Below are 72,089 nucleotides of genomic sequence, written 5' to 3'. Positions count from 1 at the left end.
CTAGGCAGTGGATATTTATTCTTTACCATTGCTTTATTCAATTGACGGTAGTCGATAGAAAGTCGCATTGATCCATCCTTCTTTCGTACAAATAGAATCGGAGCGCCCCAAGGTGAAACACTCGGTCTAATGTACCTTTTGGCCAGTAAATCTTCCAACTGATCTTTCAATTCCTTCAGTTCCACATGTGCCATCCTGTAAGGAGCTTTGGATATCGGTTGTGTACCTGGAATAAATTCAATACTGAAATCTATCTCCCGAACTAGAGGCAAACCAGGAATTTCATCCGGGAAGACATCAGCAAAACCTCTCACCACTGGTATATCTGTAAATTTTGGACTAGTTTTCAACACATCTACTGCATAAACCAAAATCCTTCTGCACCTTTCTGCAATAAACGTGTCATAGATAATACAGATATCAAAGGGATCTTGGCTCTAGAACCCTTACCGTAGAATTTCCATTCATCTGCCATTTCTGGTCTGAATCTGACAATTTTCTGGAAACAATATTGTGAGACCTCGGTTCTAAACATCTAATTAAGGAGTAAACAATAATAAAGCAATCAAGATCTAAGAACTAAAAGCAAAGCAAAGGAAATTTTTTTTTTTTTTTAAAGAGGGCCGCGCTCGGGCGGCCGAAAACCGCCGCTCGAGCGCGCCCTGGACAGAGGCGCTACTGATCTCAGAGTGGGGTGCGCTCGGGCTGCTAAAAATTGCAGCTCGGGCGCCCCCTATAGCAGAAACAGAACAGCAGAAAACATGCTTGCAACTCCATCTAAAACTATTCCAATGCAATCCAAATCAACACATACATTATAAATGCAGTTTCTCCGATTAATACATGAAGTTCTAGAGTTTAACAACTACTCCAAAATAGAACATGCCACGATAACAACACGGCAAAGCTTGCATATCAATACAACATAATAACGAAGTTCGATATCTAAACATGTTCTAACAATACTAGGTAGACATGCTGACACGACTTCTAAACCGAGTCTCACTGCTACAACTTTCTCTTGGAGCTAACCATGCCTCTTCTGACTAGATCCTGCCCCACCTGTTGCCAAGTACACATACAAAACAAAGCAACAGCCGGATAACCGGTGAGTACGACATTCCCAGTAAAAGCAACATAACAATTTATACAACAATCAACATGCTTTCAATACTACAATTAAATTAATAACAACGTAATGAATGCATGTCTTTTAAACCGGGATATCAATCTGATAAACAAGGGATTGCTGCTGTGCTTTTGGGATCTCGAGGATAAGATCACGTAACAACTCACCGACCCTCCCAATCGAGGTGGTGCCACGTATCCCACTCCTCTAGACTTTGAGCAACCATAATGAGTATGCTAGCACTAGGTGAAATACTACAGCCTAGGCCACTCAATCATAGTTCCCAAACGTCTAAACAAAAAGGGCGGTTCTGCCCGCTGAAAACAAGATTGGCTCAAGATGAATGCATAACATAAATATAACACATAAGTCATTTAACAAAAGCCAATACAATCAAACAAGACACAAGTTCCTCATGCTAGAACAAGTGTAGATGCAAGTATGTGATTTCAAAGGGAAAACTCGAGAACCACAGTCCCGAGTATGCTATCCCGCTACGATGACTGCTTTTACCTTTCAATGCAGTAGCTTCCAACTCTGGATACGCTACAAAAGAGACTGTATCAACAACTATACAATCTAACAACAACAAGGCAACGGTTCAAGGAAATGCTCTATACCGTTCTTTGTTCAAATCTCGGAAACGATCAAACAGCCGCTAACTCTGGGCTTGATACCTCCAAACGGATCTGTACGGAGACAAATGAATGATCAATAACCAAGATCAACTTATAAGCCAAGTTCCAACAACTCAAAAACGGTTCAAAATCCCCAAAACTCAAACCGACGGCATAACGGCTATAACTGAACAAACCGACAACGCAGACGGCAATTCAATACCGATAACAACTCAATTCAATGCTAATACAACAACAACAAGACAAACCCAACAAATCTCAAAACTCACATTTTCGAAAATAGCTTCCAAAAATCATAACAATTCCGAACGTCGCTCTATTTCAAAACCGACAGATAATTAACGATCAGAACTCTGTCAAGAACAACATACTCGAATCTAGAACGATTATAACAACATCCAAAAACTAGAATGTATCAGATCGAAGAAGAACTTACGATATAACAGAGCTCTCACTGCAGTGATCGATAATCTGCCTTCAAAAATAATTTCCAACGGACGGATCGAGTCCGGGATGAAATCACAAAGCTCAAAAGCTCAAAAGTGGCGTCTACAATGGAGGAGGCGTGCTTGAGGAAGGAGAAGAAAGCTTCTCCAATCAAATCCAAGTGTAGATAATATATAAAAATCAATATTTGTGTTTTAGTCCCTAAAATTTCCAAAATTTGCAAAAAGGACCCTGATCAAAATCAAACCGGCTCGAGAACTCTGTAATCTCTGATTAACTCAATTAAAATCATTTAAGATAAAAACGGGGCGTTACAAATATACAGTTGCCCTGTACTTGGTTAACATATCTATGCCAATAATACAATCAAAATTTGATAACCCAAGTACTATACAATCTAAGTCTATCACAATCCCATCATACTGTAACGCACAATTTCGAATCAATCTGACAGATATAATTCCTTCACCCAAAGGTGAAGAAATAACAACTACAGCGGGCAATGGTTCAGACGGCAAAGATTGCAACATAGCAAATTTTTCAGACATGAATGTATGTGATGCACATGTATCTATCAATACATAGGTAGGATAACCAAAGATAGAACAGTTACCTGCTATGACATCGTCAGGTTATGCCTGAGCCTGATCCTCAGTAAGTGCAAAAACTCGTGCTTGTTTCCTAGGAGGTTGATTTACAGTCTGGCTTTCTCTGGGTCTCGTCTGTGTTGTGGCTAAAATGAGTGCACTGCATATGATTGCCTTTCAGACTGAGTGGTAGCGCTTAATCGTGTCACGCCCAAATTACCCGACTCAACTTAGATAAATAAGATATTCGGTAGTGAGAGTAGGGATCGTTCCCACGAGTAAAGGGAAATTTATTGTGTTCTAAAATAAAAGAAAGGGGATTTTTGATTTGAAATTATCTACTGAAAATTTAAAACAATTCAAATGATATTTTATCTCTAGCATGCAAGATTAAATTATAACGAACAATTCAATGAGAAACAAGCCTTGGTATCGGTAGACTACACCCTTGATATCATTCATTCAATCATCGATTACCTAAAAATAATTAATCCTATCAAATATTCATCATTAGAAATTTAATTCCTATTTTACCTTAATCTTAGTTAATTAGACACCAGCGTTCTAGATTAACCCTTACCAATAAATCAACCCGGATACCAGCAATCTAGATTTAAATTTAAGGTAGCATTCAAATGAGTAAAACTGATGAACCTAGACAATACAAATACCAGCGATTGTATTTAATCTAGTCAATTGTTGTTCCTACGATTTAACAAATTCACCAGCAGAAAATATTAAACGCAGTTGCTTCGCAAATTAGTTGATTCAAATAATTACGGATTTGAATTCTAATTTATCATTATATTGTATAATTAAATCCTAAGATGGCCAATCCGAAAATATCATACACAAGCATGACAATCAATCCAAAACAACTTTTGATACTCGATAATAATCAAACACTGAAAATCAAAATCTCATAAATAAACAAAATAAAGGGTTCGTTTTCCTCAACCAAGTTCTAAAACTTAGCCACAAATATTCACGAATTCTACAGAAAAATCCATGAAAGAAAATTAAATCTAAGAAAAGAAAAAAGAAACCTAGCCGCCAAAAGAGTTTTTTTGTTTCTATGTCGTCCAAAGATCTTCAGAATGATTCCCAGCCTCTAAGATTCAAAAATAAATAATTTAATTAAGGCTAAAGTCCTTAAAAATAAAAATTCCTAATTTAAAGATTTATTCCCGAACAGCCCGTCTCGCTCGATCGATAAAGATTGACCAATCGAGCGAGACAAAATTCCATGCCCTGCTGTTTTCCTATTTTTTTGGCACCGCTCGATCGGTAGAAGTTTGCGGATCGAGCGGCATAATTTCCTCTTTGATTTTTCTTCAGCAGCGCAGATGGCAATCTTCCAAGAGCGATAGCGCATCCATCAAGCGCAAACAACTCCTCATCCGCGCAGATCACAGTAGCAAACGTGCAGCTTCCAGCTTCAACAGCGCATCATGTTGTGCAAACAACATGTGCAAATGAGCTTGTCAATCCTTATCTGCACTACTTGTTGTGCAAACAACATGTGCAAATGCGCTTCCTCAAGTTTCAACGGCGCATGTTTTGCTCTTCATTGCTACAGCAGCCTTTTTTCTATGTTTTTGCTCAACTTTTCTCCTTTGTTCCTACATTAAACAAAAGACAATGATTAGGAACTATCCAATACATTTAGTCAATCAAAATACACCTAATCATCACAAATTAACTCAATCAAATATAGGAAAATACCATCACATCAAACTCCCCCTACTTAATCCTTGCTCGCCCTCGAGCAACACAAAACCAAAAATAAGTTTGAACTCATAATCCATAAAAAAATAACCATGATTTACACATATGTGCCTCAGGCATTAACTCAATGCATGATCAAGAAAGTCGTTAAAATGCTAACAATGAAACAAGTTCAATATCTAGACATTTCAACTAGAAAAATAGCCTCAAACGTGTGTGTGTATGTTCATGAGCAAGTGTCATGCACACTTCACAGATCCATTTTATGCAAAATCCACAATAGCTCAAGTTGCACACCAACAAATCAAATTAAACCATTAAGAAGTTTTACAGTTTTTTCACTTGTCCGAGTAATTGCACCCGGTTATCCTCAACTCCATACATTCTCCTCCATATTTAGCTCTTGGATTTTATAGGACTAGAATTTCAATCCTCATTCCAATGCCTCCCCTCACCTTACTAACTCCATTTTTTGCTCTTCGTTTTTTTTTTTCGATTAAGCTCAAAAAGGAGGTTGATAAGCTAGCGACTTCCTAAGACTATCACAAGGCTCACACGACCTTCACTATGTCATATACAATTCACAAGCCATCACTCATGTGTGCTAAAGAATATTCAAGAACCATATAAATGTCTAATTTGCATTGGAGATCAAAGTGTTCCAAGGCTAGCAAATCATCCATTTTCAAAAGCATGCATGTCATCAATTAGATATCATCATGGGCTAGTGAATTTCAACAGTAAAATTCATCACAAACTATGAGCTTTAAAAAATGTTTTTTTTAAAAAAATGGCTAAATTCTCTCAATGACTGGCTAAGTCCTCTCCCATACTTAAAATCTTACATTGTCCCCAATGTAAGTAAAAATGCAAAACAAAAATAAATAAAAACTAAGAATGAAAAGAAATACTCCCCTTGGGTTGCCTCCCAAGCAGCGCCTCTGTTTACAGTTGTCGGCCCGAATGTATACTTCTGATGCTCATGGTGGATCATATCTGGTTCCCTTGTCCACCTTTACCCACTTGAGAATTTTCACAGTCAATTTTTGTCTATGCTTATTCTGCTTTGATTTCTTGGGTATTTCTTTTTCTCGATCTGGAGGTAGTTTTGTCTCAATCTTAGGTACCTGCAGGTCAGAAATAAGGATTGAAATTCTAGTCCTATAAAATCCAAGAGCTAAATATGGAGGATAATGTCTAATTTGCATTGGAGATTAAAGTGTTTCAAAGTTAGCAAATCATCCATTTTCAAAAGCATGCATGTCATCAATTAGATATCATCATGGGCTAGTGAATTTCAACAGTCAAATTCATCACAAACTATGAGCTCTAAAAAATGTTTTTTTAAAAAAATGGATAAATTCTCTCAATGACTGGCTAAGTCCTCTCCCATACTTAAAATCTTACATTGTCCCCAATGTAAGTAAAAAAGCAAAACAAAAATAAATAAAAACTAAGAATGAAAAGAAATACTCCCCTTGGGTTGCCTCCCAAGCAGCGCCTCTGTTTACAGTTGTCGGCCCGACTGTATACTTCTGATGCTCATAATGGATCATATCTGGTTCCTTTGTCCACCTTTACCCACTTGAGAATTTTCACAGTCAATTTCTGTCTATGCTTATTCTGCTTTGATTTCTTGGGTATTTCTTTTTCTCGATCTGGAGGCAGTTTTGTCTCAATCTTAGGTACCTGCAGGTCAGAAATAAAAATTTCAGCAACATTATTTTTAGCAGGTTTTGCAATAACTTCCTTCAACCTATCCTCATTCACAAATTTCTTGTGCTCTTGTAACAAGTTATCATTAACATCAATCTGATTGATAACACTTTCACAACTAGGAATGTTTAGGGTATCAAAATATGAAACTTAACAATATCCCCATCAAACTCCATAGTGAGAGTGCCATTATTAACATCTATGATAGACTTTGAAGTTTTCAAAAATGGTCTTCCTAGCAAAATTGGATTATTCAAATCATTGTTTTTCATGTCAAGCACATAAAAATCAGCAGAAAAAACCAATTTACCAACTTGCACAAGAACATCTTCTATTACTCCTCTAGGAAAAATAGTAGATTTATCAGCCATCTGGATAACAATTGCAGTTTCATTTAAGGGCCCTAGTTTTAAGAAGGCATAAACAGAATATGGCATGACATTAATCGATGCTCCTAAATATAGCATGGTTGTATCAAGTTGAATATTTCCTATCTTACAAGGAATAGAAAACATACCTGGATTCTTGCATTTTGTAGGTATTTTTTTTTTTGTATCACAGCAGAAACCTGTTCTCCCAATTCAAGTCTATGACATCCTTTCAATTTTTGTTTTCTCTTCATAGTACACAACTCTTTTAAAAACTTAGCATAGAGAGGTACTTGTTTTATAGCATCTAATAAAGTAATATTCACCTCACATCTACGAAAAGTTTCATACAGTCCCTTGATACCTTCATCCTTCCTAGACTCTTTTAACGCTAAGGGAAAAGGGGCTACCGTTTTATACTTAGAAAGAAGAGTAAACTTACCTCTTGGTGCCTCTTCGTTCTGTACTGGCTCTTTCATCACTTCTTCATGAATCTTAAACTCTCTTCCACTCCTTAAGGTGATTGCACTCACATTCTCCTTTGGATTCACCACTGTCTGTGATGGTAAGCTGCTAGAATTTTGTGCCTCCAACCTGTTTATTGTTGTTGCCAACTTCCCCACCTGAGTGTTCAAGTGTTGGATACTTCCTCTCATTTCTTGTTGAAAAGTTACAATATTAGTAGCAAGATCTTTAACGATGTTTTCTAGAAATTCACCTGGTGTTGGAACTTGCGGACGCTGCTGTTGTGGATGATATGGTGGCCTATAAGCTTGATTTTGCGGTGGTGCCTGAGGTGCAGGCTGTTTCATCAAAGGATTGTCATATCTAAGGTTTGGATGATCCTTCCAACTTAGATTGAATGTATTCAAATAAGGATCATAATTTCTCTATTGTGGTGGCTCAGGAAATCCTCCAGCTGCATTGACTTGTGCACTCATTTTCTTTTGAAGTGTGGGACACATGTCAGTTGCATGCCCCATCGCAGTGCATATTCCACAAACCTTTACATTTTGTCCGTTCCCTACAGCCATTTGACGCACAAGAGACGTCAATTCAATCAATTGTTGCTCAAGAGAAGAGACATATACCTCGATATTTTCCTTGGTGCATGATCATTCATGTTGGTGCCAAATTGCTGAGAATTGGCAGCCATATTCTCAATCAAATTCCTTGCTTGCACTGGAGTTTTATCCAAAAAGACTCCTCCACTAGCCGCATCTAACATACTCCTATCATGAGGTAACAAACCTTCATAGGTATATTGAATTAATAATTTTTCACTTATCTGATGTTGCGGGCAGCTAGCACAAAGCTTTTTGAACCGCTCCCAGTAATCATGAAGTGAATCCTCTGTAAATATCTTGATCTCATAGATCTCTTTTCTGATATTTGCTGCTCTTGAAGCTGGAAAGTACTTCTCTAAGAAGATCAATTTCATCTCTGTCAAGGTGGTAATGGATCCAGGAGGTAGGTAGTATAGCCAATCCTTAGCAGCATTCTTTAAAGAAAAAGGAAAGGCTCTCAGCTGGATTTGCTCCTCTGTTACTCCATGGGGTTTCATGTTTGTGCACACCACATGGAATTCCATTAAGTGCTTATGGGGATCCTCACCTGCAAGACCATGAAAAGCAGGCAACAAATGTATTAGCCCAGATTTTAATTCAAAAGTAGCATTAGTTTCTAAGGTAGGGAAAGTAATGAATAAAGGCTTCTGGTTCAGATCAGGAGTGTCCAGTTGTCTCAAACTCATATTTGAGTTTTCAGTCATTTCTCCTCTGAGACCCTCACGCACTCGCTCGTCTTCTCCTTGTTTCCTACGATCTTCTCTCCTTCGTCTATGCAAAGTTCTTTATATCTCAAGGTCGTATGGAAATTCTTCTTCCGAAGAGCCACCTAAAAGAATGAACAAACCCTAAAAGCACTGGGGGAAATAATAAAAATAAATAAATAAATAAAGCAAAAAGAAGCACAAATAAATTAAACGTCCTTCCTCGAAAATGGCGCCAAAATTTGGTAGCGCTTAATCGTGTCACGCCCAAATTACCCGACTCAACTCAGATAAATAAGATATGCAATAGTGAGAATAGGGATCGTTCCCACGAGGAAAGAAAAATTTATTGTGTTCTAAAATAAAAGAAAGGGGATTTTTGATTTAAAATTAGCTACTAAAAATTTAAAACAATTCAAATGAAATTTTATCACTAGCATGCAAGATTGAATTATAACGAATAATTCAATGAGAAACAAGCCTTGGTATCGGTCGAATACACCCTTGATATCATTCATTCAATCATCGATTACTTAAAAATAACTAATCCTATCAAATATTCATCATTGAAAATTTAATTCATGTTTCACCTTAATCTTAGTTAATTAGACACCAGCGTTTTAGATTAACCCTTACCAATAAATCAACCCGAATACCAGAGATCTAGATTTAAATTTAAGGTAGCATTCAAATGAGTAAAACTGATTAATCTAGACAATACAAATACCAGCGATTGTATTTAATCTAGTCAATTGTTGTTCCTATGATTTAACAAATTCACCAGCAGAAAATATTAAACGCAGTTGCTTCACAAATTAGTTGATTCAAACAATTACGGATTTGAATTCTAATTTAGCATTAGATTGTATAATGAAATTCTAAGATGGTCAATCCAAAAATCTCATACACAAGCATGACAATCAATCCAAAACAACTTTTGATACTTGATAATAATCAAACACTGAAAATCAAAATCTCATAAATAAACAAAATCAAGGGTTTGTCTTTCTCAACTAAGTTCTAAAACTTAGCCACAAATATTCATGAATTCTACAGAAAAATCCATGAAAGAAAATTAAATCTAAGAAAAAAGAGAAGAAACCTAGCAGCCAAGAGAGTTCTTTTGTTTCTATGTCGTCCAAAGATCTTCAGAATGATTCTCAGCCTCTAAGATTCGAAAATATATAATTTAATTAAGGCTAGAATCCTTAAAAATAAAAATTCCTAATTTAAAGATTTATTCCCTAACATCCCAAAAATTTTATGCCCTACTTATTTCCTATTTCTTGGCACCGCTCGATCGGTAGAAGTTTGCGGATCGAGCGGCATAATTTCCTCTTCGATTTTTTTGCACCAGCGCAGATGGCAATCTTCCAAGCGTGATAGCGCATCCATAAAGCGCAAACAACTCATCATCCACGCAAATCACAGCAGCAAACGCGCAGCTTCCAGCTTCAACAGCGCATCATCCTCAATAGCGCATCATGTTGTGCAAACAACATGTGCAAATGCGCTTCCTCAAGTTTCAACAGCGCGTGATTTGCTCTTTATTGCTACAGCAGCCTTTCTTCTATGTTTTTGCTCAAATTTTCTCCTTTGTTCCTACATTAAACAAAAGACAATGATTAGAAACTATCAAATACATTTAGTCAATCAAAATACATCTAATAATCACAAATTAACTCAATCAAATATAGGAAAATACCATCACATCATTGAGGTATTGGTCTAGATGAACCTGCACCGGTTGCTCTTTCTGTTGCACGTTGAGGGCACACCTTAGAAAAATGACCAACTTGATAACATATATTACAGCTTCCAGAAAAATCCCCTAAATTTGTCACTAGAATGTCGTCCTCCACATCTATTACAATAAACACGTGAATACCCAGAACTCTATCCAGACCTAAACTGTTGTGGCCCACTTGAACTGGATGAACTACTGCCTGACCTCTTAAATTGCTTTTCTTTTGGCCGGAAATGATAATCCTTTCTGCCACTGCTACTGCTTCCTCAATCAAATCTGAAAGATGGTTGCTGAAACGGTGGCGGATTCTGTGGCAATGGCGATGGCTGTTGTGGTGGCTATGGAATAAATGGTGCTCCTTTCTATCTCAACAAACCAGCCTCTGCTCCTTTAGCTATATTCAGTGCATCGACAAAGTTATTGGGTCTTCCACTGTTCACCAACGTAAAGACATCCGGATTCAAATCATTTATAAATTGATCTGTTTTAGCTTCATCATTTTCTGCTATGTGTGGAGCAAATTTCAACAAACTAGAAATTTTAGCCACATATTCCTCAATATTCATCTATCTTTGCTTCAAACTAGAAAATTCCGCCCCTTTGTCTTTTATGTAGGAGACTGGAAAGAAACGTTGATAGAATTCAGTTTTAAACACAGTCCAAGTGATAATCTTACTTCGAGTCTCCAAGACTTTCTTTGTTGTAATCCACCAACTTTTTTCAACTTCCTGGAGTTGATGTACTACCAATCTAATTCGACGATCATCAGAATAGTCTAGAGATTTGAAAAACTGATCAATGTCTTCTAACCAATTTTCACAGTCCACTGAATTCTCGGTCCCCTTCAGTGTTGGTGGTTTAAAAGACTGAAATATCTTCAACAATGTCTCCATTGGTGTAGCAGTCACATCCATCGGATCATTAGATGTACTGTCTTGTGCATTCTGAGGACCTGCCACTGGCTGTGGGACATTAGGTGGTCGATGATGAGGCATATATGATATTCAAAAGGATTAGTGCACAATACAATTGTAAGGCCCTGAAATTAATTATTTTGTGATTAGTAGAGTTGATTATTATTTATTTTGAATTAATAGAGATTAATTGAGCCGGGATTGAATTGTTTGAGTTTGGAGTTTCAGGGACCGGATTTCAATTTTTCGGTTGACTAGACAATTGGGAGTGTTATATTATTATTATCTATCCTATCACCACCATCACTCCTCTTCCTCCCTTCCTCTTCACGCTAGCCGAGAGAGAGAGAGAGAAGAAGCCATGGCTACTCTTCAAGATTTTTCCTTCTTCTGATTCGTACGATCCGATCGTCAGATTTTTGTTTCGAGTCGAGATTCACGATCACCGCAACGAGGGCGTCGTTTTGCCGTAAGTTTTGCTACGATCTATGAACTTTGATTTTTGTTGGGTTGTCTGAATTTGATAATTTTCGGGTATGTTATTTTTGAGCTAGCATAGGCCGTGTATTCGAAGTCGGTTTGGAAAAAGAACAAAGTTTGGATTTTATATGATTTTTGGAGCATATTTTCGAAAATGGGTTTTGGAATTATGGTGGATTTGTTTGTTTGTTGGATTTGGAATATGGGTTTGAGTTGTATTGATGATGATAATTGGTTCGATATTTTTGTTTTGACCGTTTATAGTCGTTATGTCGTCGAAATCGAGTTTTGGATTATCGATTTTATTATTCGGTTTGATTTCCGGGTTTGTTTGAGTTAGTAGATTGATATAAAATCCGTATTTCACATTTTCAGAGTTTGGTTGAAAGATTCGGGTTTGGAACGAACTTGAGAGTTTGAACCGATTCGAGAGTTGAAGACGGTATAGTATTGAACTTCTTGTAATGGTTTGTTTTGATTTGATTCGATATTGATTGAGTTCGTTGTCATTTTCAAATTTGAATCCCCTAAGAACTTGGAAAGGTAAAAGACGACATTGAATAGAATGGGGTTGAATACTCGAGTTCGATTGATTCTCGAGTCCCGAAAATCACATACTGCATGTTAATTTGTTGGTGTGAACTTAATTGATTTATTTTGTTTACACTTGCATTCATATTGAGCCGAATGTTCGATTCGTTTTGAAATTAGACGATTTAGGGAGCTATATTGAAGTGGCCTTGGATTTCGAGTTTTTCCAAGTGCTAGAATACTTCTTATAGTTGCTCTGAAGTCTAGGGGATTGAGTTGAACGACATCCACCCCGAATGGGAGAGCCGATGGGTAGTTCGTGATGACTTGACCCCGGGATCCCAACCGAGTATCGATTGATCTTTCGATTATCTGATTTGATAATCTCGAGTTTTGAAGTCATGCATACATCCTTTCTCATTTTGAATTATTGATGATTGTTACATTTCAATATGATGTTTAATTGTTGTTGTATGCCTGTTTCTTTTACTTGGAAATTATATTTCTAACCGGGTTATCTGGCTGTTGTTTTTGTTTGTATGTGTACTTGACAACAGGAGGATCGGGAGCCGGACCGAGTCGTTTGGGTTAGCTCGGGGTGAGAATGATAAAAGTGAGACACCGTGTCATAGGGTTGTGTCATTTGAACTTATATTATTTTGATTAGTCGATCGAACCCTATAGTCGAACTTGATATGTTGTATTTTGGGGCAGAACCTAGAATATTGTATGTTTAAATGTTGATTTCTATGTGTGTATGTGTTTTAATTGATTGGAGTTGCCTTTGAGTCATTTTCCAGGATCCTGTTCTTTTCTGCCCGATTGGCCTGCGCGCGAGCGAGGCTTGAACTCGCGTGCGCGCAAGAAGCCTGGAGGGCTCGGGTTATTTTGCACGCGCGCGCGCGAGCCTCCCTCGAGGCCTCTGGACACGTTGCCTGCGCGCACGCGCAACGATGGCTCGCGCGGGCGCGAGGCTTTTATAAAAAAAAAAATTGGCATGCTTTTTATTTTACTTTCATTGTTTAAACCCGAGTATAGAAGATTAGAAACGGGGTCTCACATTAAGTGGTATCAGAGCGATAAAATTCTTGGAATTGAACTAGAGTGAGAGGGGTAGATCGAGTCCGCATGAATTGAATTCTCGCATGTGATTGATTTATTTAAATGATTATTTTAAATATGTGCGAGCCTGCTTTATTGATTCTTGAATTAATTGAATTACATGAATTGTGATTTAATTTATAAAGCATGAATTACGTGATATATAATTGTATTTGTGCTATCATCTGTTTTCGAATATCCTTGAGATTCATGAGTACTCTAAGCAGAGTTTTGGACACCAAAGTTATGAGATTGTGATTAAGATATTGTGTCCTAACCCTTTGGTATCAGATGGCACCTCGATGATCTGTGCAAAAAAATCAACCACACATGGTTCCTCCTTCTAATGAGAATCCGCAGCCAGTAGTAACTCCTCCGAATGATCAGGGTAGTACTGGAGTGGATCAGATTGATGCTACCGCGACCCCTATGGAAACTCTATTGAAGAGATTTCGATCGTTCCAACCGCCTACCTTGACGGGTACCGAGAACTCCGTTGATTGTGAAAGTTGGCTAGAGGACATTGATCAACTCTTTGATTCCCTCGACTATACCGATGATCGCAGAATCAGGTTAGTCATTCACCAGCTACAGGGTGTTGCTAAGAATTGGTGGACTACAACCAAGAGAGCAAATGAGAATCGAGGCACTGTTGTCACTTGGAGTTTATTCAAAACTGAGTTCTATAAGCGATTCTTCCTTGTGTCTTACCGAAAGGAAAAGGGTGCCGAATTTGCGAATTTGAAGCAAGGGAACTTGAGCATCGAGGATTATGTGAGCAAATTTGACAGTCTCTTGAGGTTTGCACCTCACATCGCAGACAACGAAGAATCCAAGGCCGATCATTTCATCAACGACTTGAACCCGGAGATTTTCACTTTGGTCAATACCGGGAGACCCAACAACTTCGCAGATGCTATGGATCAGGCAAAGGGAGCCGAAGCTGGACTATTGATGCAGCGAGGAAATCAGTTAGTTCCTCAGCAGCAGCAGAGATATTTTCATAATCAGCCTGTTCAGTTTCAGACCCAGCAGTCTCAGTATCAGTACCAACCTTCTCAATAATCGAATCAATCTCAGAGGTTTGAGGGAGGTAGCAGTGGCAGAAATAGGCGAGATCAGTATAGACCAAAAGGGAAGCAATTTAAGAAGCCTGGGAGCATTTCATCGAGTTCCAGTGGCTCTAGACAGTTCAGTTCTGGACAAAATTCAGGGTTTTCAGGAGCATCGTGCAGTAAGTGTGGAGGCCGTCACCCTAGTGATCAGTGTCGAGGCGTGTTTGGTAGTTGTAATATCTGCCAGCAGCCGGGTCACTTTGCTAGAGTCTGTCCTCAGCGGGGATCCGATAGAGCTCAGAGCGGAAGTTCTTCTCGACTGCTAGCTCAGCCCGAGAGATCAGCTTCTGCAGTCCATTCTTTTCAGTCCCAGCAGCAGTCTCGTCAGGGAGGTAATCAGAATCAGAATCAACCTCCTCGACAGCAGGCGAGGGTGTTTGATTTGACAGAGGATCAGGCCAATGCAGCTCCGAATGACGTGATAGCAGGTAACTGTTTGATTTTTGGTTATCCTGCGTATGTTTTGATTGATACGGGTGCTTCTCAATGTTTTATTTCTGAAAGATTTGTCGTGATGCATGCTTTATTTGCTGAGCCTTTATCGGATGTTGTTTCTATTACTTTGCCTTTGGGTGGAGAAACTATTTCGGTGAGATTGGTCCGAAATTGTGTGTTAGAGTTTGAGGGGAATTCGATTGAGATAAACTGCATTGTAATTGGACTATCCGATTTTGACTGTATTGTCGGGATTGATACTCTGACCAAGTATAGGGCGACAGTAGATTGTTTTCAGAAATTGGTCCGATTCAGACCTGAGATGGCAGACGAATGGAAGTTTTTCGGTAAGGGTTCTCGATCCAGAATTCCTTTGATTTTTGTGTTATCCATGTCTCGTTTGCTACAGAGAGAAGCAGAGGGATTTCTGATTTATGCAGTGGATGTTCAGAGGTCTAGCCCTGAGTTTACTGAGATACCAGTGGTTAGCGAGTTTCCAGATGTTTCCAGACGAGATTCCTGGTTTGCCGCCTATTCGAGAGATCGAATTTAACATTGAACTTGCACCAGGTACTCAGCCTATTTCGAAAGCTCCTTACCGAATGGCTCCGTTAGAATTGAAGGAGTTGAAGGAGCAGTTAGAAGATTTGATTTCCAAGGGATACATCCGATTGGGTGCTCCAGTGCTTTTTGTGAGGAAGAAAGACGGTTCTATGCGACTCTGCATCGACTACCGCTAGTTGAATAAAGCGACGGTCAAGAAAAAGTATCCTCTACCTAGAATTGATTACCTTTTTGATCAAATGCAGGGTTCTTCAGTGTATTCGAAGATAGATCTGAGATCAGGGTATCATCAGCTGAGTCGCGACGAGGATGTGCCTAATACAGCTTTCAGAACCAGATATGGGCATTTCGAGTTTATAGTCATGCCGTTCGGTTTGACCAATGCTCTAGCAGTTTTTATGGATCTGATGAATTGTATCTTTCAGGGGTATTTAGATGAGTTTTTCATTATCTTCATTGGCGATGTTCTAATCTATTCGAAGAACCGTTCAAATCATGCAGAGCATTTGAGGATTGTATTGCAGATTTTACGAGCCGAACAGTTGTATGCTAAGCTATCAAAGTGCGAGTTCTGGTTGGACCGAGTGGTTTTTCTAGGCCACATTATATCGGGAGATGGAATTGATGTGGACCCCAGTAAGATCGAGGCAGTCATGAATTGGCCGAGACCGACATCAGTGCCAGAAAGCCGTAGCTTTATGGGTTTAGCGGGATATTATCGCCGATTTATTGAGGGTTTCTCTTCTATTTCAAAGCCGATTACCCAGTTGACCCAGAAGAATGCACCGTTTGTTTGGTCCGAGGAGTGCGAGGCCAGTTTTATTGAACTGAAGAAGAGGTTGACCAGCGCACCGATCTTATCTATTCCATCAGGTACGGGAGGTTTTTCCGTTTACTGCGATGCTTCTCACCGTGGTCTTGGATGCATTCTTATGCAGAGGAAGCACGTCATAGCTTATGCATCGAGGCAGCTGAAGCCGCACAAGACCCGTTATCCGATCCATGATCTTGAGCTTGCTGCGATCGTTTTTGCTTTGAAGACCTAGCGTCATTACCTTTATGGTGAGTCATTTGAAATATTTCCTGACCACAAGAGCCTAAAATACTTGTTTTCCCAGTCCGAGTTGAACATGAGACAGAGGAGATGGATGGATTTGCTTAAGGACTTTGACTGTCAGATCAAGTATTACCCCGAAAAGTCAAATGCAGCTACAGACGCTCTTAGTCGGAAACTTTGTTCCTTATCTCTCGCTATGATTGGTGTCTCTCAGTTGATTGAAGACTGTTGTACTGTTGGTTTGGATTTTGAGACCGATAGGAGATCCATCAGTGTTTTTGCGATTCAGGCCGAACCAGAGCTGTTTCAGTTGATCAGAGAGGCACAGAGATCTGATCCGAGCAGTCAGAGTTTGATAGAGAGGGTCAGATCAGGTCACCAGTCAGAGTTTCAAGTTAGGGATGATGTTTTATTCGTGAATAACCGTATTGTGGTGCCCAATGTTTCTGAATTGAGACAGCATATTCTTCGAGAGGTGCATTGAAGTCGGTTCAGTGTTCATCCCAGAGGCCGAAAGATGTATAATGACCTAAAGACTCAGATCTGGTGGAAATAGCTGAAGGGAGACGTCACGAGGTTTGTGTCCCGTTGTCTGAATTGTCAACAGGTGAAAGCCAAAAGGAAGAAACCAGGTGGATTATTCCACAGTTTGTCTGTTCCGGAATGGAAGTGGGATCACATCTCTATGGATTTCGTCACGAAGCTACCGCGTTCAGTCAGAGGTTGTGATGCGATTTGGGTAGTGATTGACCGGCTGACGAAATCTGATTGTTTTATTCCATACCGAATGACATACCGTCACGATCAGATGGCCGAGTTATATGTCAAAAAGGTTGTGAGATTGCACGGCGTGCCGAAGTCGATAGTATCAGACAGAGACCCGAGATTAACTTCTTACTTTTGGCGTATCTTACAGGAGGCATTTAGTACTCGTTTGCACTTGAGCACAGCGTATCACCCTCAGAACGATAGTCATTCCGAGCGTACGATCCAGACTTTGGAGGATATGCTTCGAGCATTAGTGCTTCATTTTGGCTCAGGTTGGCAGGATTCTTTGCCTCTAGTGGAGTTTTCGTACAATAACAGCTTCCAAGAGAGTATTGGGATGGCACCTTTTGAAGCTTTGTACGGGAAGAAGTGCAGATCTCCGTTATTTTGGGATGAGATTTCAGAATCACCTGAGTTGGGTCAAGATATGATTCGCGATATGGCAGAGCGAGTGAGTTGATTCGAACCAGAATGAAGATAGCCCAAGATAGACAGGCCAAGTACGCTAATATCAGACGCAGACCACTGTGTTTTGATCAGGGAGACCGAGTGTTTTTGAAGATTTCTCCGTTCCGAGGCACTGTCAGATTCGGGAAGAGAGGGAAGTTGTTGCCGAGATTCATTGGTCCGTATGAGATTTTGGAAAAGATAGGCGATCTTGCCTATAGGATTGCTCTTCCTTCGTATTTTTCAGGCATCCACGATGTGTTTCACGTTTTGATGTTGCGGAAATATCATCCGGATCCATCCCATGTTCTTCAACCGGACGAGGCAAAACTCGATGAGACTATGAGTTACTTCGAGAGACCGATTCAGATTCTTGACAGGAAAGAGAAGAAGCTTAGAAACAAGTCGATTCCATTAGTGAAGATTCAGTGGAGTCGTCACGGAGTTGAAGAAGCGACTTTGGAGACCGAATCTGATATGAAGCAACGATTTCCAGAGTTATTTGATTGATGTGAGTCCTTCTTCAGTATGATTCTTCCTTTATTTAGGTTTGTGATCTGTCAGATTTTGAGGACGAAATCGAATCTTAGAGGGGGAGAATTGTAAGGCCCTGAAATTAATTATTTCGTGATTAGCAGAGTTGATTATTATTTATTTTGAATTAATGGATATTAATTAAGCCGGGATTGAATTTTTTGAGTTTGGAATTTCAGGGACCGGATTGCAATTTGTCGGTTGACTAGTCAATTGGGAGTGTTATATTATTATTATCTATCCTATCACCACCATCACTCCTCTTCCTCCCTTCCTCTTCACACTAGCCGAGTGAGAGAGAAGAAGCCATGACTACTCTTCAAGTTTTTTCCTTCTTCTGATTCGTACGATCCGACCGTTAGAATTTCGTTTTGAGTTGAGATTCACAATCACCGCAACGAGGGCGTTTTTTTGCCGTAAGTTTTTCTTCGATCTATGAAATTTTATTTTTGTTGGGTTGTCAGAATTTGATAATTTTCGAGTATGTTGTTCTTGAGCTAGCATAGACCATGTATTCGAATTCGGTTCGGAAAAAGAACGAAGTTTGGATTTTATATGATTTTTGGAGCATATTTTCGAAAATGGGTTTTGGAATTATGGTGGATTTGGTTGTTTGTTGGATTTGGAAGATGGGTTTGAGTTGTATTGATGATGATAATTGGTTTGAGATTTTTGGTTTGACCGTTTATAGCCGTTATGTCTTCGAAATCGAGTTTTTAATTATCGGTTTTATTATTCGGTTTGATTTCCGGGTTTGTTTGAGTTAGTAGATTGATATCGAATCCGTATTTCACATTTTCAGAGTTTGGTTGAAAGATTCGGGTTTGGAACGAACTTGAGAGTTTGAAACGATTCGAGAGTTGAAGACGGTATAGTATTGAACTTCTTGTAATGGTTTGTTTTGATTTGATTCGATATTGATTGAGTTCGTTGTCATTTTCAGATTTTAATCCCCTAAGAACTTGGAAAGGTAAAAGACGACATTGAATAGAATGGGGTTGAATACTCGAGTTCGATTGATTCTCGAGTCCCGAAAATCACATACTGCATGTTAATTTGTTGGTGTGAACTTAATTGATTTATTTTGTTTACACTTGCATTCATATTGAGCCGAATGTTCGATTCGTTTTGAAATTAGACGATTTAGGAAGCTATATTGAAGTGACCTTGGATTTCGGGTTTTTTCAAGTGCTAGAATACTTCTTATACTTGCTCTGAAGTCTAGGGGATTGAGTTGAGCGACATCCATCCCGAATGGGAGAGTCGGTGGGTTGTTCTTGATGACTTGACCCCGGGATCCCAACCGAGTATCGATTGATCTTTCGATTATCTGATTTGATAATCCCGAGTTTTGAAGTCATGCATACATCCTTTCTCATTTTGAATTATTGATGATTGCTATATTTCAATATGAGATGTTTAATTGTTATTGCATGCCTGTCTCTTTTACTTGAAAATTATATTTCTAATCGGGTTATCCGGCTGTTTTTTTTGTTTGTATGTGTACTTGACAACAGGAGGATCAGGAGCCGGACCGAATCGTTTGGGTTAGCTCGGGGTGAGAATGATAGAAGTGAGACACCGTGTCGTAGGGTTGTGTCTTTTGAACTTATATTATTTTGATTAGTCGATCGAACCCTATCGTCGAACTTGATATGTTGTATTTTTGGGTAGAACCTAGAATATTGTATATTTAAATGTTGATTTGTATGTGTGTATGGGTTTTAATTGATTGGAGTTTCCTTTGAGTGATTTTCCAGGATCCTGCTCTTTTCTGCCCAATTGGCCTACGCGCGATTGAGGCTTGACCTCTCGCGCGCATGAGAAGCCTGGAGGGCTCCGGTTATTTTGCCCGCGCGTGCGAGCCTCCCGCGAGGCCTCTGGCCGCGTTGCCTGCGCGCGCGCGAGATGATGGCTCGCGCGGGCGCAAGGCTTATATAAAAAAAAATTGGCATGCTTTTTCTTTTACTTTGATTGTTTAAACCCTAGTATAGAAGATTAGAAACGGGGTCTCACAACAATAGAATATTCAGCAATTATATTCTCATCCTTCTCTGATTCGCATTCTCATGCGTTCTCGTGATAATTCAGGTTCTGATCGAGGACAAGTTCTGAAATTATTTCTCAAATAGAGCATGCATTGATGATTAAGGCACATAATTATGCAATCATATAATTCTCGAAATAGTAAAGCATGCTCGCATGGAATTCATGTAATCACATAAAGAATTCAATCGCATGAGATATCAATATATCAAACAGACTCAATCTACCATGCTCGTTAACTTCTATCTCAGTCCAAGAAACTTATGCTCTGATACCACCTGTTGTGGGTATTTCGGGTTGCTAATCTAATCTTAGGGCAAATAACGGTTAAAAATAAATAATACAAGATAGTCAAACCAAGAAATTCTTTTTAAAAAAATAAAAAATTTGCACGAACTCCGTGCACTGGTCCGTGCAGAGGTTCGTGCACCAAAACTCAAAATCATCATGTTACTGGTTTCTACACGGAATCCGTGCTCAGGTCCGTGCACAAAAACTCAAATTTATGAAGGTACTGCCTCATCTCATACCACACAGACCCATGCATGGAGGCATGTACAGGGTTCGTGCATAGCAAAAATAAAATCTAAACCAAATGCGAAGGTACACGAACCTAGGCACGGAGACAAGCAAAAGGGTCCGTGCCCTGCTAAAATTCTGAATTCTTCTATGGCTTGTTCCAAATCTAGAAAATGCATACACAACTTAAAACACCAAACCAAAACATGTATTTATTACATCCATCTAGTATTCTAAATACATGAAATATCTAGAGTAAACAAAGTACTCAACAAGTTGAAACATTACAACATAACATGTTTTAGCATTCTTTAAAACAAGTACAAGGCTACTTGACTTCTAAACAAATTTGATAAAGTCTATAGAACATGTTATCTGCTAAAAAACCGAGTCACATGGCTAAAACTATAACTCGAGCTACCCACGTCGGTTCTGACCAGCTCTTGCCCCACTTGTTGCCATGCACACATACAAAACAAAGCAACAGCCTAATAACTCCAGTGAAAATATAATTCTCATTATAAATGACATAACATGCGATCTAAAGTAAATACGAATGCAATGCATGTTTAGAACATAGGCTGTCAAATCTGATAACAAAGAAATCTTGGTTCTTGGGATCCCGGGGAATAAAATCTCAATCATACCACCGACTCTACCAAATGAGGTGGCGTCAAGTATCTCAATCCCCTGACTTTGGTGCAAATATACTGAGTCATATAGCTCTGGAAGGCAATCTATATTCCGTGTCACTTAACTATAGCTCTCCAAACGTCTTTTGCAATCTAGGTCGTTCGACCCTCTATGCTTCATTGGTTTATGGCTCAAGATGAATGCACACAAAAACTGATGCATCATGCAATAATCAATAAGTAACAAGCCAAAACAATAACAAATAAATCATGCTAATCAAGAAAGTCCATATAACACATACAAAGCAAACAAAAACAACTAATCATATGTGTATGTGATTTAATGAAAACTTGAGAATCATATCTATCTCGAGCGTTCTATCTCATCTGGGTCAATTATTGATTATACCTTTTCTTGAATCGTAGAAGCTCCAAGTCTGGAAAATCCACAACAAGATCTTATATCATAAGCTACCCAACATACAATTCACTCTTCAAATGAAAATGGTTGCAAACCTTGCTCAATCTTCTTATCGAGTCGAATCTGAATTCTCGAGTTCGAATAGCCTTCAACACCAACCTGAAATGAAGTGCATACAAGCTAGAAATATCAGTTTGAAACTCAAATCAGGCTTAGCTCAATCAACTATACGAAAATCTCGACAATTTTCGAACCGGCGGCGTAACGGCTAAAAACCGACAATCCAAACTATATCTAACTCAATCCAACAATCCAATATCATTCATAACCATAATATATCAGCATGAATCTATCGAATTTCAGCAGCATCAGAAATTGTCATGTTCGAAAATTGCTTCAAAAATTTATAACAAATCCAAACGGCGTTCTTTTCCCGATCCGTCTTGAAATATATAATCTATGCTAGCTCAAGAACATATATAACCAATAATACTCGAATTTCATCTTCAACCGCAAAATAAAACATGATAGAACTTACGAAAACTTACACCAAAACGTAGCTCTCGGAACGGTGGTCGCAAATATATGTTCAAACCAAATTCTGACGGCCGAATGACGAAAAATCGAAGCTTCAAGAGAGTGAAAATGGCGTGAGGTGAGTTTCTGAGTTTTCTTCCCTTCCTTTCACGTGTAAGCTGGTGAGATAATGGTGGAAATGAGATATATATATATATATATATATAAGCTATTTTGCAATTTAGTCCCTAAACTCTTTGCTATATGCAAATCAGTCCTCGATCAATATTTTTAATTCAATTTCAATCCAAAATAATTTAAGAATATTAAAATTTAAATATATACTCCAAATATTCTCATATAAAAATTAAATAATCTCGGGCCTTACACCAACTCTCTCAGCCGGCCACTGGAAACTGTTGATTGTAATTTGCTCCAACATCTCATAAGCTTGAATAGGATCCTTAGCAAAGATCGTACCTCCAGCTGCTGAATCCACAGACATTCTCATGGGCGCATTCAATCCATTGAAAAACAGTTCAATTTTCTCCCAATCTTCAAATTTATGATTTGGACAATGTCTCAAAAAATCCATGTAATGCTCCCATTCCTCGTACAACTGCTCATAATCATTCTGCCTGAAAGTGCTTATCTCTACCTTCAGTTGGGTGTATTTGGTAGGTGTAAAATATTTTGCAAGAAACTTGCTTGCAATGTCTTCCCAAGTAGTGATACTCCCAAGTGATAATGATTGCAACCAACTCCTTGCCTGATCCACGAGAGAAAACGGAAACAAACGCAATCTAATAATATCTTCAGAAACACCATTCATTTTTACCGTATCCGTGATCTCTAGAAAAGTCCTCAGATGTAGATGAGGGTCAGTAGTAGCACTTCTTTGAACTGGTTTTGTTGCACCATGTTGATGAATGCAGTCTTAAGCTCGAAATTATTAGCATTGATGGTTCCACGAGCTATGCCAGAATAATGAGCTTGGACTACAGGCCTGAAGTGGTCTCTAATTGGCACCAAGGGAGGTGGATTATTTTCAGCCATCCTTGTCAACTCTTCTCTTCTCGCTTTTCTCAAAGCTCTGGCAGTTCTTTCGATTTCAGAATCAAAAAGTAGAGAATCAACGCTTTGAGATCTTCAAATACACTGCAGATCAGAATAATAAAACCGAATCAGTAACTGAAAAAAAAAATAAAAAGAAAAACTCTAAATTCAAATCTAGATTAATTGATAACAAGACAAATATAACTTCAATTAAAATACTCCCCGACAACGGCGCAAAAAACTTGTTGCATAATTTATGCTCGCAAGCGCATGATTGTCAAGTTTTAATATATGATAAGTAGAGTATCGTTCCCACGAGAAGTATGTATTGAAAATTATATTAGTTCTTAATTAAATAGGATAAAATTTATCTAGAAAATTAAATAGAGAATTTTTCTTTCAAATTTAAATAAGTAATGAAAATTAATAAGCAAAACAACTCGCACACTTGAGATAAATATCACTGAGATATAAATAACTAGAGGATTTGATTTCACCTAATTTCGACAACAACTACTTCTAATTAATTTATGCTTATGAATTCCTTTCATTTAATAGCCAAGAACACTTAATTATTTTTATTTTTCTCTCTCGAGTAACAAATAAAATGTATCAATTAAGATTTAATTTCAATATTCCTATTAAAAATCTAGGCTTAATGATATGTGATAAACGATGTTCTTTCAAAAGCTCTGTTAAAGTTATACACCCTCCCGAGCTATATAAACATTAACAGTGTATTTTCTAATGATCCTATTCAAAATCACATTTCCCAAGAAATAATTTCAAATAAATATGACAATTCAATTATTGATCAAGTAATTGAAAAGATAATCAAATCTAAAAAACACAATTAAATTAAGATAATTCAATCGCATAAAATCAAAAGGTTGTAAAGGTTGTCTACACCAAGCTACATCATCTTTTAGACTTATAAATTTAGTTCATGATCAAAATAGTGCAAAAACAAATCATGTTTTTGAAACTAGACATTAAATTTTTAGAATTTAAGAAGAAAAGGCAAGAAGAACGAATCCAAAGTAGCGTATTTGTCCCTAGATTGCGTTGTCTTCGTCTTCGTGCTTGATCGGTGCTTCCAATTCTTCAACTGTGTTAGGCCTTGTATCTCTCGATCAATCTCTTTGTGTGTGTGTGTGTGTGTGTTGTATTTGTGAAAGTGCGGCTGCCTCCTCAAATTTGTGTCCTTGAAGTCCCTTTTATATGTTCTTGAAACCCGCCGAATAAAATCCCAAAACGCGCACAAGTTTTCGTCCTTAATTTTTGAATTTTTTTCCATTGCGGCAGCGCAGGGGTGCCCGAAAACCAGTGCGGGTGCGCTGATCTTTCGCACTCTTTTATTATTATTTTTTTCGCACAGCTCAAGCATTTAGGCGCTGCATATTGGCGCCTAGGCGCTACTGCAGCCTTCCTTTTGCGCAGAATTCTTAAAAAATTCATTATCGGAGTTATAACTGTCGGATCGAGCTGAAATTTTGAAAGAAGCTTTAAAATTCCTAACTTCAATTTGAACGGTACAGATCGAATTTGAATGTCTCTTGCAGCTCCAGTAAATTTTGTAAACTTGCATCCATAATTCCTTCTTCCGACTATTCTCGGCACTTAACTTCCAATCCTTGCATATCACAAAAACAATAACAAATACGCATAAAACCCGCTCAATACATCACAAAATTCAAGTTAAATCATATGCAAAACAAGTTCATAAAATGCACTTATAAAAAATTTAAAAACATGCTAAGATAATCTATATAAAGAAATATAAAATTAGGAGTAATATAATTTCAGTGAAGAATATTATACAAACGGATATGAAAAAAAAATTTAAAAATTGACAAAATCATCAATATCAGTCGCCACATAACATCGTAGAAATCTTGTCAGCATTTCATACTTTCTCTCCAAAATGTCAAGACAAGAATCTTGATTCAATATTTAGGTTCAAATCAACTTATTGCTCTATATCATGCAAGCCAAGAATGATAGAGAAGTCTTTTGAAGTGAAAGAAATGGAAATATCAACACCAACAATGATCGAACATGACTCTCAAAACTTTTAAACTTGCGGATAAGGAGAATTGACATGTCTCTTTATTTACCAACATGAGTATCTTTTATCCTACTAAATTGTTTCTTCCATATAATCGACTTCTACTCTTCCATCACTTTATTACAACTAGTAATCCGAAGCACGCGTTGCGTACTTTTACAATATTTTTTAATAAAATTTATTTTTTATTTCTGGTTTGGGAGAAAAGAATGTTCTTTAGGAGACATGTAAGAGAGACGTGAGATGAAATTAGAATTATGGAAGTTATCAAAATGTTATTTTGTCCTTTGCCTTAAAAACAAAAAAAAAGAGGAAGCTGTGCAAAGAACTCTCAATGAATAGGGGTAAAATGGAGAAAAAAAATTGGTGTCATCTTGACACACCAAAAGTAGTTATTAAAGGGTGCCCAAGTTTTATATAATAGTATTAATAAGAAGAGGAGAACCGTGAAAAAAAATTATCTTTCCACCATTCATCAACTCGACATCGCCATTTTTAATATTGGAATATATATATATTATATATATATATATATATATATATATATATATATATATTAGCATTATCACGATATAAAATATACAATCACAGGAACAAAATAATCAAATTTGAGAACAATATAATGATAATCTGATATTATATCAAAATTTATGATATTTAAGCTAATAATTAAGACAGTTAAAAAAAATTGATCCAATACAACTACGAAAAACATTAACAAGTAGTGTTAGAAATATTTCAAGTACCAAATTTTTTTTAGCCAATTATCATAAACAATATAAACAGAAATCAAATAATGACTTCAACAACAACAACATAAAAATTGGGAATAAACACATAAAAACAAAGAACAAAATAATTATTTATGAACTTTAAAATATTATTGAATAATTTCGAGTAAATACTCCACTACGAAAACTGAATAAATAAATACGCTCATTTTTATCAATTTAAATAACAAAATCATAATAATTGGGGATGATCGAAATAAATTCAAACATTATAACAAAAATTTAAGAACTTTGGCATAGTCAATTCAAAAATTTCAAATAATTAATCAAAGAAAATAAACAAATAATTTAAACAATAAAAGTAGCAGCTAAATCAACACCAAAACCTGACAAAAAGAACACAATCGGGAATTTTAAAAGGCACAAAATAAACACAAAAATGCTAAAGCCCTTAAATAATTGCAAAAAACAATGAATTTTGGTTGATTTATAAGATGGAAACATATTTTTTTAAAAAAAAAAAAAACCTTTGAACTTTTTTTCTGGAATTTCATATCTTTTTTCCGACGATTTTTTCTCATTCGCGGTGTTTGCATCTTTCTTCTATTTGAAATATTTTATTCGCTTCATCATCGATGATAGCGTATTAGCATGGGTCATTATGAAGCTTTTCGCCGAAGATCAATTTATTTTTTTCTTCGAAGATGTAGCGGTTTAAACCAGAAAACATAACAAGATTCTCAAACTCTTTTTTATATAGGAAAATAGCAATTTTAGTCCTGTATGTATGTTATTTTGTGACTTTGATCTTTTATGTTTTCATATTTCAGTTTTAGTCCAGAAAGTTCTAATTTTTGGCAATTTCAATCTTTTTTCTTCGAAAATGCTTGCGTGACACTATGCACGTCAGCTCCACATCAGCACTGTATCGGTGCCACATCGAAAAAATGACTAAATTTTCCAAAAAAATCAAAGATAGCGGACTGCTTGGTGTCACATCAATGTCATATCGGAAAAAAAGACTAAAATTTCAACAAAAAAAAACAAAGATAGTGGACTGAAACTGAAATCTGAAAATATTGATGACTGAAATTGCAAAATGACAAACATACAGGGCAAAAAAAAAAATTTCTTTTTATATTTATTCAAAAAAGTAAATAAAGTGTATTATTGAGTTTCAATTAAACGTAAGAGCAATTTTGTAGTTTGACATTAGTTAGAGTTTTTTTTAAAAATGACAGATTTTTGTCAAGCATTGTGAATAAATAAAGTCTGATTTGGAGACTAACTAACAAGTTTTTCTTTGTTTTCGAGAATTTATTGATCATTTTTCCTATATTTAATTTATTCCGTAAATTATTTTTTATTAATACACTTTTTTTTTTTGAACAAATTTATTAATACACTTTTAAAATAACTATTTTTACTTAGAAAATATTAATTTGATAAAATTATTTATTATAATAAATGATCGTGAGATTGTTTTCAAATAATTAACCAACAAAATCTAAAATATTTGATTTTAATTTAAAATAATTAATATAATAATAATGTAAACATAAATATTTTTAGATGTAAAATCTACGGCAGCCTCCTGCATGTTTTTTTTATTGTGTCCATAATTAATAATAAAAAATAAAAACTATTATGTTTGTACGTAATGTATGTATATATATAAATTTTTTATGTTAATTATTTTTTGTTAATTTTATTATAACATGATGATTTAAATATTTAAAATTTTAAATAAATATTTGTATAAAATTTTGTTCATTGATAGATAATAAATTAATGATAATAACTCCTGACATGTCAGGAATTCGTAAAGCTCTGTTGGCACGGTCTTGCATCTTTTCTATTTTAATATTAAAAAAAAATAAGTTTTTTTTTTCATTAATTTGTTTATGTTTTAGTTTTGGTCCATTAAATTTTCTGATGTGGGTTTTGGTACACTAAATTTACATTTAAAGTATTTTTTGGTCCAACTACATACGTGTCAATTTTTGATTGGTCCAAAATGATGACGTGGACAAATCAGAAGCTGACACATATGCAGTTGGACCAAAACACTGAAAATGCAAATTTAGTGTACCAAAACATAAATTGAAAAAGTTAATGGACCAAAACTCAAAAGAGGTAAAGTTACTAGACCAAAAGACTTATTTTTCCAAAGAAAAATTATTTTTTTGATCCAATAAGTTTTTCTTTTTGCGATTTCGATCATCTGTGTTATCATATTTAAGCTTTAGTCCATCATCTTTATTTTTTTTTGACAATTTTCTATTTTTTCAGATATGGTACTGATGTGGCATATTTGCAACGCTGATGTGGAGGTGACTCACGTATATAGTGCCACATACGTATTTTCGATGAAAAAAAAACTAAAATTACCAAAAAAACGAAACAAGTAGGACTAAAACTGAAATATAAAATTATAGAAAATCAAAATGACAATGTGACAAAATTGCCGGACCAAATTTGCATTTTATCCTTTATAAAATTTCCCAACATGCACTATCTTTGGAATTTATTATTATTATTATTATTATTATTATTATTATTATTATTATTATTATTATTATTATTATTATATATTTGCCTTCAAATATATATATATTTTTAAAACCCCTAATTATGTATGATTATGTGTCTAAAAAGGGGTTGATGTTTATTGATTAAGAAGAATTATAATTTTTTAACAAAAAAAAATCAAAAAATTTGAAGGTGAAATCAGGGACGGATTCAGGATGTTAAGTTTAGGAGGGGGGCGTATTGTGTGCAGCGATGATGGACTTACCAATTTCTAATGAATATCGTTAATTTCGCTCTTTCAAAATTGTGATCCGTGTGTTAGTTTTCTATAATTACGTATTTTAGTGTGATAAATACATAAAGAAAAATTTTGAAAACTAGAGGACACGAACCTTGAACAATATAAAAGAAGAAGATAATTCACATTCAATAAATATATATATATATATATATTGGAATGTGAATAAATAAATAATTAAATAATACATATATATTTTTTATATTAGCGAAATCAAATTTTAACTTAATAAAAACGTCATTTTATGGGTCATTTTATATTTTATTTTCAAATTTAATTTAAAGTTAAAAAAATATTTTTATTATTATTATTTTTGTATATCTTTTTCAACACGACAAGGATAAAAGAAAATAAACTTTTAAAAATTTAATTTTTCATTTATGAGAATTATCCACACACAATGTCAATAAAAAAAAGTCCAATCACCTCAATAAAAAACCAATTTTAGACAAAATGAAATAAGTAAAAAGTTAAATATTAAAATATTGAGACAAAAGGAAATTTAAATAAATAATACAAAAGTAAATAAGTAAAAATTTAAATCTTAAAATATTGAGAAAAATGGAAATTTTTTTAAATTTTTTTTTTTAAAACAAGAGATCAGAAACGGGGGCCGCCCTATTTCGAATTGTATCTTCTCTCGTCTCTCGGAAATGGAAAAAACTTTCCAACTCCGCTGCAGATCTCCATCGTTGTTTTGTTAAATTATGTTTATATATATACAAATAAACAAATATATATATATATATATATATTAATAACTAAAAATTTTCGGAGACCACGTGTTCTATTGTAGATCCGCCCTGGACGAAATTTTGTTGAAGTGAATAGAACAGTTCGACTGTAGGAAGTTGACCTCGATCCAATCAGTGCAATATAAATATTTCCAGTTGTTTTCTTTTTCTTTTTTTTACAAGAATGTTTCCAGTTGTTAGGCACATTTAACAACACACTGGTTTATTCAAAATATTTCTATTATTTTTTATGCGAATATATATATTAAAGCCAAAAGTAATTTTTATCATAAACATTTTAAACCACTATGTTTAATATAATGGGTATGCGTTATTAGTCATGTGATAAATTTTCAAATTTATATTTATATTTATTTGACAATTTCGATTTTCAGTGTTTAAAATTTCAAAAATTCGAACATACTAAATAAATATATAACGATTTTTAGAAAATATTTTTTCTCTGAATTTAATTTTGATTTGTTGTCTTAATTATTTCAAAAACTAAAAATAAACATGACAGAGAAAAAATTTCAATTAATTTAATTAAAAAAATTGTAAAATGAGAGTGCTATTAATATTTTGTAAGCACAAATAAATACTAGTTATTATTTAAAAATTTTAGACAAAATTATTTTTTTGTTCATGGTTATTTTTTGTGATTTCGGTATTTTATGTAACAAAATTTCAGTTTTAGTTCATTATTTTTTTATTATGTTTTGTAATTTTAATTTTTTTTTCGAGTTGATGCTAATATTTTTTTAATAACGTGAAAATCTGTAACCGTTATCGTTTAGTATGCACTGAGTAAACTTCGGATTAAAAAATAGTCTGCAAACCACGCTAGCCGTGTAAAACGCATTGAGCATCAATGCAATGCTAATATATAAAGTTTATATAAGAACTTCCAATGAAAAAATATTATAAGTGTCAAAAATAAAAAATTACAAAACTAAAACTGAAATTTAATAATATAAAGAATCAAAATAAAGAAACTATGAAATTATTTGGCAAAAAACATTTCCCCAAATTTTTAATTATCTGTAGCCAATTATAGATCAAATTGGCGAACACGCGAAAGTCTCACTCGATCTTTTTTTACAAAACAAATGGGATAATTTGATTTGATCATGCGTGCCGTCTCCTTAAGATTTTGCTGTCACAAATTCTGGCTCGAACTAAGCGTGTCGAGCTCAATCTTCGACTCTAGCTATATTATTATATTATGCGCAAATTAGTAAGAACAAAAAACAAAGTCAACACTTAATGAATTAATTATAAATGAAATAGCTGCAGCGTAACATTTAAGAAATTTCTCCTTGTTCCAGTGGTTTAAGCAAGCTATCACTTCAACTTCGTAAATCGTACCGGACCATATTAAATTAAAATAAAAACTGATGAAATATATTTCTGCAGCTGGCATAGACGAAGAATAATGCAGCCCTTTTAATTGAATCAATCAAACATTAAATATATATATATATATATATATATATATATATATATATATATTTTCTTTCAAATGTTCACCTATCATTTTTGACTTTTTAATTTTGATTTTTCGCACCACTAAAACACGACACCCGATTTTAATGGTCAAGCACGAAATGAGCATCACTTGTTGAACAACTGAAAGATATATATATATATATATATATATATATATATATATATATATATATATATATATATAAATTTGTTACTCTTGAACGTACTAGATTCTTGTTTCCCGTTGAATATGAAACAACCTTTTTAAAATATTGATCCGGTTCCCATAATTGCTAGTGCCAGCAATTCATATGATTTGGTCGTCTAACCAATCCCCAACTTGCAATCAGTGATCCATTTTCCGATTCATTTACTATATATAGTATTCTTTAAATATTTACAGTTCCATAATTGAAGTGATATTTGATAAATTGAGTAGAACATTAGCTAATTTTAGAGATCTTACTTTTTATCATTAAATGGGAAATATTCCTTCAGCAAAGTGAAGTTATTAATTATTCGTGAATGAATTTAGCCAACCACTGATCGATTATTTACTCGCCTTCCTCTAAACTTTTTCCATAATGTTGTGCGTTGAGTTTATAATTTTATCCATGGTAAACATATATTTATATTAATACTTATGATGAAGTCGATTTTTTACCTCGGGTTCGGTCCGGTAGAATGGATCCTTTAACTCTTTTATGAAGTAGGTCGGGTCGGGTACCAATGAACTCTGCACAAGCAACAGCTAGGTTAGGGAGGTTGCCGAAGATGCTTTCGGCGTAACCCCTCCGATGCATAAGTCAGTGTCTTGAAGGCAAAGAATATGATGAATGCGAAAACAAGAGAATATGAGTGTTTGAATGTAAAAGTGAGAGTGAGTGTTGATGAATGAACACAACCATAACAGTACATGTATTTATAGGGATTAATAGAGTAAGTTACCTAGTCAAATTATAACATGTCCTGAAGTAGGACTCTTCATTCATTGGACCACCCTTGAGTTTATCCCTATCTCATTCATATCTGTAAAATTGTCAAGTTTATCTTCAATATATCTGAGTCCTACTTGAACTAGAAAAGTATGCACAGCCCACTGGGCCCCAGCTCGGGTCGGCCCATTAACAGACAACCTAGGTCATGACAAGACCTAACATGTAGCAAAATGGGCTGGATCTTACCTAATAATAATAATCCCCTAAGTGGGCCAACCCTCATAAACCCATTATGAACAGGTTCGGGTTAGAATAATTTCACGGGGTATCAATATTACCTCCCCAACTGGTCTAAAAGAAGAATGAGTTTAGACCAATAATGCAGACCTGACCCCGAACTTCTCGTGCTTCTTTTAGACAGTCCAGATTTGAATTCGCGCGATGTGTTTCCTTTGGACGGTCCAGATCAGGATCCGTGTGATATGCTTTCAATGAACGGCCCAGATACCTTCTGACGGTTCACTTCCCGAGGCTAGATGGCCTTGACTTGTCCCGTCCCGAGCCGTAGATCGAGGTGACAATCAACGGTCTAGATCAATTCACTTCCTCTATAAATAGGTCAGTAAAAATTTTGATATTCACCTTTTACTTGCACTGTTATGCTGTCAAAATTTCGAGAGCTCTCCCGACCTGGACTGCATGCTCCCGTCCTGTTTATATCATTACCGAGCTGCAGCCCTTCCACCTCTTACCATCCTTTTGCTAGGTTAGATAATATGTCCTCCCCGGATGAGACTTCTGTTAAAAAAATAGCAGATTTTGTTGAAGCACCCAACTCTCCCCATAATAACCCCGAGCCTTCCGACTCTGATAATCCAAGCTCAGATCTGGATTTATCTGAGACTCGAGAGGAAAAATTGAAGCGACTGCACAGACTTAGGTCGGATGAAGCCCGATTAATTGCTAAGGTAAACAATGGTTTGAGGTATTGGCCTCCCATCTAAGTCCCGACCTAGATCCCCTTATTAGGGAGAGATCGGGCATGCCCGATACTTATGACCTTATAATCCCGAGCCGGAGAGACCGAGCTCACAAACCTCCCCCTAAATTTTTAAGTTTTAGCCTAGATCAGGTAAAGATGGGTTTGAGGTTTCCCATCCCGGACTGTATGCTACACTTCTGTCAATACTTTTGCGTGTGTCCCAGTCAGTTGTCCCCGAACTCATTTAGTTCTGCTCTTTCTTTGGGTGTTTTATTCTGCTTCTTTAGAATCCCATTAGACATAGGGAACTTCCTAAAATTTCTCCAAATAAAAAAAAAACCGCCCCGGGCCGATTTTATATTTCTATGAGACCCGAGTACCCATTCTTGAGAGGAAAACCTAGCTTCCACAAAGGTTGGACCAATAGGTATTTTTTGTCAAGCCTAACCAGCCCTGGGAGTGCGAAGTAATTGGGCCATGAACTTCACAACCCCTGACCCCCCAACTCTACCATCCCATGACTTTACCAACTTCCTCAACACTATGTTCGTTCAAGTTTTTGACATCGAGAACCTGATCGGGGATGATTTGCTCTGCCATTACGGCTTCAGTGGGAAAGTAGTAGAGATTGAAGGGGATGTAGGTAGTACCCCTGTGCCCGTACTACCCTTATCTAGACTGCTTTAAATCTGTTCATTGTATTTATTACATTTGTATTTGTGTAGACGACAGGATCAGATCTTCCACCATGCCTGCTAACTTCAGGGCTGCCCTAAAAAATTTGAAGAGGAAGAAAACAGAAGATAGTGAGGCCAGTGCCCCGAGCCCCCTCCTACCGAGTCATCTAAGAAGAAAACCTCCAAGGCCAAGGATCAACGCAGCACTAGTCTGCCCAAGCTCCAGCAAACGCCTATTGTTTCTTCATCCCGAGCTCACGGCAAAGGCCCCATAGAGGAGTTCGAATCCCTACCTGATCCTGTGCCTCAAGGAATGTCTAGCCAGCCCGGGGTCCCAGACATGTCCTTTTTTTCAAAGCCTGATCCCCAAGGAAGCTTGGGAATAATGCAGAATTTGATCTCCCGTTTGGATTTAAAAATTTTGCGATCGGTGCCAGACCTGGAGGCTGAGCAAAATTTTGCTTTGGCTATTATGCATGTATGGTTCTGCACTAATTTACTACAAAAACCTTATTATCTCGTGCCTTAATTTCTTAACTGCTTTTTCTCTATTTTACTGGCTCTGGATTGGGGATGAGAGATTACCACCCGGTCTCTGAAAACCCAGGAAGAGCATGTTTCCAACCAGGAGGCTTTTGTGACACGTATTTCCGAGCTAACCCGTAAAGCCCGCGAGATGAAGAATGAACATAATGAAGAGGTGACCGAGATGAGGGTGGAGATCGAGTCCAGGAAATATTCTCTCGAAGCTGCCAACAAAAAGGCTGCCAAATTGGAGGTGGATAAAATCGAATTAAAAAGCCAAGTGCGGGCCCTGGCCAAAGAACTTGAGGCTGCCAAGGAGGTCGGGAAAAAGGAGTTCCTAAATTCAGCGGATTTTGCTAATTCAGTAGCGGAGAAGACGGCTACCTTTTTTATGAGGATTTTAAGGGGTGCCTAGCCCAGTTCAGGGCTAATGGCTACTCAGAGACCGAGCACCCCGCCCTTTTCCTGGAATGTACCAAGGCTCTTGATGACATTCCCGACGAGGATTCAGAGGAGGCCGAGCCGGAGAAGACAACAGATCCCGACCAGAGCTCCAAGCCCCAAGATGCCTCTGCTTAATTATTTCTTGGTTTTTTGAACATGATCCGTATTATAGACCCTGCGCGGTCACTGATTTTGGTTGTTTCCCAGGTCGGGCTGATACATTGTTTGTTACTGTTTTCCATGAATGAATATTTTTGCCTGGTTCGGGCTTCTACAATGATACTTTTTATATTCTAACATGCTTTTACTATGATGAATGCGAATGACAGTCAAGCCACAATTTATTAAGTGTAAATATTTAAGGGCCCGACCTACATGTATCCGGACTGGCCAAATGACAGTTAAGTCACAAAATTTATTAAGTGTAAATATTTAAGGGCTCGACCTACATGTATTCGGACTGGCCGAATGACAGTTAAGCCACAAAATTTATTAAGTTTAAATCTTTAAGGGCCCGACCTACATGTATCCGGACTGGCCAAATGACAGTTAAGTCACAAAATTTATTAAGTGTAAATCATTAAAGGCCCGACCTATATGTATCCAGACTGGCCAAATGACAGTTAAGTCACAAAATTTATTAAGTGTAAATCTTTAAGGGCCCGACCTACATGTATCCGGACTGGCCAAATGACAGTTAAGTCACAAAATAAAGTTATTTAAGCCTTACTACAGTCTTTGAGATTGAAACAAACTTGGACTTTTAAGTACCATCAATGTGGGTTTTTGACACCAGTCCTGCCTAATCTTTTAATACTACTGATATGGATTTGATGTGCCAGACCTGCTTGGCCTTTAGGTTCCAGCCCTGCCTGGGCTTTGAGTATCACTGATGTGGATTTTGAGTGCCAGACCTGCCTGGACTTTGAGTTCCACTAATGTGGGCCACTGATGTGGACTTTGAGTGCCAGACCTACCTGGACTTTGAGTTCTACTGATGTGGGCCACTGATGAGGACTTTGAGTGCCAGACCTGCCTGGGCTTTGAATTCCACTGATGTGAGCCAATGATGTGGACTTTGAGTGCGAGACCTGCCTGAACTTTGAGTTCTACTGATGTGGACTTTGAGTGCCAGACCTGCCTTGACTTTGAGTTCCACTGATGTGGGCCATTGATTTGGACTTTTAGTTTCAGACCTGCCTGGACTTTGAGTTCCAGTGATGTGGACTTTGAGTGCCAGACCTTCTTGGGCTTTGAATTCCACTGATGTGAGCCACTGATATGGACTTTGAGTGCCAGACCTGCCTGGACTTTAAGTTTCACTGATGTGGACTTTGAGTGCCAGACCTGCCTGGGCTTTGTATTCCACTGATGTGGGCCACTGATGTGGAATTTGAGTGCCAGACCTGCCTGGGCTTTGAATTCCACTGATGTGGACTTTGAGTGCCAGACCTGCCTGGGCTTTGTGTGGACTTTGATTGCCAGACCTGCCTGGACTTTGAATACCACTGATGTGGGTTTTTGTGTTATGTTTCAAGTGAGAATATGCTAATAAGAGAGAATGTTTCTCAAAAATTATAATAAAACATACTAACTTCTGGCAACAGGACTGACTCGTGAAACATAATTAAAGACAATAAATAGCAAAAATATGACTAAATAGACGAATACCAGCTCAGTAACACAAAAACAGACCTGAACTGAGCTGTTAAGGGTAGTATCTTTTCAAGTGTTGAGCATTTCATGGCCTTTTCCCTTTCTTGCCTTGAGCATCCTCCAAGTAATAAGCGGCTAACCCAGCCTTTCCTACCACCTTGAATGACCCTTCATACTTTGCATCCAACTTTCCTCTTTCTCCTTGATGTTGGATTTTTCGCATGACCAGGTCTCCTTCCTTGAAGACCTTAGGGTATACTCTTTTATTGTAGGCCTGGGTCATTCGCTTGTGATAAGCTGCAAGCCTTATTGCTGCCCGGGTCCTATGCTCTTCCAGCAAGTCCAAATCCATTGCCCGCAGCTCTTGATTGTTTTATCCATATGCCATTATCCGCACGCTTTCCTGCCCTATCTCTGCGGGAAGGACAGCCTCAGTGCCGTATACCATGCTGAACGGTGTTTCGCCCGTCCCAGATCGGGTTGTAGTTCTGTATGACCATAGTACTGTTGAGAGTTCTTCAACCCACTTACCTATGGCTGTGTCCAGTCGTGTTTTAAGAGCTTGAACTATTGTCCGGTTGATAACTTCCACCTGTCCATTCCCTTGCGAGTATGCTACAGATGTGAAAACTTGCTCGATCTTCGTTTCTTGACACCATGCTCGGACTTTAGATCCACAGAACTGTCTCCCATTGTCTGACACCAAATTGGGCGGGATCCCAAAACGGCACACTAAATTTTTCCACAGAAAATTGAGCACTTCTTTTCTATAATTTTAGCTAGAGGCTCAGTCTCTACCCATTTAGAAAATTAATCAACTGCAACCAGCAAGAATTTCCTTTGTCCCGTGCTGACAGGGAATGGCCCAACAATATCCATCCTCCACTGATCAAACGGACAGGCAGCCACAACAAGAAGTACGAGTAATAAAAAAAAGAAATTAATGAAAAAGGGGTGCAACAGGAGGACTTCCTAGGGGATCACCCATCCTAATACTGCTCTCATCCAAGCACGCTTAACTTCGAAGTTCTGATGGGATCCGGTGCATTAGTGCTGGTATGATCGCACCCAACAGTGAATTAATTCTTTATTGTTTTGTCTCTCGAATTGCGGATCAGAGGAACAGGTGTTGCACTTTCAAACGGATATAACTTTTGGCCGGTTGAGAGTTACGAGAGTTTCAGCCTGCTCACGCGAAACTCGTCTCGATACCTACAGCGCGCATCTCGGTCAAAGAGACGGAGACTCTCAAATTCCAAACCGAAGATGGAATTTCGGGGCGTTTTTCCCGTAGGGCACGTTGGGACCCACCGAAGCAGGCCCGCGTCACTCAGAAATCCCTACCGGAAAAATGCCCCGAAAGTCCATCTCCGGGTTGGAATTTGAGAGTCTCCATCTCTTAGAAAAAGATGCGTGCTGTAGGTATCGAGACGAGCTTTGCGTGAGCAGGCTGAAGCTCCCGTAACTCTCAGCCGGCCGAAAGTTATGTCCGTTTGAAAGTGCAGCTCCTGTTCCTCCGATCCGCAATTCGAGAGACAAAATAATAAAGAATTCATTTACTGCTGGGTGCGATCATACCAGCACTAATGCACCAGATCCCATCAGAATTCCGAAGTTAAGCGTGCTTGGGTGAGAGCAGTATTAGGATGAGTGACCCCCTGAAAAGTCCTCGTGTTGCACCTTTTTTTCATTAATTTTTTTTCTGACTCGTACTTCTTGTTCTTCCGATTCCTCGCTGCCCTATTCCCGACTCTTTCAGTCCAATCCTCAGATAGAAAAGATGCAGTAGATTGAATGACACGACGTGAACATGCGATCTGAATGACGCGGGCTGCTTCGGTGGGTCCCAACGTGCCTTGCGGGAAAAATGCCCCGAAAGTCCATCTTTGGTTTGGAATTTGAAAGTCTCCATCTCTTTGACCGAGATGCGCGCTGTAGGTATCGAGACGAGTTTCGCGTGAGCAGTCTGAAGCTCCCGTAACTCTCAGCCGACCAAAATTTATATCCGTTTGAAAGTGCAGCGCCTGTTCCTCCGATCCGCAATTTGAGAGACAAAACAACAAAGAATTAATTCACTGTTGGGTGCGATCATACCAGCACTAATGCACCGGATCCCATCAGAACTTCGAAGTTAAGCATGCTTGGACGAGAGTAGTATTAGGATGCGTGATCCCCTGGGAAGTCCTCGTGTTGCACCTCTTTTTCATTAATTTTTTTTTCTTACTCGTACTTCTTGTTCTTTCGATTCCTCGCTATCCTATTGCTGATTATTTCAGTCCAATCTGCGGATAGAAAAGATGCAATATACTGAATCACATGACGTGAACGTGCGATCTGGGTGACGCGGGCCGCTTCGGTGGTTCCCAACATGCCCTAGGAAAAAAACGCCCCAAAAGTCCATATCCGGGTTGGAATTTGAGCGTCTCCGTCTCTTAGATCAAGATGCGCGCTGTAGGTATCGAGACGAGCTTCGCGTGAGCAGGATGAAGCTCCCGTAACTCTCAGCCGGCCAAAAATTATGTCCATTTGAAAGTGCAGCGCCTGTTCCTCCGATCCGCAATTCGAGAGGCAAAACAATAAAGAATTCATTCACTGTTGGGTGCGATCATACCAGAACTAATGCACCTGATTCCATCAGAACTCCAAAGTTAAGCATGCTTGGGCGAGAGCAGTACTAGGATGGGTGACCCCTTGGGTAGTCCTCGTGTTGCACCCCTTTTTCATTAATTTCTTTTTTTTTCTTACTTGTACTTCTTGTTATTTCGATTCCTCGATGTCCTATTACCGACTCTTTCAGTTCAATTCGCGGATAGAAAAGATGCAATAGACTGAATGACATGACGTGAACGTGCGGTCTGGGTGAAGCGGGCCGCTTCGGAGGTTCCCAACGTGCCCTATGGAAAAAACGCCCCGAAAGTCCATCTCCGGATTAGCATGTTTCTGGCAGTTATAACACGAATTAACCAGATCTGATGAGTCATTTCGCATAGTGGGCCAAAAGAAACCATCTAAAAGAGATTTCCGAGCTAGGGCAAGACTGCCTAAGTGACTTCCGCAAGAACCTTCATGAATTTCCCGTAATACATAATTCCCCTCGTCTGGACCCAAACATTTTAACAAAGGTTGAGAGAAAGATCTTTTGAACAGAATTTGGTCGATCATGACGAAACGAAGTGCCCTTCGTTTTATATCCTTAGCTTTCTTATTATAACTCGGCAATTCTTTCGTGGTCAGATATTTGTGTACATCATATCTCCAATACACTTCTGGTACTTGATCTATAATGTCATCCAAAGTTTCCAGCTGAGATACGAGCTCCCGACCTAAAACAATGGGGTCAGACCGGTCGCTCAAGGCACTGGCCAGGCGAGCCAAATGATCGGCCTTGATATTTTCAGCTCGGGGGATGAGCTCCAAGTTCAGCTCGGTGAATCCTTCTTTGACTTTGTCTAATGCCTTAACATATTTCATCATCTTCTCATCTTTGATCTCAAACTTTCCATTGCTCTGCTGGATGGATAATTGGGAATCGGAGTATATAGTAGCTCGGGAAATACCCAAGTTCCGGGCTGCCATGAGTCCAAGTAATAATGCCTCATATTCTCTTCATTATTAGAGGCTCGAAAATCCAACCTAATGGAGATATTAGTTTCTTCACCCTAAGACGATATGATAACAATTCCAGCTCCACTTCCTGTTTGACATGATGACCCGTTGACAAAAGTCCTCCATAGCTCTTCTTGATCTAACTGAACTGTTTCGGCCAAGAAGTCAGCTAGGGCATGAGCTTTTATGGCTGCTCCGGGTTCAAATTTAATATCATACTTGCTCAGTTCTATGATCCACCTAACCAATCTGCCTGATGCATCTGGGTTAGCTGCAATTTTTCCCAAAGCACTATTAGTGAGTACAGTGATGGGATGCGAGAGGAAGTAAGACCTTAATTTTCTTGTTGTGATGACTAGAGATAAGGCCAGCTTCTCCTGAGTTAAGTAATTGAGATCGGATCCCTTTAAGGCATGGCTCACAAAGTAAACGGGTTGATGACTAATTCCGTCTTTCTTGACCAGGACTGAGCTGGTTGCTCGAGGAGTAACAGCCAGATATAATAGTAATTCTTCTCCTTGAGTAGGCTTATCCAAAACGGGCAATTGTTTTAAATAGGCTTTCAACTCATGAAAGGCCTTCTCACTTTCCTCATTTCATTCAAAATTTTTCGTCTTTCGGAGTGCTTTAAAGAAAGGGAGGTTTTTGTCTGCCGACCTGCTTATGAACCGGGCTAACGCTGTAATTCTTCCTCTTAACCTTTGTACCTCCTGTATATTCTGGGGCGAACTCATGTAGATGATAGCTTGGACTTTTTCAGGATTGGCCTCAATTCCCCTTCTTGCAACCATGTAACCCAAGAACTTGCCAGCCCTGACTCCAAAAATGCACTTGTTAGGGTTTAACTTTAGTTGATAATTTTTCAGCATCTGAAAGGTTTGAGTTAGGTCGGTAATGAACTGGTCGGCAACTCGGGTCTTGTCCAGGATGTCATCCACATAGACTTCAATGTTTTTTTCCAATTTGATGCTTGAATACTTTATTCATCAGTTTTTGATATGTAGCCCCAGCATTTTTGAGTCCAAATGGCATTACATAACAATAAGTTCCTGTGAAAGTCACAAAACTTACCTTGTATTTGTCTTCTTTTGCTAAAGGAATCTGATGATATCCTTGATAAGCATCCAAGAAGCAGAGTAGTTCATGTCCTGCTGTTGAATCGACAAGATTATCAATTCTAGGTAGGGGGTAGCAAACTTTAGGGAATGCTTTATTTAGATCTCGAAAATCTACACACATGCACCATTTTCCCGTAGACTTTGGAACTAGAACTATGTTAGACAACCAGGTCGGGAAATGAATTTCCTCAATGTGTCCAGCCCTGAGTAACTCTTCTACCTGTTCCTTTATCATCGCATCTTTTTCGGGCCCAAAATGACGCTTCTTTTGAATAATAGGACGACAATCCTTTATTACATTGAGCTTATGTTCTGCCACCTCCCGACGTACCCCTACCAGGTCTGCCACTGACCACGCAAAAACATCTTTATTTTTTTCCAAGCATTCCAATAAGGATTTCTTCAACTGTGCTTCCAGGGTGTGAGAAACTTTTACCATCCCAGAAGGAGGGGAGATCATGATTTCCTCGACTTCTTCTTCAGTATTGACGGATGTGTCTTCTATCAGGTTGACTTGTTCCATGCCAGAGAGTCCAGGTCGGTCAACACTATCAGTTCTGACCACTTTTTGTTCTATTCTGACCTCCTCCACATAACATATGCGAGCAATAACTTGATCACCTTGTACCTCGCCGAACTCATTATCCACCGGGAACTTTATTTTCTGATGCAGAGCTTATGCGACATCCATAAAGGTGGTCATGGCAGGTCAGCCTAGTATGGAATTATAGGCTGACGGAGCATCTACTATAATGAAACTCACAATCCTGGTCTTACGAGAATTGCCTTTTCCCAAAGTTAGTGGTAGGTGCACTAACCCAACAGGTCGGATTGCGTGACCTGTGAAACCAAAAAGTGATGTTACGACAGGATCCATCTTGTACTGCCCCAAATCCATTTGATTTATTGCTTCCTGGAAGAGAACATTAACAGAACTGCCTGAATCCACAAATATTCGTGCCACATCATAATTTGCGACCATGGCCCTTATTACCAGTGCATCATTATGGTTGCTAGAAACCCCTTTCAAATCTTTTGGCCCAAAAGAGAGGGTCGGGCCAGTATGGACAATTTGATTGTCAATCTCCATATTTGTTAATTTTCTGCTGCTAGTTTTCCTGGCTCTGTTGGAATCTCCATTAGTGGGCCCATCCAAAAATCATGTTAATAATTCCTCGAGCAAGCGGAGCTGGTCTTTGATGAGCTCGATCATTCCTAGCCTGGTCCTGACTTGGGCGATTGAAATCTTCTTGGGGAGGAATAGTTCTGTCTTTTTGTCTAGATCTTTCTCGCTGTCTTCTATTCGGGTGATATCCCTCTTGGCGAGTTAATATATTCTTTACTTTAGAATTTTGCTGCATTATCCTTTCAATTTCTTGATCTAATTGACGATAGCTCTCCGTAGTATGCCCATACTCCTTGTGAAAGTGACAATATTTATCCGATTCCCGATTTCGAGGTCCCTTCTTAGTCCATGGAGGCCTTTCTGTGAGTTGCCGATCATCACAAATTCGCAGAGCTCGGGCTTTGCTCACGCGCAAATGAGTGAAAGAGTGAATTCACCCAACAATGTGGGTCGGGATGATTGTCCCATCCCTGGATTACTGCTCGGGACCTTATTGCTCTTTGGACTTTTGGGCCGTTCCCTCTTTACAGCTGCTCGCGAGACCTGTATTTCTTCCATGTTGACATATTTCTCAGCTCGAGCGAGTAATTCCTCGTATGTTTTAGGCGGTCTCTTTATTAGAGATTTGAGAAAGTCTTTTGTATCCAACCCTTGCATGAAGGCACAGATAAGCAGGTCTGGCGTAGCCATGGGTACCTCGAGAGCCAAGACACTAAACCTGCGAATTTATGCTCTCAAATTTTCATGTTCACGTTGCTTGATTTCAAAGAGGCTGAAAGTAGTGGTAGGATGATTTTTGCTACTAGCAAAGTGATGCAAAAAGGATTTACTAAAATCCTTGAATTCCTTGATCTTCCCAGGGCCTAGCAGATTGAACCATTGCTGGGCTGGTCCTATGAGAGTAGTGAGAAAAGCCCTACACTTGATCTGGTCAGAGTATTTATTCAACAGTGCTGCATTCTCGAAGCGTGCTAGATGTTCTTCTGGATCTCCTTTACCATCATATTCCCTGATGTGAGGCAATTTAAAATGGTTGGGGAGGTCAGCATCCAATATCTCATAAGTGAAAGGAATGTTTCTGGTTGTGGTAGCTAGGTACCCGGCTTGATTCTTTTTAAGTTGCTCCATCTCTTCTTTCAACTTTTTGATATCCTCCAGGTGAGAGTTTTGGTCGAGATGCAAAGGATTGGCCTCGCCCCTTTCTGTCAAAGCCCTCTCGACAGCTTGATTTACCAATTGCTCCAAATTTGGGTTATCCCCATTCTGATTAGCCATCGAAACACTTTTTCTTCAATTTCCCACAGACGATGCCAATTGATGAAGTCGATTTTTGATCTGGTAGAATGGATCCTCCAAATCCTTTATGAAGCAGGTCGGGTCGGGTACCAATGAACTCTGCACAAGCAACAGCTAGGTCAAGGGGGTGCCGAAGATGTTTTTGGCGTAACCCCTCCGATGCCTCCTAAGTCAGTGTCTTGAAGGCAAAGAGTATGATGAATGCGAAAACAAGAGAATATGAGGGCGTGAATGTAAAAGTGAGAGTGAGTGTTGATGAATGAACACAACCATAACAGTACATGTATTTATATGGATTAATAGAGTAAGTTACCTAGTCAAATTATAACATGTCCTGAAGTAGGACTCCTCATTCATTGGACCGCGCTTGAGTTTATCCCTATCTCATTCATATCTGTAAAATGGTAAATCTTATCTTCAATATATCTGAGTCCTACTTGAACTAGAAAACTATGCACAGCCCACTGGGCCCCGGCTCGGGTCGACCCATTAACAGACAGCCCAGGTCATGACAAGACCTAACATGTAGCAAACTGGGCTGGATCTTACCTAATAATAATAATTCACTAACTGGGCCAACCCTCATAAACCCATTATTAACGGGTTCGGGTTAGAATAATTTCACGGGGTATCAACTTATATGTACAAAATATGCCCTTTTAATTTATAAATAATTTTAGAAACAATTTACCCCTTCATTTTCTTGGTATTATTATTATTATTAGGAAAAAAATCGATCATACCCTCTCTTAGGGCGTCGATCCTATCCTATGAGTACCCAATTTTTTTTAAATGGTATAAACCCATCTGTTATAATACTCAAATATCACATAGATATTGAATCTATACCATCCGATTACCGTGTGAGTAATCCAACAAAGTAGTATTGAAAGTACTGATCTTATGATCCGTCACAAGATCTTACTTGTCATGCTTCAAAACTGAGTAGTCTCGTTCACTCTTCACCAGCCCCAAAATTGGTTTTGTTTGTCATCTTCTACTTCTTCCACGGTCTTATTTGAGATGGTTTGGGTGGGTGAGTGATATGGTTATCACTCAGTAAATAGGAGAAATTATCTCAAGTACTTTTAAAATCATTTTTAACTGAAATCTTATACATATATATACAAAAACCAGAACTGAACTGAAGTCTTATATAAGTCAGAAATACAAAATGAGATTATATATATATATATATGCACCATAATAACTTATGATTTTCGTGGCTAACTGATATCAGCCCCTTATATGTTTATCCTCTAAAGGGTAAGGACTCAAAACAAAACAGAAACAGAGCAAATTTTTCAGAATATATATTTCTATCACTAGTTTACAAGCATCAGTGCATCAACATTAAAATTTCCAGAGATTAAGACTTTGAATATATACATATGCTGGAACATAACATAAAACATAATATTAGCTTTAAAATTGAAAGCCCACTTATAGATTTCGGTTGTACTTGGAATTAGCTTGTTTTTGCTCGACTGGATGCTCAATAGGTGCGCTCAACTTAACGCTTCAACTCACTTTTGCTGTGTATCTGCTCAGAATATTGTGTAACCCATAATCAAGAATTTGAGTGCTACTAGCTATTAATTGGGAGAAATCTGCTGTTAGACTCTCATTTAATGCTATTATTTGCCATGAATTTGAGTTAATACATCAGATACAAATCTGAAACATCAGTTGTAATTTGACTGACTTATGTCTGTTGAACGTAGCTCAACTGAATTTGAGCTCGACTGAACTTAGATAACTGAATTTGATCCTCAACTAAATTGGAATCTCAACTGAATTTAAGATATCAACTGAAATTTATTCCTTGATTGAAATTTTGAAATCTCGCGTTACTTTTTATCATTATGAATGGGAAATACACCCCTATTAGTCTACGCGTAGAACTATTAAAATATTGCACTCCAAAGAAGCATATAAAAATTCAACAAAATAAATTGAGGCGGCCATGATTCGATGAAGTCAACATCAAATAAATACATAAAGAGAACATGCAAACACGGATGGAACGGTTTTTTTTTTAAAAAAAAAATAAATAAATAAAATTACTACATGTAAAATTTGACTACGTCTGTTAATATGATCCCTTTTCGATGAATGCCTCTATATAAGTAGGTCGCAGTTCTCTCCAAAGTTTGCACTGCTCGAAAACCAAATGGATCGATCCAAATTTCTGATCAAGCTATTGTTACCTTTTTCTCTCAGTATTGTTTTATTCTCGAGCTCCATTTCAGCACAGCTGAGACTAAATTTCTATGCAAACACTTGTCCGGACGTCGAGAAACTTGTCCGAACAGCTGTTACGGCCAAATTCCGGCAAACATTTGTTACAGTTCCCGCAACCCTTCGTCTCTACTTCCACGATTGTTTTGTTTCGGTAGTAGACATGCATGTTTCTATTATTTCTTTAGATTTCCATATAGAACGTACATCATTTAAATCTAGCTAATTGTACATGTGTATTCAGGGGTGTGATGGGTCGGTTATTGTAGCATCGACGCCGGGGAATAAAGCTGAAAAGGATCATCCCGACAATTTATCGTTGGCCGGAGACGGATTTGACACGGTGATCAAAGCCAAAGCTGCTGTGGATAAAGTCGCTAGATGCAAAAATAAGGTGTCTTGTGCTGATATTCTTGCATTGGCCACTCGTGACGTCATCGTACTGGTTCGTACAAAAATTGTTATTTATTATTGCCACTCTAGCTTGTTGTTCGTAAATTAATCGTGTAATTTTTATACATTTAGATTCATTAATGATATTCTGAATTTTCTCGCTGATATATATATGAAGGAACTAATTAATTAATAATCCTTTTGGTCTAAAACTGCATTTAGGCTGGTGGTCCTACATACAATGTGGAGTTGGGGAGATTGGATGGTTTGAGTTCAACTGCAACAAGTGTTAATGGAAATTTGCCTCAGCCAACTTTCAATCTGGACCAGCTTACTTCCATGTTTGCAACCAGAGGCCTAACTCAGACAGACATGATTGCTCTCTCAGGTCATAATCTTATACAGTCATGAATTTTAAGCTACAAACAAATATATATATATATATACATTTGTGTGCTTGTAATATGTTAGATTTGTTGTGGTTTTTTAGTGATCTCATACAGATAAGAAATAAAAATAGAATAATCAATCAATCAGGGAATCAAATGCTAAGATCATGGACGTAAGTCTAACTCTAAAACAAAAAACAGCTCAAAAGTCGAGGATTAAATGTTTAAGTTTATATATACAAGTCTCAAGGACTTAACATAGACTAAATAATCTACTCCCTACTTTCCCGTGCAGCTGCCCACACACTAGGATTTTCCCACTGCAGTAAATTTTCCAACCGGATCTTCAATTTCAACCGGACCAACCCGATCGATCCAACCCTGAACCGGCAATACGCGACCCAGTTGCAAGGAATGTGTCCTAAAAACGTTGACCCTACGATTGCTATTGACATGGATCCGACGACACCAAGAACATTCGACAATGCATACTACAAAAATCTTCAGAATGGAAAGGGCCTGTTCACTTCGGACCAAGTGCTTTTCACTGACTCCAGATCTAGACCCACTGTTAACACATGGGCCTCCAACACTCAGGCCTTTAATGCTTCTTTCATTCAGGCCATTACTAAATTGGGCCGGTTCGGAGTCAAGACCGGGAAGAATGGAAATATTCGAATTGACTGTGGAAGATTTAACTGAGTTGGGGTTTTCCATATGATTCTTTTATCTGGGTTTAATTAATTGTGGCATGTGGAAAATGTATAGGGAGTCAGAATGCTTCAATAAGCTTATTGTTTTTGTTCAATTTGTGTATGCAAAACTACACTATTTCATAAGAGTTCTGTGAAATCAATAAAACAAAATAAACGTGTTTATTTGAATAATGTGCTCAATGTATATGAATCATGCATAGCATACAGATGCTCTTAACAAGGTTCCACCTTAGTCAAACTTAAAAAGTTGGATATATATTTAATTTTTTTGACAAAAAATAATGGATATATATGAAGACAATAAAGTGTTTTTATTTTTTCATAAAAAAAAGTGTTTTTATTTAAAAAGTTTTTCAAAACTAAACTCCTGTCGTGTATGCTAAATTATGAAAACAAATAATAATTTAGTGACATTATTTACCGAATATATAGGCCTGACAAATGTTATATATATGTATATATATTATTTCATAAAAATCATCAGAACTGTTGAAAATATATATAAATATATATTATTATTTATTGTTGAATGTTGAAGGTTGAAAGTTGAAAATTGAGTTGTAAAATATTGAAAATTAGTGTGTGATGATGTAATTAATGATGTATTAATTTTTGACTAATCTCCAATTGAGATCTATAAATAGGTCTCTCCATTTGTGTAGAAAAACACAATTGTGAAGAGAGAAAAATTTTATAAAGTGTAGAATTTGATAAATTTTGAGTTTTTGAGTTTTTACTTTTTACCGTAAATTTTTACTTTTTCACAACACGTTATCAGCACGATCGCTCGAAGGTTCTCTATATTTTCCGACGCTCCAAAATACAAGAAGAAGTCAAAAATATTCAACAAGTAAGAATTTTTATTTTACTGTTTATATATTTTTATTGTGTATATATTAATATATAATATCATGTTATGAAAAAATAAGTTTTTTTCAAAACTTGTTATAAATCCTGGGAGGATGTTAAGACGACATCCCACACTCCCGGTAAGGGATACGACAAGTATAAAAGCCTCTAAGGTTTTTAAACAATAACGTGATATATATTTATTATGTATATATATATTAACTATATTAATATATAATTTCATGTTATTATATAAAAGGTTGTCTATGACACTGACCTTATAATAACGTGATATGATATATATTATTGTGTATTTATATACTAACCATATTTGTATAATCTCATGTTATTATATAAAAGGTTTGTAAGAGTGGGTGCCCAGTGAGCCAACTGTGTGGCTATGGGCTTTGTTGACTCTTTGTATAAACAATCTTTTGTTTAATATTATTTACACTTTTATGGCAATGACTTTATATTACTTCATATTGTTATATTGTGATATACTATTGTTGTTTTGATAAAGACCTTGAATATACTATAGTGTATGTAAGATGTGGTAGAACATGGAGATGTCTATCATGAAATACATCTTATAGTCACTGTATATTCTAAAACCGTTCCTAGTCGATTGAGCCGTCCGATAATAAGGATAAGGATCGCTCGAGTTTGAGACTAGCATTTGCGATGCGGAGTACCACGTTTCATTGGTAGGGAACATGGAGATGTTCGAAGCATGCAAATGGATATTCATAGGATGAATAGTCGAACTACCCTATCCGGACTTTCCAAGTGGTTATCACTTATCGAGTGGATAAAGTCCGCGGTTTTGGTTGTACACCATTAGTCCTTACGACTTGAAACATCATGGAGACTCTATATGCTAGTACTGTGCTTTGACTCGTTTACCGACTCTGAGGGGGTCATCAGGTGTCGAGATTGGGTACAGTTACGACACATATAGGAGTCAATGCATTGTTGTCAAGGATTCACCACATACTTGCGAGTGTGGATATCCTATGCGATCTGAGGAGATATTAGTGTGACAAATCTCTGGCCAGAGTACTTGATGTGATTTAAGAAATGGTTTCTTAGTAGCACATGCGATGTCACTAATTTGATCTTCAAGATGCATTGCATAGTTATCGAATCTTGAGCGACTCTCGATATACCAATGGTTGTTGATTCGATCGGGATATATGGATGAAGGGACCGTACTGTACGCTAACCAAAATCTACTGGTTCTTGTAGGCACTATCAGTGATACCTAGGGAATCATGGGGCGATGTTGCTAGGCGCTTTACCATGATTCGTTGGGCAAGTCGGAAAGTGTTGTTCCGAGTCACAAGGAGTTGTGAGCCCACGGCTAGCTGTATCCCTGAACCATTGAGGGTCACACAGTGTAATGGTGTTTTAATCCCCGTTGAGATAGTTAAATTTAAAGAGTTAAATTTAATGAACTAAGGAGTTGGACTTCTTAAATAAGAGTAAGGGAGTAGGATTTCCTAAAATGACATAGGGATGGACATTTTTGGAAACCACTGAATTCGGATTCAGGAAAATTTATTTTGACTTTAAAACGTGCAGAAATGGTTTCTGTGCACATTGGTGAAATCGTTTCATCAATCGGAGTCACGATGAATTTTATATTAATTTCTGAACGAGCGGGCTTTGCTTGTCGGGCCCCAGCTTATGACTAATGGGCCCTAAGGTGTTAGTGGCCTGCATTATAAATAAGTTATTTCAGTACAGAAATTACACACAACAGGTCATTATTTTGAGAGCAATTTTCGAAAACCCTAGCCTCTCAAAACGTTTTTGGCCGCGCCCCTCCCTACTCTGTCAGAGAAAATTCCGGTCTGTGATTTTGAATCGCAGTAAGGAATAACGAATCAAATTCGTGTATTCTCTTCGCAGAAAACTTCTGATAGATTTTCTAGTGCAATCTATCAGAGGGATTAAACCTCTGTTCGTGGACCTGATTGAAGGCGTTCATCGGTTCCAGGGAGAGACAACAAGAGCAGAATTGTTCTGTTGGTGTCCATTAATCTCGTTGCGAGATTTGAGGTAAAATTTATTTAATTGTTATTTAAATTTTACACACACGTAATTCAATCGATGAACGGTTGATACCCATACCATGGAAACGTTCCATGAAAAATTTTTAAACTTCCGCTGCACCGGGTATCAATCGTAATTGGTCTGGGAACTCGCCAGTTTTCCAACAGTGGTATCAGAGCCAGGGTGCTCAGATCAATCGATTGAATAATCAATTGTACAAAATTTTTGAGTCTCGGTTTATGAAACAAAATAAATATTTTTAATAAAAAATTTTTTTCGGGGCAAAACCCGGGCAGCGATTGGATCGCTGCCCGGTGGGGCAGCAATTGTTGCTGCCCCGGGCGGCGCACGGCGCCGCCCAAAGGGGGCGCACAGCGCCGCCCAAGGCGGCGACCGTCGCCGCCCAGGGCGGCGCACGGCGCCGCCCCTGGGCAGCGCCGAGCGCTGCCCTGCGCAGCGCCCAGCGCTGCGCTGCGCAGCGCCCAGCGCAGCGCTGGGCGCTGCGCAGGGCGGCGCTCGGCGCCGCCCAGGGCAGCGCACGGCGCCGCCCAGGGGCGGCGCCAGGCGCTGCCCTAAGGGGGCAGCCGGGCTGCCCCCGGCCCGCGCCCCGGGTGCGGGCCAACCCGGGAGTGTCCCGGGTGGCCCGCGGGAAAAATTAATTTTTAATTTTTTTATTAATTTTAATATTTAAAATTTTATTTTTGGTCCGGTCAAAAATTGTTTTTGATTGGTTCACGAGATTTCGGATCGAATTGTTCGAGTCCGTAAATTTTAAAATTGATTTTGGATAAATTTGAATTTTTGGAAAATTTTAATATTTTATCCGTAAATTGAATTTTGAAATCAATTATTTTGGTACAATTGATGATAAGATATGATCTTATGATATATTAGATAAAATATGATTTTATTTGTAAAATTGGATTTTATAGATAAAATATGATTTTATTTGATATGGAGATAAAATATGATTTTATATGTGAAATGTGATTTTATATATAAAATATGATTTTATCTTGTTTAAATTTGAATTGCCACAGCATGTTATCCAATAAATTAATTTTGAATTAAATGTTATTGGATAAGGATGATCGATTGCCATGACCAATTTTGTAGGTGTATGTTAGGAATTTACATTTTGTCTTTATTGTTGTTGGTTTTATTAATGGGCCTGGTTTATGGCCCGATATGAATGTCATATGTAATAAAAGTGGGCTTGGTTTATAGCCCGTTCCCACCCCCTAAAAATGTATCCCCTACTTGTCATTGTTATTTAATTGTAAATACATTAGATTTAGTGGGAGATCAAGATTTGAAGATGGTGGGTCCAGCAGACAATGAAGACTGAAGAAATGTAAATTGGAAGCATATGTAATAGGATTGCATTTGCATACTGCATATTACCTAGGATTGGACTAAGACCCGTGATTGGCAACCACGGGTCAATTAGAAATGGAATCGATCATCCTATATAATATGTGATATTATGATTGTATGCATGTTTAGACATAAATTGCGTGAATCCGGCAATGCATGCAATAAATTAAAAATGATGAGACAAATATTTTTATAAATAAAATCCCTCATTTTAAATATGATTTAAAATTTATATCAAGATAAATAAAGGAAATTTAAATATTGTTTAAATGTTCCTACCTTCCATCAACGGTCAATGTATGTGATGCTACCCGCGGATACGGTCCGGCTCATATTATTGGGGGGGCCCGTTCGTCGGAAAGCTGTACATTGGATCGACAAATGTTGTAAGTTGGGTGGAACTCCCATGGGATCGGCTCATATTATTGGGGGATCCACATGGCGACCGTCCATCACAACTTAATATTGATGGGTCATCTTGACATGTCACTTTAAACGGCGTCATATTATTGGGCCCTTATTGGACATGAGGTAAATACATGGGGGTTGCTTTGGAAGCAATTGGGCTCTACCTTTTGAGAATTATGGTTGGCTGATATTATTCGGGACCATAAGTTTGTCAATTGGACTCCATGTTCTCACTAAGGAAAAAGTTTCCCGTTTTCACTAGAGGGTGGTGAAATCGTTAAAATAGTGGGAGTGAGATTCATAAAATTAAATTCGCCTATTTTATGTCTTAGTAAATTGTTAAACAATCATTGATATATGTCTGTTTTTCCTTTTCAGTATTTCACACAATGAATTCGCGAAATCCTTTATTCTCGATCCTCGAACAAAACAAGCTGACTGGCGCCAACTATACGGAATGGTTCCGGAAGTTGAAGATTGTCTTAACTTCGGAGAAAATGCTCTACGTGTTAGAGAAAGCACCTCCGAAGGAAGCACCAGCTGACATAAGTCCGGAGGAATTGGCCAAACTTGATGCATGGTGTGACCATGACATCAAGACCAAATGCTATATGCAAGCCTCGATGTCTGATGAACTCCAGAGGCGATTTGAGGACACGGTGAATGCTGCTGACATTCACACGCAACTCAAGGAACTTTTTGGGGCTCAGTCGAGGGCTGAAAGGTTCTCTACTGTTAAGGAGTTGATGACGTGCCGCATGCGTGAAGGGACTTCGGTCCGTGATCATGGGGTACGAGTGATTTGGCTCATACAGAAGTTAGCGACCCTTGATTTGGTGTTGGAGCATGAACTCAATGTGGACTTGCTGCTTCTATCTCTTCCTTCTTCATTTGATGGATTCGTGATAAATTTTAATATGAACAAGATAGAGGCCACCCTTGAAGAGATGGTCAATATGCTCGTTACATATGAATCCACACTTAAGAAGGATAAGCCAGCTTTCTTGGTGGGCTCCTCATCTTCTGCTAAGAAGGGGCCAAGTATGAAGGGCAAGAAACGTTCTGCCCCACCCAAGAAAGTGGAACCCGAGAAGAAGAAGCAAAGACAAAGGCTTCAAACGATGGAAAATCCAAGGATGTTTGCCATTACTGCAAGAAGCCGGGTCATTGGAAGCGCAACTGCAAGGAGTATCTTGAGCAGTTGGGAACTGCAAAGGGTATGTTCTATATCGAAATAAACATGTCACTTAATACAACTTCTTGGGTATTGGATACCGGATGTGGTTCTCACATTTGCAATGATTTGCAGGTGATGACAAGAAGTCGCAGGCTTAGAATGGGTGAGACCCAGCTGAGGCTCGGGAATGGTTCCAGAGTTGAAGCTACGGCCATTGGAGATGTTTGTTTGATTTTGCAGAATGGTTTTAAATTATTGTTGAGAGATGTTTTATTTGTGCCAGATTTAATTAAAAACATTATTTCTATTTCTATGCTTGATAGAGATGGTTATTCTTGTAATTTTGTGAATGGGATTTGCAGTATTTACAAGAATGAATGTTTAATTGGAAATGGACAACTTGAAAACGATCTATATAATTTAAAACTAAAAGACGTTCCAGTGAATTGTATTGACAAACCGGCGACAACAAACAAAAGGAAAATCGATAGTCAAAACCCGGCAAACCTTTGGCACGCTAGACTAGGTCATATTTCCTCAAGGAGGATGAACAAGCTAGTGGGAGAGGGCATGTTTGATATGTCTGATATTAACTCTCTACCTACTTGTGAATCCTGCCTAAAAGGGAAAATGACTAAATCTCCTTTTAAGGGGAAGCCTGAACGTAGTCAAAATCTGTTGGATTTGATCCATACAGATGTTTGTGGTCCATTTAGAGTAGGGACTCAACATGGCCACACCTACTTCATTACCTTTACTGATGATTATTCAAGGTATGGGTATTTATATTTAATGAAATATAAGTCTGAAGCATTTGAAAAGTTCAAAGAATTCAGGGCTGAAGTAGAAAACAAGCTAGGTAAAAGTATTAAAGCACTTCGATCGGATCGAGGTGGAGAATACTTGAGTACCGAGTTTTTGGACTATCTAAAAGAGAATGGGATTCTCTCTCAGTGGACTCCTCCTATGACACCACAGCTTAATGGTGTATCGGAGCGCCGTAATCGAACTTTGTTGGACATGGTTCGATCCATGATGAGCTTCACTGAGCTTCCACCTTCGTTTTGGGGCTATGCGCTTGAAACGGCGGTATTGTTGTTGAATAACGTCCACACTAAAGCAGTGGACAAAACACCATACGAGTTATTGAATGGCAAAGCTCCTAAGTATTCATACTTGAGGATTTGGGGATGTCCTGCTTACGTGAAGCGGACAGTGGGAGATAAGTTGGATAGTCGATCCAGCCTGTGTTATTTTGTGGGGTATCCGAAGAATTCAATCGGATATTATTTCTATTATCCTGCTGAAACAAAGGTGTTTGTTTCGCGGAATGCCACCTTCTTGGAGAAGGAGTTCTTATTGGATAAGAAAGGCGAGATGATGGAACTCGAAGAAGTTCGAGAAGAACCCGAAATACAAAATAACGATCCCACACCTCAGGAACCATTGCTGGACACGCCTGCACCTAGAAGATCCGAGAGGACTTCTAGACCTCCAGTTCGATATGGTCTTCTTCTTGAAGAGGGTCAAGATGAACCCGACATTGGATGTGATCCAAGAAGCTTCAAGGAAGCAATTTCTGATGCGGATTCGAATTTATGGCTTGAAGCTATGCAATCAGAATTGGATTCGATGCATACTAACCAAGTCTGGACTTTAGTGGATCCTCCCGATGGAATTGTTCCAATAGGGTGTAAATGGATCTACAAAAGAAAGCTTGGGCCTGATGGTAAGGTATTGACCTACAAGGCGCGATTGGTGGCTAAAGGTTATACTCAAAGGCAAGGAGTTGACTATGACGAAACCTTTTCACCAGTTGCAATGTTCAAGTCCATAAGAATCCTTATTGCCATAGCTGCATGGTATGACTATGAGATATGGCAAATGGATGTGAAGACTGCTTTTCTTAATGGAGACATTAAGGAAGAAATCTATATGAAGCAGCCTGAGGGGTACACATCCATGGGAAGCGAGCATAAGGTATGCAAGCTTCAGAATCAATTTATGGTCTAAAACAAGCATCAAGAAGTTGGAACCAGAAATTTGATGAAACAATTAAAGACTTTGGTTTCATCAAGAACCCGGAGGAACCTTGCGTGTACAAGAAAGTAGTTAAGGATGCGGTGACATTCTTAGTACTTTATGTTGATGACATCCTACTCATTGGGAATGATGTAGGGATGTTGCAGTCAACAAAGATATGGTTATCAGGTAGATTTTCGATGAAGGATTTGGGTGAGGCATCCTACATTCTTGGGATACAGATCTATAGGGATAGATCTAAGAGAATGATAGGACTCACTCAATCAACCTACATCGATACCATATTGAAACGGTTTTCAATGGATGGGTCCAAGAGAGGACATCTACCCATGTGTCATGGAGTTTCTCTATCCAAGTCTATGTGTCCCAAGACTGATGCAGAGATAGAGAATATGACACATGTACCATATGCGTCAGCTATAGGTAGTATCATGTATGGGATGATATCTACCAGACCGGATGTAGCATTTGCTCTGAGTGTCACGAGCAGATATCAGTCTAATCCTGGTCAGATGCATTGGAAAGCCGTGAAGGACATTCTTAAGTACTTGCGAAGGACTAAGAATATGTTCATGGTTTATGGAGGACGAGAACTCAAACTGGAAGGCTATACCGACTCTAGCTTCCAAAGTGATGTGGATGACTCGAAGTCAACCTCTGGATTTGTGTTCATGCTCAATGGCGGTGCTGTCTCTTGGAAGAGTTCCAAGCAGGACACCACAGCGGATTCCACCACTGAGGCTGAATACATTGCAGCATCAGCTGCTGCTAAAGAGGCCGTTTGGATGAGGAATTTCGTCCAAGAGTTGGGCGTCATTCCTGAATTTGTTGGTCCAGTCCCGGTGTACTGCGACAACACGGGTGCCGTTGCTCAAGCAAAGGAACCAAGGTCTCATCAAAGATCCAAACACGTACTGAGGAAATACCACATAATCCGGGAGATTGTGGAAAGAGGAGACATCAGTGTCGAACGAGTGGCCTCTGCAGACAATATCGCTGATCCACTTACTAAGCCTTTGCCAGGACCATTGTTTGACAAACATCGCGAAGCAATGGGTCTACGTAGTATGACTAGTTGGCTATAGGGCAAGTGGGAGATTGTAAGAGTGGGTGCCCAGTGAGCCAACTGTGTGGCTATGGGCTTTGTTGACTCTTTGTATAAACAATCTTTTGTTTAATATTTACACTTTTATGGCAATGACTTTATATTACTTCATATTGTTATATTGTGATATACTATTGTTGTTTTGATAAAGACCTTGAATATACTATAGTGTATGTAAGATGTGGTAGAACATGGAGATGTCTATCATGAAATACATCTTATAGTCACTGTATATTCTAAAACCGTTCCTAGTCGATTGAGCCGTCCGATAATAAGGATAAGGATCGCTCGAGTTTGAGACTAGCATTTGCGATGCGGAGTACCACGTTTCATTGGTAGGGAACATGGAGATGTTCGAAGCATGCAAATGGATATTCATAGGATGAATAGTCGAACTACCCTATCCGGACTTTCCAAGTGGTTATCACTTATCGAGTGGATAAAGTCCGCGGTTTTGGTTGTACACCATTAGTCCTTACGACTTGAAACATCATGGAGACTCTATATGCTAGTACTGTGCTTTGACTCGTTTACCGACTCTGAGGGGGTCATCAGGTGTCGAGATTGGGTACAGTTACGACACATATAGGAGTCAATGCATTGTTGTCAAGGATTCACCACATACTTGCGAGTGTGGATATCCTATGCGATCTGAGGAGATATTAGTGTGACAAATCTCTGGCCAGAGTACTTGATGTGATTTAAGAAATGGTTTCTTAGTAGCACATGCGATGTCACTAATTTGATCTTCAAGATGCATTGCATAGTTATCGAATCTTGAGCGACTCTCGATATACCAATGGTTGTTGATTCGATCGGGATATATGGATGAAGGGACCGTACTGTACGCTAACCAAAATCTACTGGTTCTTGTAGGCACTATCAGTGATACCTAGGGAATCATGGGGCGATGTTGCTAGGCGCTTTACCATGATTCGTTGGGCAAGTCGGAAAGTGTTGTTCCGAGTCACAAGGAGTTGTGAGCCCACGGCTAGCTGTATCCCTGAACCATTGAGGGTCACACAGTGTAATGGAGTTTTAATCCCCGTTGAGATAGTTAAATTTAAAGAGTTAAATTTAATGAACTAAGGAGTTGGACTTCTTAAATAAGAGTAAGGGAGTAGGATTTCCTAAAATGACATAGGGATGGACATTTTTGGAAACCACTGAATTCGGATTCAGGAAAATTTATTTTGACTTTAAAACGTGCAGAAATGGTTTCTGTGCACATTGGTGAAATCGTTTCATCAATCGGAGTCACGATGAATTTTATATTAATTTCTGAACGAGCGGGCTTTGCTTGTCGGGCCCCAGCTTATGACTAATGGGCCCTAAGGTGTTAGTGGCCTGCATTATAAATAAGTTATTTCAGTACAGAAATTACACACAACAGGTCATTATTTTGAGAGCAATTTTCGAAAACCCTAGCCTCTCAAAACGTTTTTGGCCGCGCCCCTCCCTACTCTGTCAGAGAAAATTCCGGTCTGTGATTTTGAATCGCAGTAAGGAATAACGAATCAAATTCGTGTATTCTCTTCGCAGAAAACTTCTGATAGATTTTCTAGTGCAATCTATCAGAGGGATTAAACCTCTGTTCGTGGACCTGATTGAAGGCGTTCATCGGTTCCAGGGAGAGACAACAAGAGCAGAATTGTTCTGTTGGTGTCCATTAATCTCGTTGCGAGATTTGAGGTAAAATTTATTTAATTGTTATTTAAATTTTACACACACGTAATTCAATCGATGAACGGTTGATACCCATACCATGGAAACGTTCCATGAAAAATTTTTAAACTTCCGCTGCACCGGGTATCAATCGTAATTGGTCTGGGAACTCGCCAGTTTTCCAACAAGGTTGTCTACGACACCGATCTTATAATAATGTGATATGATATACTATACCTGACTTTATACTAACTATATTGGTATAATTTCACAACATTATATAAAAAGCTGTCTACGACACTGACCTTATAATAATGTGATATGATATACATAATTATTTAATTATGATTATCATTATATGCATTACATGATTATCACGAATTTTTATTCAACACATACTCAATTTTTTCTTTACCCCCAACGGTCACAAACGGTAACAAAACGGCTAGTTTTTGCCCTATAAATATGTTCACTCAAACTCATTTTCAATCACACCAAATTCATTCTTTCTCTCAAAATATTTTATCCTCGGTTTTTTCGAAGATGGAGATGATGACATTTATAAGGATATTTTTCATAACGACTATGATCATCATGCTCACGAGTCTTTTACTCACCAGCGATTTTCCAACACATATTTTTTCTCTATTTGTATACGCACTTGTAATTTACGTTCTTCCATTATTTTGTATTGTCATATTTATGGAAATTAACTAATAAAATGCATTGTTATTTTCTAGTACCACCATGTCGAACTTGGCGAAACTCGAATTCATTGCACTTGATATAACCGGAAAGAATTATATGCCATGGACCCTCGATGTAGAAATGCATCTCGAGTCATTGGGTCTTAACGAAACTATCAAAGAAAATAACATATCATCCTCACAAGATAAAGCAAAAGCGATGATATTTTTACGCAGACATCTTGATGAGGGGTTGAAATGTGAATATTTGACCGAAAAGACCCAATGATTTTGTGGAAAGGGTTAAAAGAACGTTTTGAGCATATACGGGAAGTTATACTTCCGACCGCACGAGATGAATGGAATACTTTAAGATTCCAAGATTTTAAAAAGGTGAGTGATTATAATTCTGCGATGTATCGAATTTTCTCACAGCTGAAATTTTGTGGGCATAATATTACTGAGATGGAAATGCTTGAAAAGACATTTTCCACATTCCACGCATCAAATATAACTCTACAACAGCAATATAGAGTGTGTGGATTTTCAAGATACTCAGAACTCATCGCATGTTTACTCGTGGCGGAAAAGAATAATGAATTGCTCATGAGAAATCATCAGTCCAGACCTACTGGTTCAACGGCATTTCCTGAAGCAAATGTCGTAAGTAAAAATGAAAACCAAAATCAAAGATATAGACAAGATTTTGGTCGAGGTCGTGGACGAGGACGTGGGCATGGACGTGGGCGTAGAAATGATCGCGGTCGTGGTCGAGGCCGTGGATTTGAAAATAAAAGAGATAGTTATTTCAATAACTCATCTCAAAGGAACGTCACGAACCACCCACAAAAGAGGCAGCATGATAATACGGGTGAAAATGAAAATCATCCAAAAAGAACTGAGAGTGTTTGTTATAGATGTGGCACTCCAGGACATTGGTCAAGAACTTGTCGAGCCCCTGAGCATCTGTGTAAGCTCTATAAAGATTCAATAAAGGGGAAAGAAAAAGAGACCAATTTTACTGAAAACATTGACCATGCAAGTGGTTCAATGAATTTAGATGCTGCCAACTTTTTGAATGATTTCGAAGATATTGATTAAATGTACTGGTGGAAAAAGAATGTAACAATGTAATTTTTATATTGTAAAACATATTATATTTTGCATGTATTGTTTTATTCTGAAATTAAATTGTAACATATTATAATTTGCATGTATTTTTCTTAATTCATTTTATTGCATATTGTTTTTGAAGATCATTATGGAAAATGCTATGATCAAAGATGGAAATAATGCACTGGAAGTTTGCATAACAGATAGTGGTACAACGCACACTATCCTCAGAAATGAAAAATATTTCTTGGAATTAAAACCAACAAAAACAATGGTGAATACAATATCAGGTCTGTAGACTTGATTGAAGGATGTGGCAAAGCACAATTTTTGTTACCTAATGGTACAAATTTTTTGATAAATAGTGCTTTATATTCACCATGATCACAAAGAAATTTGTTGAGTTTTAATGATATATATTCTCATGGTTATGATACGGAAACAATAACCGAAGGAAATGAGAAATATATGTGTCTTACTACATATAAATCAGGAAAGAAATATGTAGTTGAGAAATTATCAATGCTCCCTACTGGATTGCATTATACACATATAAGTCCAATCGAATCAAATATGGTTATTGGAAATTCTTCAATACTAACAAATTGGCATGATCGATTGGGACATCCTGGTTCAATAATGATGCGAAGGATTATAGAAAATACAAGTGGTCATCCACTGAAAGACCAGAAGATCTTTCAGAATAATAAGTTTCAGTGTAAAGCATGTTCTCTGGGGAAACTTATTATAAGACCATCACCAGCTAAAATCCAAAAGGAATCACCCATATTTCTTGAACGTATTCAAGGTGATATTTGTGGGCCAATTCATCCACCATGTGGACCATTTCGATACTTTATGGTATTGATCGATGCCTCTAGCAGATGGTCACATGTATGTTTTTATTGTCCACTCGGAATGTGGCATTTGCAAAATTGATGGCTCAAATAATAAAATTGCGGAATCAATTTCCCGAATATACGATCAAGAAAATAAGACTTGATAATGCTGGAGAATTTACTTCCCAGACTTTTAACGACTATTGTATGTCGATGGGAATTACTGTTGAACATCCTGTAGCTCATGTTCATACACAAAATGGATTAGCTGAATCATTGATTAAACGTCTGCAGTTGATTGCTAGACCAATGATTATGAGAACGAAACTCCCTATTTCTATATGGGGACATGCAATTTTACATGCTGCTGCATTGATTCGCATCAGGCCAAGTGCATATCATAAACACTCCCCATTGCAGCTTGTATTTGGCAAAGAACCAGATATTTCTCATTTGAGAATTTTTGGATGTATGGTGTATGTGCCTATTGCACCACCTCAAAGAACAAAAATGGGACCTCAAAGAAAGAATGGTATTTATATCGGCTATGATAGTCCATCAATCATTAGATATCTTGAGGCTCAGACAGGCGATGTGTTTACAGCACGGTTTGCTGATTGTCATTTCGATGAAAATAACTTCCCAATGTTAGGGGGAGAAAAGAAACACATCGAAAAAGAAATCACATGGTATGTACCATCATTATTACATTTGGATCCTAGAACTAAACAATGTGATAAAGATGTACAGCAAATTGTGCATTTGCAAAGAATAGCAAATCAAATGCCAGATGCATTTGCAGACACAAAAGGGGTAACAAAATCATATATACCTGCTGTAAATGCCCCTGCTCGAGTTGAAATTCCAAAGAAACAAAATGAAGACATTCATGATGTCATAAAATGCCTGAAGCGTGGAAGGCCAATCGGTTCAAAGGATAAAAATCCTCGGAAAAGAAAATACATAGAGAAAAATGATGATCAGAAAATAGAAAATGGTGTTCCAGAAGAAACACACGATGATGAAAATATTCTGTCAGAACCACAAACTGACGAGAATCATGAAATCTCTATCAATTATATTAATACTGGAAAAATATGGAACCGAAAGAATGTACAAGATATTGATGAGATATTTTCGTACAATGTGGCATGTGACATCGTAAATGAAGATAATGAACCAAAATCTTTTGGTGAATGCAAAACTCGAAAGGATTGGTCAAAATGGAAAGATGCCATCCAGGTTGAATTAAATTCGCTAAATAAACGTAGTGTTTTTGGACCTATAGTCCTTACACCTAAAGGTGTTAAACCTGTTGGGTACAAATGGGTTTTTATTCGAAAGAGAAATGAGAAAAATGAAATAGTGAGATATAAAGCTCGACTTGTTGCACAAGGTTTTTCTCAAAGACCTGGAATTGATTATGAAGAAACATATTCTCCTGTTATGGATGCAATTACGTTTCGGTATTTGATCAGTTTAGCAGTGTCTGAAAACTTGGACATGCGTCTAATGGATGTTGTTACAGCTTATTTATACGGATCACTTGATAGTGATATATACATGAAAATCCCTGAAGGATTTAAGATGCCTGAAGCACAAAGTTCAAAACCCAGAGAATTTTATTCTGTAAAATTGCAAAGATCATTATATGGGTTAAAGCAATCTGGCCGAATGTGGTATAATCGGCTAAGTGAGCACTTGATGAAAAAGGGATATGTAAATGATCCAATATGCCCTTGTGTTTTCATCAAGAAAACAACATCCGGATGTGTAATTATTGCTGTATATGTTGATGATTTAAACATCATTGGAACGAATAAAGAAATTCAAGAAGTTATGATGTACTTGAAGGAAGAATTTGAAATGAAAGACCTTGGAAAAACCAAGTATTGTCTTGGTTTACAAATTGAACAAAAAGAATGTGGAATTTTTGTTCACCAGTCTAATTATACAGAGAAGGTCCTTAAACGTTTCAATATGGATCAATCAAATCCTTTAAGTACTCCAATGGTTGTCAGATCATTGAATATAGAAAAGGATCCATTTCGTCCATGTGAAGATGATGAAGTTGTTCTTGGTCCTGAAGTACCATATCTAAGTGCCATTGGTGCCCTTATGTATCTTGCAAATTGCACTAGACCAGACATATCTTTTGCAGTAAATTTATTGGCAAGATTCAGTTCATGTCCAACGAAGAGGCACTGGAACGGAATTAAACATATATTCCGTTATTTACGAGGAACGACGGATTTGGGACTTTTGTATCCAAAAGATACAAATCAGAGAATAATTGGTTATGCTGATGCTGGATACTTATCTGATCCACATAAGGCACGTTCCCAAACCGGATATGTATTTACTCGTGGAGGCACTGCAATCTCTTGGCGATCATAGAAACAAACACTTGTTACAACTTCATCAAATCATGCCGAGATTATTGCACTACATGAAGCAAGCCGTGAATGTGTCTGGCTTAAATCAATGACTCGGCATATCCAAACTTCTTGCGGATTATCAGTGGACAAGAATCCAATCACACTGTATGAAGATAATGCTGCATGTGTTGCCCAAATGAAAGAAGGATACATCAAAAGTGACAGAACTAAACATATTCCTCCTAAATTCTTTGCATACACTCAAGAGCTGGAGAAGAATAAAGATATTGATATCTGTTACATTCAATCAAGTGAGAACTCATCCGATCTCTTCACAAAGGCACTTCCCACGGCGATATTCAGAAAACACATTTATAATATTGGGATGCGCAATCTACGAAATATGTGAAGAATCATTCATGTTGACATCAGGGGGAGTTTACGTGGCTGCACTCTTTTTTCCTTACTATGGTTTTTGTCCCAATGGGTTTTTCCTAGTAAGGTTTTTAACGAGGCAGTATACAACACGTAATGGAGATAGTCATTCTATCATGATCATCATCACAAGGGGGAGTATTGAAAATATATATAAATATTGTTGAATGTTGAAGGTTGAAAGTTGAAAATTGAGTTGTAAAATATTGAAAATTAGTGTGTGATGATGTAATTAATGATGTATTAATTTTTGACTAATCTCCAATTGAGATCTATAAATAGGTCTCTCCATTTGTGTAGAAAAACACAATTGTGAAGAGAGAAAAATTTTATAAAGTGTAGAATTTGATAAATTTTGAGTTTTTGAGTTTTTACTTTTTACCGTAAATTTTTACTTTTTCACAACAAGAACGAAAATTTTTAGAATATTGTTTTTTTTTTATCACAAATTTTTAGAATATTGTTGAAATGATGTTTCAAGGTATTAGAAGACTGAAAAACACGCTTTACATTAGTCGCACTTTCCTTTCTTATTGTTCGGTATAAATAAGGAGATTAGTGGCAGTTACTAGATTGAAGTTTAGATCTTGTTTTTTTTCTCCGTAAAATCCTTGCGCAGATTCAATGGAGATTTAATTTACTTTCATTTCACTTCTAACATAAGGTATTATGAGTGTTGTGTAGGAGAAAACACAAACATGCAATACCTTGTAACTAAAAAAAATAATAATAATTGGGCCTCGAGCTTCTTTTTTTTTTTTTTTTTTTACGTGGGAATCCGCAGCTGCTATCTTTCGGTGCGCTCTGGGTAAACCTTCGGACTAATGCAATAGCCTGCAAACTACGCTAGTCAGGTAAACCACACTAGGCAAGCCCTGTGTGACAGGCTAGTCCAAGAAGGTGTTAGCAGAGAGAACCGAACTCCTGACTTATGGTCAAGAGTTCACATATTCCACCAACTTGGACACCCCTTAAGGACGGGCCTCGAGCTTCTTAAACCTATACTTGGAGTGATTGATTTACTTGACTCATATCTAATTGGGGTATATTTAATGTCCTCTTCCTCAAATCAACCGATAAAAAAACTTCATTATTTGGGTTTAATCTAATAATAATTTGCGAGTTCGATATCTATATACTTGGTAGGTTTGGTGTCGCCAGGATAATTATTTGTGATAGAAATCCATACTGCATACATATTCCATGTTATCAAAACATGGTACGTATTACAACGCTTTTTCACAACATTTTTAAAAGCGTTGTGTTTTGCAAAGACAACACTTAAACCACCTACGACATCGTTTAAAAAGCGTTGTCTTTTCTCAAATAAAAAAAATTAATTTACAAATTTTCAATATTATACAACACTGCCATTTACAATGCTTTTTCACAATGTTTTTAAAAGTGTTGTATTTTGCAAAGACAACACTTAAACCACCTACGACAACGTTTAAAAAGTGTTGTCTTTTCTCAAATAAAAAACAAAAAAATATAAAATTTAATTCACAAATTTTCAATATTATAAATCACTCAATATTCAAAATTTTTGAAAATTAAATCTAATATACAATATTTCAATATTATAAATCATTCAAATATAACAAAAATCATTCAAATATAACAAATAATCGAATTCTTCATGTTCATCTCGGCCATGTGCGCTATGCTTTCTGCCTCAAACCGAAGTCGGCGATCAAACCAACTCTTAAAATGCTAAATCCATTTGGAGAACTGGGAATGTGCTGAACAATAGCAGCAAACAAGAATAAAATTTCAAAGCCATGGTTATGAATGACACAATAAATCAAACATCAAAGAAGAAAAGTAAAATGGAAACAAATACATAATCCGCGTACTGAAAATGTGCTCCTCATCATCCAAAAGCTCCAGCCCCGCATCATTTCAAGCAACATTCTTTTCCAATTAATCACCTCTCAGGCTTGACGAATGTTTTGAGAGATAACTTTGTCTAATAGTTTGAACCTGAAACTGCAAGTTTCAGACTAGCATTCAACACAGAATACAATAAAACAGTAGTGGAGATAAAAAGTTCAGTAATGAAAAAATAATTATTCATAGCCACAGTAGGCTAAGGCTTAATTTCAACTTCTAAAACTACATAGTGAATCATAATAGAAGAAATAATTATATCATCCTTCCAAGATCATAATAAACTTTACATCGCGAAGCCTCCATTGCAAATTCCTTTAAAACCATCACATCACGAGCAGTCTCAACAAGAGCCTGGATTGCCATGAAAAGATTTTAAGACATATTCAATAGCAGCAAAATTGATATAAATATGCCAATCTGGAAATCCCTCCATATAATCATGCTTATAAATTTATGTTGGTTGACATAAATAAATGAAGGATTAACTTCAAAATCAAACCTCACTGTGCAACTGGTTGAGAATATTTAACGTGCTCACAACCAGCTTTTGCATAATAAAACGACGAGCAAAGAGTTAAATCTTTCACCATTTTCAAACCAACTTTGTTTGTTTTATATGCAGTTGGCTCCGATGTATAAGAACTAAGACATGAGAACCCAATCTTGAATAAATAGCAAATAGTATAGATATACCAAATATTGAGAAGAGGCTTACATTGCAGAGATGATGAATAACGAGAGAATGATAAGTGATATAGCATAGGCAAATCAAGAATAGGCATAACGGTGCCGCCTGCAGTAGCAAACATACATAGAAACCAACAACAAGAAGAGTCCGAATACAACAAACCATATTGTAGCAACAAGAAAAATCTCCACCCAGTATAAAGAACAAACAACATCAAGAACAACTACTTTCAAAACGGTAAATCGTTGCATCAACAAATAAATTATCATCTGAGAAGTAAACTGGAAAAAGAATCAAGAACAGTACTCCATGTTTCGACCAAAATTAACACTGATAACATAAGAACATGAAAAATAACAGATAAGAGCTATATATTTGTACATACCTAGCAACTTTCTGGGTTTACGCAATGGAACAAATTTTGCACCAATGGCTAAGGCAACAGATGGACCAAGCTTCAACCCTCTAGCTTCAATCCCTTGTACATCAAAAAATAACTCAATGCTTCAGACAAACATACAACGTTACATACATGAGATCAGCTGATGTTAAATACTTATGATACTTCTTATTGCCTCATTTTTTTCTATTCAAGGGGAAAATACAATAATCACATAACCAAGAAATAACACAAAAGCGTTGTATTTATTTTTTTACAACCCTTTTTGTCAAAAGCGTTGTCTTTCAATTGTTGTGAATTACTTTTTTTGTTGTAGTGAAAATTCATTTATCCAAACCTTTTATTTAATCTCCTAAGCCATACAAAATGCAAAATCATATAAAACACATCAAAACATATCTACTGGCTGATTCAAAACAAGGCAGAGATTTCTCATGAGAGCAATACAGTAGATTTGTTTGAATGTTTCTCAGAGGAAAGAAATACACGATTCAATTTTATCAAAGAAATTATAGCTGAATCGAATGCTACGAGCCTAAACCATTGGATAAAAAAGTATTAAATTCAACAACAGAACCAATCAACCACTTATATATAGAATATTCAGTGGAAAAAACTTAAATTTAGATCTTAAAACCATATATGCAACTATTTATGCAACTAAAAAAGTAGATCTATTGAGAATATAAGTCCAACTAAGTTTTAGGGGGAAAAAAAACAAAAACAAACCAAGAAAATTACATCACAAGCTTGAAACATCGATTAAAACTTTTAAATTACCATAAAAAAGAGATAAACATCACAGAAAAGTCATCTTAAAAATCAACGAAACCAAGAAATTCTAATGAAATCGATTAAAAAAGATGCGACTCTCTAGCTTACTTGTCTAATGCCTCAAGAAACTTTTGCTTCCGAATTTCAAAGTAAATCTTGATTGAATATTTGTTATCTTCAACACCAGTAAAGCCTAAAATTACTTATCTACTTCCTCCCAATTACCATCAAGAATCGTGTCCTCAAAATATTTCATATCAAAGAAACAACTTGTCTCCTGCTCAAGCCTATTTCGATAACGGATGCAGAGTAATTTAAATGCTACAAATTGGAAAATGTTTATATTATTAGTTAGAATAAATAAAGTTGCTTTTAAAAACTCCAATATGACAAATTACATACCTGTGTAGCAAGAACCTGAAGATCAGAGCTAAACACTATGTGAAATATTTCAATTTCACATATTCCTAATAGTTTTCACTCACTTCCCTTGGAAGAAAGAAATCCCAAAAATAAAATCCATTTATCCATTGACAGAAATCATTATATAACATAATGAATCTTACGCAAATAATACTACACGTTAAAACATAACCTGTGTTGAAGATACAATTGCTCCTGACCAAGTAACAGTGGGGAGTCTGGAAAATGCATGGCCTTTCATGTTTATAATCAAACACTCAAGTAGCTACTGAGATTTCTCGTTCAAAAAAGAAAAGAAAGTAGAATTGACTTAGAGGCATATCCCAGAAACCCATGAAAAAAAATTCATGCAATAGCATTCAAACAATACAAACAAAATACCAAAATCTGAACTTGGAGGGATATCCGTGAAGCAGAAGACATGTACATTTATGCAGCACTTATATTTTCTTATGTTTAAAAAGTCCATTTCTGACTTTAAGACGCACCTGGCTGCATAAAACTATATATATCAAGTTTTAATTGCAGCCATCTAATTTTTTTTCCCAATTAAAAACAAGATTGGCTAACAAAGCACAATTCATCTGGTTTTATGCTTCTAATCATTTATTCACATATAAATAAACTTCCAACCAAGCTGGAGTTTTATTAATAGTACTACTGGAATAGGCACTCATAATGGCAGCAAGAAGAACTCAGCCAAGCACCAACAATAACAACCACTCCCCTTCAAATCAATGCAAGAACCAACACACAAAGGTGAATACAGGCACACAATCACCAAAAACGCCTAATACCAGAAGAGTTTCAAGCCAAAATACCTCTAAGCAGCAATGGAGATGTCGAGTACACTATAAGAAGCATAAAACCAAAAACCTTGCGGGCAGCAGTAAACGACCCATGCAGCAGTAGTGTAGGTAGAAATCAACCGCGCTCAAGCATAAAAAATCAAAGAAACAGAGCAACACAAATCGCACCTAGCACACTGCACAGATTTCTGCTGCTGCAAAATGGCGGCCCACACCGATTATGCCCAATGACAGATGGAAAAATGACTCACAATCATCATCTAATGCAATGAAAATCAAAGCCCAGTGACCACGTTAATCGGTGTGAATAAATTCAACTGGCAATCGTACCAGGTCAAGTAATAATATAGTGGACAAAGGTCCAACTGTCGATGTATAAAAATGATTAAGAAAATATATTTATTTCTACCTAATCTAGACTAATCAAAAATAGCGATTTCAGATTTTAACTAATAATTAAAAATTGCAATTAAAATTAAATTAAGTAAAAACGCAGCTGGAAAATTTTGGATTACTTCAAATTTGGGAAAAGTTTGATCAAGGACTCACGTAGGTACCAGACAATTCATGTAACAAACAGTCGATCTAAGACATCAGACTTAATCTTAATTCACGGGAATTTTCCTAATTTGTTCGAAGAACTATTTCTAGAACAATCAAACCTATTCAAATATTGATGAACTAATCTTTCGTAATTCTAATCAAACTTGAATGCATGAATAACTGTGAAAATTCAGTTTACACCCAAACCGCATAATGAAATCAAATTCTATTTCTAGTCAGTTTTACACTATGTTGACTATCAAAGTGATCGAATTCGAGACCTCCTCTGTCGATTTGGAATCGATTAACAAGCAAACAAATAACTGGCCAAGAAATTTGTAAGACAAATATAAATTCGATAATCAATAAAATCAAATCAAGTCTAAAAATCTCAAATAAACAAACGAGTTTTATACATAAATTGTCTGGCCCAATCACGTGACCTTGATCGAAAGAGAAAACTACTCAATAAATAAATTCATGATCAAACAAGGTTTTTAATCATGAAAAGTAAAAATAAAAATAAGAAAAGAAGAAGAAACGAGAAATCTTCTCTCTCAAGTTGTAGTAGCCGCCTTCTCTGAAAATCTCGAACTGGAACCCTTATTCTAATGCTAAAAAATATATTTATAGGTCCCAAATATTAAAAATATAATATCCTTCCCGAGTAAGAATTTTCCAAAAATAAAACTATGGTCACGCAGCTCGCTCGAGCGAGCATAGGGTCTCGCTCGAGCGAACACTCTTCTGCTTCGAGGATTTGAAATCACGTCTCACTCGCTCGAGCGAGCATCAACTCTCGCTCGAGCGAGACATTTTCTGCCCCAGAAAAACTCACGCACAGACTTCATGCGCGGATCGAGCTGAAATTTGGACATCAGCTTCAAAGCATCTTGAACTTCATTTTGATCGGTGGAGATGATTTGGATCTTTCTAAAATTAAATATGAATTTTAGATCAAGGCTGCTCCATAATTAACTCTTCAAAAATCCATTTTCCTACAAAATCAACCCGAGGAGTGAAATACACACACATGCACTTAAAACACATAAAAATACATAAAAACAATATGAATGCACATAAAATAGACATAAAAATATCACAAACTAATGCATACAAAATGCACTTATCAACACCCTCATACTTAACTCTTGCTCGCCTTCGAGCAAGACATGCAAAACAAAATGCAAACACAACATAAGTAAGGACAAGTCATTAATGTGCACAGCCTCTGAGAAGTTCAATCACCAACAAAAAATCACAGACATGCTCTCAAATTTTCATAATACACCTTCGGTTTAACGTGAATGTGCGTGTGTGAAATGTCATTCCAGTTTCATACAACTTAGACCGAATTCGTTTCAAAACTGCTTAGCAACCTATGAGAATTTAGTGCAAGTTTCACTTTTTAAGTGTCCACTCCTTCCAACTACCTCTAGACATACCCACCTCTCTTGAGATAATGAATTACACACCTCCGGATTTTGCACTCGGTATTGCTTTAGCCCCAATAATTACCCGCTGACTTAGCTATAACTGGATAGGATACGAAAAATCATTCTATTTTTTCTTTCTAATCCCCTCGTCTATAGCCCGGATGGAGCATCAATCCCATTTAATCCGCATACTTAGCCTTAAATTTAATTTTTTATAGGATTTTAATCCTTTCAAGGCCCGTATGGAATTGTATAAAATTTTTTTTTTCTAGGTGCGCCCAAGATCATAAGTGTGTTACTAGAGCCTCATCAAAATTCATAGAACACAATCAAGATCCACAAACCACCTATTGCCGTGCAATTGTCAAACAGACAGAAACTTCATCAAATCTTTCACTACAATTCACTGGTCTAACATTAGTGCTTAAAAATATTCACGATTCAACCTACAGTTTCTCATGTCCAGTCAAGAGCAAAATTTTTCAAAAATAAATTTTTTTCAACATAAACTTCATCATCATTGGCTATTATGACTCATCCCACTCATGCAAGACAACACAAACAAACAAAAATAAACAATATGAAAACAAACATGAAACATGACAGATGCAAAACAAACACACAAATGCAAAACTAGTCTACCCCCCCCCCCCCCTCCCATACTTATCCAAAGCATTGCCCTCAATGCTCCAGAATAATGAACAGAATGCAAACAAACACACAATGCAATGAAAAACAAAAACACAAAGAAAACAAAAATAACACTCCCCTGGTTTTCGATTCATTCTCTTCCTTCTTGACAGAATCCTTCGGGACGGTATCAGCATTCTAGAATATCGGCAGGCACGACCAACTGGCATGGGACAAAAAACAAAACTCAAATAAAAACAAAACAAAAACAAAATAAAAAACAAAAACAAAAACACTGGGTTGCCTCCCAGTCAGCGCTAAATTTATAGTCTATAGCCCGACTATACTCCTCTCTTGAGTGGCGAAATTCAAGGTGGTTTATCCACCGTCTGTGAAAAACTCGAATCAGTCCTGCACTTGCATGCTACATCATTAAAACTTATATGCATTTGACCAATTCCTGCAGACAACTGTATCTGCTGACATGCATCAATTTCAACACCAATCATATCAATCAAACGAATAGCAGAACAATCTTTCAAACTTGGGCTCTCAGTAGCCGACTTAGACATAGTAAAAACTACTTGTTCATCGTTCAGTCTCAACACCAACTCTCCTCTATCAACATCAATCAACGCCCTAGTAGCAGCAAGAAAAGAACATCCTAAAATCAGGGGAACCTCTAAATCCTCTACCATGTCAAGAATAACAAAATCTGCAGGATAAATCAACTTGTCTATCTTGACTAGGACATTCTCTACAATCTCTCTCGGATATTTAATAGAACCATCAGCAAATTTGAGAGATATAGCAGCAGGTTCAATATTTTTTATTCCTAGTTTTTGAACAATAGAATATGACATTAAATTTATACTCGATCCTAGATCACACAACACATTATCAAAAGAAAGACTTCCAATATGACAGGGTATAGAAAAACTCCCTGGATCTTGAAATTTTGTTAGAAGCTTCTTTTGCAACACCACCGAACACTCCTCCTTCATTGTGACTTGTGTAAGATCAATCAATTTTTTCTTATTTTTCAGCAGGTCTTTCAGAAATTTAGCATATCTTGGCATCTGAGCTAAGGCATCTGCAAAAGGAATGTTAATATGCAGTTTCTTGAAAATTTCAA

General features: G+C 37.4%; 2 protein-coding genes and 4 non-coding genes across 6 annotated transcripts; 4 read left to right on the top strand and 2 right to left on the bottom strand.

Moving 5' to 3' along the window:
• Nucleotides 1–36,713: 36,713 nt before the first annotated feature.
• Nucleotides 36,714–39,916, bottom strand: LOC140890199 (uncharacterized). Its single transcript, XM_073297956.1, has 2 exons — nt 39,403–39,916; nt 36,714–37,072 (listed from the first exon to the last, which is right to left on the bottom strand). Exons 1-2 carry the CDS (start codon nt 39,914–39,916, stop codon nt 36,714–36,716), a joined length of 873 nt encoding a protein of 290 aa, XP_073154057.1.
• LOC140893714 (5S ribosomal RNA) lies at nt 37,292–37,410 on the bottom strand. Its single transcript, XR_012153306.1, has one exon. It is a non-coding gene; the product is annotated as a 5S ribosomal RNA (ribosomal RNA).
• Nucleotides 37,905–38,023, top strand: LOC140893695 (5S ribosomal RNA). Its single transcript, XR_012153288.1, has one exon. It is a non-coding gene; the product is annotated as a 5S ribosomal RNA (ribosomal RNA).
• Nucleotides 38,421–38,539, top strand: LOC140894177 (5S ribosomal RNA). Its single transcript, XR_012153723.1, has one exon. It is a non-coding gene; the product is annotated as a 5S ribosomal RNA (ribosomal RNA).
• Nucleotides 38,938–39,056, top strand: LOC140893715 (5S ribosomal RNA). Its single transcript, XR_012153307.1, has one exon. It is a non-coding gene; the product is annotated as a 5S ribosomal RNA (ribosomal RNA).
• Nucleotides 39,917–45,631: 5,715 nt separating the features above from the next.
• Nucleotides 45,632–47,387, top strand: LOC140891729 (peroxidase 73-like). Its single transcript, XM_073300350.1, has 4 exons — nt 45,632–45,881; nt 45,972–46,172; nt 46,343–46,508; nt 46,805–47,387. The coding sequence occupies exons 1-4, from the start codon at nt 45,660–45,662 to the stop codon at nt 47,209–47,211; spliced, it is 996 nt and encodes a 331-aa protein (XP_073156451.1). The 5' UTR covers nt 45,632–45,659; the 3' UTR covers nt 47,212–47,387.
• Nucleotides 47,388–72,089: the final 24,702 nt, after the last annotated feature.

This window comes from Henckelia pumila, chromosome 3 (genome assembly GCF_033568475.1).
Source record: "Henckelia pumila isolate YLH828 chromosome 3, ASM3356847v2, whole genome shotgun sequence".
Classification (NCBI taxonomy): Eukaryota; Viridiplantae; Streptophyta; class Magnoliopsida; order Lamiales; family Gesneriaceae; genus Henckelia; species Henckelia pumila.
The sequence above is the reverse complement of the archived record's forward strand: the minus strand, read 5'-3'. Positions and strand labels throughout refer to the sequence as shown.

Coding starts and splice junctions, on each gene's coding strand:
- LOC140890199 (XM_073297956.1), bottom strand. CDS start 39,916: ATGGCAGCCCGGAACTTGGGTATTTCCCGAGCTACTATATACTCCGAT. Junction 37,073..39,402: donor ATTACGGGAAATTCATGAAG/GTTCTTGCGGAA, acceptor GGAAAAATTTAG/TGTGCCGTTTTGGGATCCCG.
- LOC140891729 (XM_073300350.1), top strand. CDS start 45,660: ATGGATCGATCCAAATTTCTGATCAAGCTATTGTTACCTTTTTCTCTC. Junction 45,882..45,971: donor TCCACGATTGTTTTGTTTCG/GTAGTAGACATG, acceptor ATGTGTATTCAG/GGGTGTGATGGGTCGGTTAT. Junction 46,173..46,342: donor CTCGTGACGTCATCGTACTG/GTTCGTACAAAA, acceptor AACTGCATTTAG/GCTGGTGGTCCTACATACAA.